General features: G+C 33.5%; 2 protein-coding genes across 2 annotated transcripts; both read left to right on the top strand.

Moving 5' to 3' along the window:
* The first annotated feature begins 38,880 nt into the window (after window positions 1-38,880).
* Window positions 38,881-45,502, top strand: LOC145296853 (uncharacterized). The gene is made up of 5 exons (XM_080143016.1): window positions 38,881-38,955; window positions 40,266-40,325; window positions 40,660-40,698; window positions 42,283-43,152; window positions 45,402-45,502. The coding sequence occupies exons 2-4, from the start codon at window positions 40,286-40,288 to the stop codon at window positions 43,119-43,121; spliced, it is 918 nt and encodes a 305-aa protein (XP_079999142.1). The 5' UTR covers window positions 38,881-38,955; window positions 40,266-40,285; the 3' UTR covers window positions 43,122-43,152; window positions 45,402-45,502.
* Window positions 45,503-47,246: 1,744 nt separating this feature from the next.
* LOC145280256 (uncharacterized) lies at window positions 47,247-48,173 on the top strand. The gene has a single exon (XM_080132034.1). It carries the CDS (start codon window positions 47,247-47,249, stop codon window positions 48,171-48,173), a length of 927 nt encoding a protein of 308 aa, XP_079988160.1.
* The last annotated feature ends 23,916 nt before the right edge of the window (window positions 48,174-72,089 follow it).

Genomic DNA, 72,089 nt, shown 5'->3' with positions numbered 1-72,089 from the left:
AAACTTTTTGTGATTTTCGTCTGTCAACGAGATAAGTGAAACATATGATATCACTGAAATACTTGACCAGAACAACCTTGGTCCGTCTGTTATATATTTGCTGATCTGAGCCCAAGTTTACATTGACAAGGTCATGAATGTGGCTCACACTATAGTTGCTAGTTTTGACATCAAGGCTATCAAACACGCGCCGGAAGTCATTGTAAATTGTAAGTGCCTCATTTGATCGCTATATATTTTCAAACAAAACATCTATTTGTCTGTTATACTTTAGCAACTAATTTCCTAAGCAGTTTCTATAGTAGACTATATCTGCAGCAAATACATCACCAGTTATATCCAGAAAAGCACATCTTGTCCTAACGTCATCCTTATAAAAGTTCAAAGCATCTAATAACAATGCTGCGCGATCGGACTTGGAGATGCGATACAACACCCGATTCCTATTACCGTGACTTTCTCTTATTCTGTCACATATAACACACTTCCTTTTAATGTCAATGGAATTAATAACATTCGCCCTTTTGGAGTCTTGTAACAGCCACTGGTCTCTCTATCATTAGCCTTTTCAGCAGGTTCTAGATCACATTTCGTTTTAGCTGATCTTTTCGACTTCATAACAGGATTTTTGATTTTGGTGGTACTTGAATGCGCACCTGTATGCTTTCATTCTTTTGATCACCGAAAACCCATGCAATTTCTCGGCTGCTATTCGGATTTTGGTGCGCCCATCAGTACCTGAAAGAGAATCTGTACCATAATAAAGTCAAATTTAGTATGTTCTGACCAATGTATTAAAGAATTATGCTTAAACACAAGTAAGGTATCAGAATTTCATATAGATTCAGCAGTGGACATACTGCTTAAATTGTATGTTTCTCCAGTTGACAGAATATGTGCTTGATGTCATTACGTTCAAAGAATTAGGTGAAAACAATTTACCTGCAGTCCCATGAAATTTTTCTTCAGTTGGTGACTTTAAAACCGTTAATGTGTCCTGTGAAATAGCATAATTAATGTTATGCAATAATATCATTAAAAATATTATCATAGTTAATTTAATGTGATCCAATAATATCATTAACATTATTTCATTCAAATTTTCAGATGAAACGGCAATGAAATCTTACCATGTTACAATGCAGTGATTCAAATTCAAATTATTTTCCATCAAAAGGCGCTCTAAACTTGAACACTAATCAGTTACTAAAAGAAAAGAAAAAAAAACAAAAAAATAATATATAATATACTTGGTATTTTCATGAACACTCATTTGGAAAACTCCCTAGGCCATAGCCGGATTAGTCATGTCATTACATGTATAGTACATCCATGTAAATTACATGGAACATAGCTTCAAATGTGTTAAAATTAGTTTATTGCAAATATCTCGAAAACCATTGGTTTTAGAAGATCATGATGCATTATTGACCCCCCCATAATGTGGCAATTCCGGACATTTTGAGGGCTCACATGACCATCTACGCTCAACGGTTTCAGAGATACAATGCTGGAAGGTGTTCGTACTTCGCTAAAAATGGGCGTGGCCATTTCGTAAATTTCGCCGTCAGTGACAGATGTGTTACTTAGCAAACATTAATTAGTGACCTTCAATTAGTAGATTTCTGAATAGTTTAGTTGTATACATCAAAGTGCATACATAACCAGCATGCGCTACTAGAGTATAGAGATAAATATGTATTAAGATGTAATATTTGGCATATGTTTATAAAGAAATTGACCGTCAAAAATGATATCCGTCTATTAAATATAAATATTATCACGGTCATTTAGTTTCTTTTTGTGTAAATGGAGATTTACACTAAATAATGTAGTTTTTAATATATATATAACCGTAATTAAACGTTTAAAAGTTTCAGTAATTATTTGAATAAGATGCATATGAAGTCTCCTTGTTACACGGGTGAAAATAGACTTAGGAACCGACTACAAAACTAGACAAACAAGCATAAAGATATGAAAGAAAAAAGATGAAAGTGGAAATAGAAAAGAGTGAGAGAAGTCGTGCTGTCTAGTAATAACCTTATCTTTTATGGGGCATTTAACTCATAGAAAATTCTATTTGATGTCTTTACTTAATTGATCTTACCACGGCTAGACAATAGATATTTTCTGAGCGAACCTGTAATAGTCGATTGCTTCATGGACGTGCGAGAAAAATAATTTTAAACCAAATAAAAATATCGAAGCATTTGCGTAAACAAAGTTACCAAACCAGTTTTGAATTTAATGTATATGCGGTTTCAGTATGGAAAATCAAATTAATTGATCATGAAATTTAGAGATTTGCTCTCGTGTATTATTTCTGTGTGTATATATATTGACTACAACGTTTAAATAGCCATAGCAGTAGAAATATACGTAAAACGTTCTTTTAATACATTTTATCGAAATATTTTTTAATTACATTAAACAATAACGTCATTTGAGAAAAAGGCATGAACACGTTATTCTATCTGACGTAAATCTCCATGGCAAAATCTTCAATAACTTTTGAATCTGAAAAATAAGGCGGCGTCAAAATACGCAGTGGTTTAAATTTTAAAGAATATTCGTAAAGGTAAACTCCACGTGCGAAAAGAATTGTGATAAAATGTTATAGAATAGAGAAAATATCTATGGTTTTTTAATACCGTTGACTTATTGTTTTATATAAATATTATCATATATTGACAAAGATAACCCAAGTATTAAAAAATAAATACTGCCCTTATAAACACATGGACAGGTATGATTAGGCATCAAAGTATGATTAGCGATTACATTATTGCAACATTATCATATTGTATGAATCAGAGTATTCCATTGTTGAAATTGATTGCCCCGATATTTTTCTAGTCATATTTTCTTCCAGAAAGACAGAAAGACAGAAGGTTACTTACGGGAGGGACCATGTGAAGCTTTTGGATACTTGGTAACAGTCCTGTTTCTAATATTCTAATGTATTCCTTTGCATTGATTGACTTCTCACATCTAATATGTTCCCCAACTCCTGCTGCAGTAAAAGTTCTTCATACCATTATCCCTCCATTTCCGTGTTTAACTGTCGTTTTTATGCAACTTGGCGAAAATTTTCTCCATTTCTTCGATTGCACCGTTCGGGACCATCGGGAGCATCACTAACAAGACACAATTTTGATACATCTAACCAGAAAAAAATCTTGAACCAGTCTGTATCTTTTTTGCGATAACACAAGAAAAATCTCTGCCTATCATTGATATTCTTCTTAGATAAAAATGGCTTCTTTGCACGCCTTTTAGATGAAAATCCAATTTCTTTCATTCGTCTAGATATTGTATATCTAGAAAGAAAATTTCCAGCCCCTAATTTTAATTCTTTGCTATGGTCAACATAAGATTTCTTTCAATCTTTCAAAATAGTTAATTTAAGTCTGTGGTTGTATTTCAAATGGTCTAGCACGACCAGATTCAGATTTCCCTTTTACAAAGCATTCGACTTCGAACCTTTGACCAATTCGCTTCACTACATAAAAAGATGTTTTCACATAGCAAAAATCTGCTTGTAAGTCTGCCTTAATCCTGCAATTCGTTTTTTTTTATATCTTTGCCAAGATATGATCTTAACATTTTTGGGATTAATATTTCCACTTATTATTATATACTATAATAATAATGATCTGCAAAAAGACATTTTAAGGTAAAATTAACAGAAATTCATGAAAAAATATTAAAAAATCGATTTCTTCTTTCTTTCACTCTTGTGCTATTTTTTTGTTTTTGTTTTTGCTCAGGAGTGTATGTACACACACGCACACACACACTTATATATGTATATATATATATATATATATATATATATATATATATATATATATATATATAACCGTTAAGCAAAAAATAAGATGGATATGCACAACATTGCAGTTTATCGCATCACTCGAATAACATGCCAAACAACCCGACGAATATTGGAAACACAAAAATTGCTCAATGGATTACACGACTAAACTGGACCCGAACGACAATGAGGAGGAACTTTTTTTATATATCTATGTTACTTTTAACCATAATAGTCAGTAGAAAGTAAGCCTCCACACCAATATCATAAAAAGCCTGTGTGTTGACGTACTACACTGCACGGTAAACCGACACACACACACACATCTAAAGGCATCGTGCTCTAGCAAAACTCCGAAATCCAGCGTATGTAAATGAACACAAATATCAACAAATATATATATATATATATATATATATATACATATATATACATATATATATACATATATAAATCAACAAATATATATATACATATCAACAAATATATACATATTCATATAGACAAATATCGATATATGTAAAATGTAAGAAATATGTGAGAAATTTTGAATCTATATCTATAACTATAACTCTGTTAGATAGCAAAATGCTAATAGTTAATTAAGATTATAAAAATTAGTCAAAATACAGAACATGCAGTTATAAAATCAGAATTACTTAACATAGATATTTATAATCTGTAATTTCCCAGGGAGAAAATTATATAAGAACACGTGAAGCACAATTTTGATTACAATTATTGAAGAGGGGAAAAACTGTGTAAATAATCTAAGAAAAAGTTATACACGACTATTTTGTACCTAATGATATTAATTATCAAGATATTAAAAATACTAAGTACACCCGTTGACCTACTACATCATATTTTAAACAAATAAACCGTTAGCGATCTACCCAATACACTGTGAACAAATTATTCCATACGCTTACAAATGTTTAGTCAGCAAACAACAATATATGCTAAAATCACGTTACTAGCATATTTCACAATAGATAACAAACACACTATCAGCATACTACACCGTCGCTAACAAATGCATATGAAACCTTAAGCAGAGAATCATCAAATCAGTGTACAACCCCACAAGGTCATAAACCTCATTCAACGAAAATACCGTACATTAACAAATCTCCCGATGTACCAAAAAACGCGCTAAGAAGCACTCAATCAGCTTTGTACTCCTTATACTAACAAACACGCAGTCAGTCTACTACATTGAATATTAAACAGAAAACGTCAGTTACAAAATATATCATGCGTTATCAAGGTCTTAGTCAGCACACTATGCATAAGATAGAAAAAATCCACCGTGCATTACTTAATTAACGTCTTGTCAGTGAACTACAATGTATCTACACATTCTGCCATAATTAGTCACTTGTTTTTATTTCACGTTAATACTTTAGATTATATATAATTTTCCAAAGCATAATTTACAATGTTGACAAAAAATAGAAACCATCTTCAAACTTCTTGACAAGATGAGAATATAGTGAGAAAGGTGCATTTTGGATAATTAACAAAGGGAGATCATTGTAAAAGGTAATTGTTCAGGTTTACTTGACTATTCAAACAATTATTGGTAACTATCTGTCACCCAAGACAGCTAAAAAAAAAGGACGCTAGAAAATTATATCAGAATATTCTCGATTGCGGCTATTCGCCGGATAAATAAATGCTCAAATGTTTAACTCTATGCGCTTCTTTTCTCGGACAACTTACCTTTGGATTTCCTTCCATTCTCAATGATTTTTGTATCATAATACAACCCCAAAATGTACATGTGTTATATTGTCGTGTGTAAATTTATGTATCGTTTAGTTGTATAAAATGTTCTAATGAATGTGTGCATACAGAATGTATATACGTTTGTATATACGTGCCACAATCATCTATATGACGTGTGTATATATATGTGTTCGTCTATGACCGTCCAGCGCTCTGATCGTCTAATTTACAGTTCGTTGTGTATGTATGTACATTTAATTAGCGTTTATGACGGGACAAGAATATACACACACACCTTTATAACACAAATTGCGATTCACACTTATTTGGGACTTCAACATCTCGCCAAATGAGAATATATCTGGTCCATCTTTGGTCTTGTTTCACAGAAAACTGCAATGGAATTTCTTCCCAAGATAATGACAGAGCCTTGGATTTTTATCTCGGCGATTTTTTTATTCCAGAGTTTTTTTTATCGACTACGCAATCGCTGTCACGTTTTCTGGACAAATTTATTGTTTAGTATTTTTCTCTAAGCTCTTAATGCCGAATTCCTTCTTGATTGTTTCTAAATATTTTACATAATATTTCTTCTTACAATAACATTCTCTCCGCGCACGATTTTCTACATCACAATAATAACAAAACAATAATAATGCAGATTATCTTACATTTTACTTTTTAAATAATAATAATCGATGTCCTAAATCAACTATGATTAATGCCATCCGATATTGTTTCGGTATATTCCAACAGTTTTACCATCCAGTTTTTCAAAAATGTCCGCATTTTTCCAAATGTCTGTACATTTTTCTGCTGTCTACTGCATATTCTATTCTTCTATAGGCTTCCACACCCCGCCGGGCTAAGGAAGGTCAGATACCAGCCATATTTGGTCAACCTTTTACCAAATGACTCTCCTTATTTCATTCAGACCGGAATCCTCACATGATCTCATGGCATATTTCGTTTGGGTGTAGAGTCCAACAATAAAATAGAAGCCATTTTGCCTTTCCACGAAACTCGACGACTCCTCGTTCGATGGTTTTATAAACATCTCTCCCCTCACGCTGTTTTTAATACATAGAACTATTTCTAATTTTCTTTCTAATGATTTTATTGCAAAATATTTCTATTTGCTCCAGATTACATTTTGGGGATCAAAGCTAAAAACCCTTAAACTATTTGCTGGTCAGCTCTTAAACATACGATACCTTCGAGCACACTGATTTACTCGTATTTCCCAAGCCTGGATTTTCAGAACTAATTAGAGACCCAAGAAAACCTCACCTCTAATTAACTTAACACCCTTGTTATATTGTCTGTCATACCGTCTTTACTCACGGTACCAATTAACCGGAAATTATATAGTCCACGGTATATAATGTTCGTAATCAAACTAAATTTGTATGTTGCATTGGATAGAAAGAGCTGGGTATGTATGACGTCTCGTAATATGTTCATCTGGTGTAAAATTGTTTTCTTAACAGATTATAACTCGTTTATGTATGTATATATATATATATATATATATATATATATATATATATATATATATATATGCCAATGACAAACAACAGAGTCTGTTTAAAAAAGACAATACATTTATTTAACACATTCATCACACAGTCGGTGGGTTGACCCATCCTTTGCTTGAGAAGCTGCATGCTCATTGATTACGGCTTTTCTAGTTGGTGTCCCCATCGCTTCTAACGGGAGGCTTATTCGTCTCGATCAGTGGCTGTGACGTTATTTGGCAAAGAACACATATCCCGTAACTCGTCAGCTCTCAGAGATCAAAATTTCTAAACAATGTGTTACATATTTTGTTTATATTTACTTTCATCTAAAATCCACACCTATATTATTTTATTTTTAAGAATTTTTAGAAAATTCTAAAATTCTTATCTAACTATTTTTCCCTAAATATAATTCTTAAACATCACAAATTATATTTTGATGTAGCCATGACAATCGATGACGAAGTGGTCTATACAACATTATTTGCGCGTACTGTAACAGTCCGTACATTAAATTCCCTAACTATCGTCAGGGTCCGTGTGATTTTCCATGATCCTCTGCCAGAGAGCCCAAGAGTCAAAACAGGGCTATCCCACATACATTCCTACCTCTGTAAAAATTTAGCATTATCTTGTTTTACTACCATTTTCATTAGAGACTAATCTACTGATGGGTTGTTACGTATCGGTGGTCTCTTTATTCCTTTTCATTTCTACTTATTCTGAGTGATTTGCTATCACAACGACATCACTGCGCATGTGCCTGTCTATGTCTGTGTTAGGGAAACCCTCATCTCAAAACTTCCGACTGGTATTAAACTCTACAGAACTCCGTCTGCATCTTTGTTGGAATGCCATTCTTTTTCTCTCCCAAACTACACGTTTTGCACCTTGCCGAAGCGCATAAAACGGCTCCATCCGCATTTGTACCCTATGCGGGGAACATGGTTTACTCCTCTAGTTGCATCTACAATCAAAGATTTTAGGCCATAGCTTGCGGAAAACGAATTTTTTACTAGAGGAGCACTGTTTTGTATTCTCCTCCATCTACTCAAATCGGAAAAATAGTGACGAAAAAATATTCGGTAAACAATCCCTAAACAAAAAAATATTTAACCGCATACGCAAATTATACGCAAATTCGATATGTAATTATATACGATAATTATACGCAAATCCGATATGCTGAGCTAAACATATTCTAATCTAAGTATATTCACTAACTGTTTGTTTCCTTATTTATCAAACTCAATCAGGATTCAAATCTATTAACATCAATACAAACATATATAATTACATCAAAAGTACATTTTAAATTTCCATAAATATCAACCAATAACTACCAATAAACCTATTCAGTCATTTTTCTTTTTTGAAGAGAAAAAGAGTCCTGTTAAAAAAACTGGAGCATTAACTTTTACGTAATCACAGGACATTACATATCACTCCAATGTCCAATAGTGTCCTTTTTAAACCCAAACACGCTACGGAAAGCTGCTAAATTCAACATTAAACTTTGTAACACAAAAATGCATCTACACTCTTTACATCGAAAGTGCATATACACTATAATTTGATTCCAATTACATGCAAGACAATTTAACACAATAAAAAAATTTACGTCATCAGTTCTTATGCAAGACAAAAAAACAAATAAATCATAATACAATGCAAAAGTACACCCAAATATCTATACATTTTCTATCAGCACAATTTAAGAAACAAAACAAACCCTTACACAAAAGAATAAAGGATCATTTTCAATATGTTTCTCTTTTTTCCTTCTTTCTAGTTAACCCGTTATATATACATATATATATATATATATATATATATATATATATATATATATATATATATATATATATCTTTTTATTGATGCATTAAATAATTTCTTGTTGCTTGTATTTGTCATTATAAATTTTCCGCGTGCAGATGTATGTTTTTATTTATTTACTTACTTATTTATTTATAGTATTTCCTGCTACTCCTTATTTTTTTCAACTTATTTAACATTAATTTGGACTCTTATTTCTGTTTTTTATTGATACTGTGTATGCTTCTGTGGTAATCACGATCTTTTATGCTCTCTTGCAGAGATCTTGTGTGTATCCTCACAACAACGCATATATATATATATATATATATATATATATATATATATATATATACGTTGTGAGGTCTATAATATATGTGTATATAAAGTGCATTGGGTATATGATGAGGTTTGTATATAGTGGATTTTCTCAATGTCTTCTATGTAATTTTTGTTGTGTAGTATATAATGTTCTTCTAATGATTTTATGTATACAGAGTGCATATACATTTGTATATACGTGTTATTGTCATTTATATGACGTGTGTATATATCTGTGCTCATCTACGACTGTCTATCATTGTATTCATCTAATTTAGAGTGCCTTGTGTGCGTATGTTCATTTAATTACAATTCATGACGGGACAAAAAATACATAAATACCTTTACAAGACAAATTACGAATAACATTTATTTAGGGCTTCAACATTTTGCTACACGAGGACATACCTTGTTCTTGTTTGGTAAAAAGCAAGAGAATTACAGAGCTATGAGTTTTATTTTCACAACCTTTTTATTCACGCATGTTTTTCGCCTTTTGGAAAGTTGCATCGCAGATTTTGACTATCACCATTTATTACTCTCTCTAGCTAAAATCTTAAATCTGAATATAATCTATGTCTCTATCTCGACTCCGACTGCCAGTTCCTCTCTCCGCATATCTCCTAACTCTCCTGTATTTATGTAACTATTTTTTGTGCTTACGTTACTCGACCACCCAAAGACCCTACACGTGACCTTCAGTTACGTGTTCTAGCCAAACTTTTTGTTTAGTATTTTAATATCTGACTCCCGAGATCGAATTCTTTCCTTGTAGTTTTAAATATTTTACAAAACATTTTTTCTTACAATAATATTCCCTCTGGATATTTTTCTACTTAACATTTAGAAAACAATAATAATGTTCATTATCTAACATCTTACTTTTGAAATAATAATAGTCGATGTTCTAAATCGACTAGCAGCATATTGTTCCAGTATAACCCGACAAATGTAATCTTGTTGGCCAATATTAAGATTCATATTTATGAATATGGCCTCAATCAGAGGAGACTTCAGTGACAATATTATCTGGTTGGCGTGAACAAGATATTATGCTATATCTTTCTGAAAAGTTTACATTTTCAAAATGATTGTCATACAATACTTATTATAATAGTTTATTTCTTTTATAGATGAAAAATATATATTACCGCTAAGATATGGTTTGTATTGTACATACGGATCCAAATCTACACATAGCAATTTTCTAGGCTATATGTATTATTTTGAATGCGTTTTAAAGAATACGCTTGATGTATAGAGTAAATAATGTTCGAATGCAGTCAGTTGTTCTGAACTCACATAATTCTCATAATCCAAATTAACATATCTTTAAATTAAACCAAATTATCCTTTTAATGTAAGGATATGACCTGGTTACATTCATAAAAAAATGTTTTATATTAAGCGACATCAAATCAACATCAGTTTTTCATCAATTATGCATCTTATCAATGTCTTTAGCAATCGATATAGTTTAATTATATGTCCTATTATATTCTCTTGGAGATGATTTTCTTGATATAATTTAAGACATTGGGCAGGTTAATTACAACTTAAATGAAGTCTATTTATTACGTCTATTAGTGGCACCACACATAATCCGTACTATTTTTGTACTTAAAAACATCTCGAACTGAGAATTAACCCATATGTTTACATGGCATGGATTTATATATCCATAAATTATTATTGAGAAGCGTATAGTGACTAGATTTCCACAATTACAAAAGTTATTTTCAGAAAGGTCGTACATTGAAATGCTTGTTTCTTTTAACAATGCGTGACAAGATGAACGTTATGACTGCGAGTGCAGAAACTGCACTGAGCGTATGCGACTGGATCGGAATCGAAACCATTATTTAATTGCATAAGTGTTGACCTCGGGAGCATAAAACACGATGGCTTCTTGAATGCGACGAGTTCTTGTTACGGAATCAGTTCGTCTCGGTGTCGACTGCCGTCGATGAGAACGATAACGACGAAACAGAAAAATGCAACACAAGCTTGTTTAGCAGTATGTCTGATGGATGGTTCCACACAGAACTCATACTGGAATAAAACTGAGTAATGTCTATTGTAAATTATTTGGAAAAAGTAGACCTAATTTACAAATAAAGCGAGCGGGGAGTGACTTTGGCGTTTACCAGTAGCTGTCAGGTGTAAGTAAGGTCAATGTGATACAGATAAGCAGGCACATTGGCCCATGTGAGGCAACAAGCAGTTTTCGAAAAGGGAAGTCTACAGCTGTATGAGAGGATCCCTGTAGTGGTAGAGATGCTGTCAATGGATACTGACCTATTGTGGTTCGATCTTTTGGTCAGACTTGACGTCATCTGCCTCTTGGGTAGTGTTTATATAAATGACACCGTGAGTCCAATTTCTCAAACGATGTTTCTAGCATCAGGGCTGTTTCTTCAATAAAAATATAATTACGGGATTTTGATATCGTATTTTTTCCAACTTAGAAAAAACCTAAAGCAAGCTGGAAGTCATTGCGCGAGATGCCGTGAAAACAGTTGATCAATCAGACATCTGATTACATTGTACGCATACCTGAATTGCGAATTATAACCTTAGATTCATAACAGATGGCTGATACCTTACCAGAAGACAGAAACCTGGCCCCAAAGGGATTAATCTGGCTAATAGTGATTGTCAAGCATAACAAACGAGAATTCCACTTGTGTTCATTACTGCGAACTGAAATACTATGTGGAACTATACAGATCACACACTGGTGTGAGCTCACAGAAAACTGAGAAACTGGGTAGGAATGGTGTCAATGTTGGACTTGAGAAGAACCCACATCAGGTTCATCATTCTTTATGACGTAAGTGCAAAGATACTATCTGAGAAGAATGGGTTTTTGTTAACGTGGTGATATTAATTATGCAGGCGACCGTGGAAACTGTTCTATCTCGAGTTGTAACTATTTGACATGTGACGTCAGCATATATAGATGATGTATACATTAAGGAGTCCGTGACGTCTACGAAGCGAGTGAAGAAGCAAATGCTTTCCAAAGTAAACGAATCAAGTGGTTAGCGATGTCTTATACTTCTTGAAAAAATCACACCTATTAAAAAGTAATTTAATAAGTATAAACTTAACTTTATAATAAAGTAACAAACTAATAGAATAGATGTTGCATATTAGTTTTTCATTAAAAGAGAGAGTCTTATAGAGACGAATTTACCACTTGTGCGTATGTTATGTGAGTTCTTATTAGTAAGGATAAGGTATGTTCTTTTGTTTACATGTTATAAAGGATATGAGTCTTAAGTGAGATGAGAGTCTTGTTGTATGGCTTGTTGTATCTTAGAGAGAGTGTTTAAGAACTCAGAGAGAGAGATTGTTCATTTTATTGTAAGAGACTTAGAGAGATTGTTCATTTTATTGTAAGAGACTTAGAGAGATTGTTTGTTTATAACGATTCCTATATATTAAATGTTCATTCCTTAGATGTGTAGAAGAAGAAAGCTCTTAGAATGATGAGATAGTGTTCACTGTTCAGACATTGTGTAGACCTGATGTAGATTCACATTGTGGATATTAGAAGTCGAGATGTGTATGAAAAGACATTTTATAACACAAATATATAATACACATTCACTTTACCTTTTTGTAAGAATCATAAGACAAGACGACGTTTTTATAAAATACATGATGGTTTATTTCGTCACGACCGGCCGTTGTTTCCATCATCAAGAATTCAAAGTTTCACATTTTTTTCTTGAAGTGACGTCTCGCTTCCTAGACGACTGACTGTCTCTCTCCCCGTCTTCTTCTACTCTAAAGTTTTTTTCTCTATATCTAGAACTTTCTATTTTCCGTGCCGTCATACACATGTTAAAATATGTGCCTTCTTTCACGTGTTCTGGACATACGTGTCCAAAGCTTTTCCTATTTCTACAAAAGGAATCTAACCTATACTCAGTAACCTATTTTTCCAATATGTTAAAAACATTATCTTATAAGCTGCATTCTTTCAATTTAAAATTTCATAACAAACTTGACAGTTCACATTCTTTTCTTGAAATATTTTATCTATATTCTAAACAATTGTTTGTTTTACATTTTTAAATTCTCACACGTAATCTATTTCTAAACTTAACTTACGAAGTTCGAATTTCGTCTATTGCTATTTCATTTTCATTTTAACTAATCTCTCTATTTTTATGCTTACATGAAAAGGGGACAGCCCTTATCCTGTAACATAGAGTCCAATAATTGTACCAAAACCAATTAAATATTTTAAATTCGGCAACTAGATTTATATGTGCAATTCGATATACCTATGTTTAATCTTTATTAATACTTTGTATAAGTAAGTTGAAACGTGCACTATTCGATTAAAAGGCTAGAATGCTTCCGAAAATAAACGAATCAAATGATCATTTAAATAATAAAGACATCGCAACTGATGTAAACAGTTGTGTATAATGACAGATGGGAGTAAAATATGCGTGAAATGCATTTAATTTACGGAACATAAATACAAAAAGTCGTTTCAATTGAGTAGGCGTTTTCAATCAATAGAATAATGCAAATTTACCTTAAAACATTTAAATTTATCTTATGACTATTGATGAGAGAAAACCGCTCGAAACTATTCTCAGCGATATAACCGTTGTTTACTTCAAATCTCGTCACAATAGCAGAATTGTGTAAAGCATGAAAGAATATATATTCTTGTCGAAAGCGATGGTCAATCTGACATTGACAAAAATAAGAAATATATCAAATTATTAAACTGAAATAAGAACAAATGCATCCAATGAATATTGATAAGTAAAGCATTAGACCATGCAATAATCGTTGCAAAATTTAAGTGAGAATCAGAAATTCAAGTCAAAAGCGTAATATTTATTTCACATCTATCAGCTTGAAATCAACTATTGATAGGTTTAAAATAGATTGTTAACAGTAAACAATTCTGTTGATGTATATTTCCTTTTTCGGGGTTAATTTCACAACGTTACAGTCGATCTAACTTCCGATCTTCTGCAGGCATGTCTTATTAACTGGGGAATATTTCTGTTTAACTACTGATGAATCTGCACAGAATTTCTAACAGGACTCTTTATTTAATCGAAAGACGAAGCATGCTTAAAGAGTCAAGATAAGAACATCAAACGGAAAGTATTATGTGTCATTTTTATCAGCATTATAAAATTGTGCTACTGCTAAGTTTGTTATGTGATGAAATAGTATTAATATTGTAAACATCATATTACGAGAAATATCACTCATTATGTAATTTAACCAATATATATGTGCATAGTTTTCATAATAATAAGAAAATACAAAATCGATATTTTTATGCTAAGATTCTTTGTATTAATTGAACAAAGTCTACATTTCTCACCATGGTAGCGAAATTCATGATAATGTAACCGACATCATTCTTCAGGTTTCAAGCTTGGTAATTTTAAAACTCAGAATTATAGTTCAGAACGAAATTCTTTATTTAATCGGCGTATAGAGATTTTTCTTATTATGTAAGCAATAATACAATAGAGGTTTAAAATCCAGGCCACCCTTACATATAAAGTAAAGCTTCATAGTACAGTTGTCCAACTTTAAATTCCGCCATCCATACATGTACTCAAAGGATTTGTCAGAAACATACAATACGTAGTACCGGCAATATATATATATATATATATATATATATATATATATATATATATATATATATATATATATATATATATAAACCAATAGCAGGCGGAAAATTAGGAGAAACAGTCCCGTGACATAACTAAAAATAGGACGTGAGGGAATCTACAAGATATCTTGATCTTAGTTTATATTACCTAAAATCTCATCACAATCCATTAAACATATGAAGAGCTTCTCTAAAATAATTCAGAGAATAGTTAAACTACATGCCACTAGAATAGTATCCAGGTGTAATTGAAATCTATGAAAACATCTTGTCCGAGTCCAAACTTCTACACATAACATCATGACATCGACTTTGATTCCACCCAATTTACAGAATTATTCAAACGAAATATACATGCACACCATTACTAGTAACTGCCACTGTAAATATTGGAACCATTACAAATAATGTAAATACTGGAAATAGTGTGGCGTCAGAGTTGTCTTATCACATACAAAGTTAAAAAATAATAATTTTCCAAAATGGTGGCGAATACAAACATCTTAAAAACAGGACATATGACAACGGACACTGACTTCTGAAGAGCAATTCCTTAATGTAGAGTTTATTTTTTTTACATAGGCGGCGCCACTTATCAAGGCCGTAAGGCCACTCAATGATAAGGGTTAAAGAGTGTACAGTATTCAAAAGGACAATATAGTAATCGATAGTAATAGAAATTCGGTAAATTGTTAACTTAAATGGAACGGCTCATCAGAAACTTGTTTACGTTGGACTTGAAGACAACCATATTGTAGTCAGCTGGAAAGCAGGAAAACGGAAGACAATTCCACAGCCATGCAGTTCTAAGAAAGAAGCTTTGTTCATGAAATCTACGTTTAAGTTTAGGCACTAATAAAGAGTAGCAGAAATTATTGACAGTGTTTTCAGTTAGATGAGTGTTTCTTGTGAAAGTTTGGCAAGAGGAGACCATAGATTGAAGCTCACTCGAACACTTTCCATAAAAAATAACGGCACAACAGTGACAAACTCGCAACATCTCTTCTGTGAGATAGAGGTTGCAGCGAAGAGAAGAGGACATCTCCCACGAGACTACGAAGTCTATTTTGAACTCTATCAAGGCATGACAAGTCCTTTCTAGCAGCTCCTGCCCAGATGTAGCAACAGTATTCCATCCTTGGACGTACCTGGCTCTTATATAGTTAGAGAATTGCATCAGCAGTGAGATATCTACTGGATCGATAGAAGGATCCCACCATTTTTCCAGTGGCCTTGGAAACAAATTTGATGTACGTATTCCATTTAAGATCAGGAGTAAAGGTCAAACCTAGAAGCTTGTCAAGACTTGAGGCCTCCCCAAGACGAGCGCCATTCATTTTAATTGATGCCAGATGGGGATCAGAACTTTGATGATGTAAAGATAGACGATTGGTTTTAGATGCATTAAAAGTAACCAGCCACTCCTTTCCCTATTGTACAACGTGATCATGATAAGAGGAGAGAGAATCGGAGAGAACTTGGTCATTTACTGTCTTAGATGTGCTACCATAGATGGTATTGTCATCAGCAAAAATGTCTACGAATGATGTAAGGATGTGATTTGGAAAATCATTAATGTAGACCAGGAAAAGAGTTGGGCCCAGGATGGACCCCCTGAGGGATTGCACCATTAATGCTATGAGCTTCTGATTTTTGCCCATCAACTACTACTCTTATGAACCTATCAGAGAGAAATGATTTAATAATTGAGAATACATTTTCAGCTATTCCATAGTATAAAATAATAAAACATTAACGTTAATAAGTATAGACTGTAAACATAAACACCAGTAAAAATGGTAATATATAATAACACTGCATTATATTAATATTTTCAATTTCAGTTTAATGTTTGTTCACACTTTGTATAAATGTGTTTTAAAGTGCTTCTTAAAATAAAGGAATTAAATGATGATTTGAATAATTAAAACATCGTAACAGATGTAAATGTTGGTGATTTTGTAAAAGCTTAGATTTAAAAATTCGTAGGAGTATTGCCGTCGGGGGAAAATAGCCTAATAAATAAGAGATTGCGTTTACAATAACAGACGTTCCATTTGTAGTCGAAGAAAGATTTTTACCACCGGCGATAATAACAAAAATTCGGATGAACATATCACTTCTAACCACTCCTCTCCTGGAGGTTCAGTTCGGAATTATTTATGTTAGTGGATTCGGCATAAAAAATTCCAATATTGTAAACTATGCGCAGGAAAAGCTAAATATCTTACAAGTTGCAAAGTTTGATTTAAAATTGTTCAGGGTCGACTATACAGTCCACTGTTAAGCACGATACACGTGAACAAAGATCGTCTAAAAATTATGAATCTAGCAAGAAGAGTAGGTCGATTATTTCAAATAATACAAACTAATCGCCATCTAACATATTACGAAACTTAATAGTATTTAATATTCATTAAAAATTTTTCTGGGTTGTTTTTACATGCCAAAATATTACTTTTCTATTAAACAGATCGGCACGGCCAGATAATAGTAGAAAAAAATTTGCTTTTTTAAACGACTTAAAATCTATTAAAATCCATTGAACAATTTTTTCCAGAATGATAAAAGCCTGACTTATTATATTAAATATTTTTTACTATATTTAAAAAAAAATTAAAGTTTTTAATTTTCCAAGAAACACACCATTCACCACCATTTTTGTCCCGATGTATAACACATTTATATATTTTTAAAAGGATTTTGAATCAATCATTTTTTTTATCTAAATAAGATTTAGTATTATTTGCTATAATAATATGCAAAATATTATAACATAAGCACATTAATTTCAAATAATTCCATCTTTTATTTAAGCCTATAGATGGCGCCTCTCCTCCACCTAAAAGAACCATAACCTAATGAGTGAGAATAATTCCTCATATATATATATATATATATATATATATATATATATATATATATATATATATATAAATATATATACACATTACAACTTATGCCTATATACTGGCTTCATAGTACGACAAGACCATCGTAGTACAGGCTCAGATGTTTTTTTCAGTGTCTAGGGTAGATGGAGCCGTAATTGGCACCAAGACATGCTCAACACTCTTTATAATACAGTTTTTAGGCATTTTACTAGAATTGTCAATGTTAGGTGCAATGGACTCTGATTGAGAAAGAGCTTAGTGCTTTACGGATACTGTAGTCTCCCTTTAATCAGGCTAATTCACATAAGCAAATCCGGCTTTGTCTGTACAATTTCTACCTCATCAATGACTAACATGCCTCTTCCAAAGCACAGGTTTTGCCTCATTGAGGAAAATTGGCATGGATAATCGAGTAGATGAGCGTGGAGCAAAACTAAATAATTTCTCATGTTATTTTGCATTAGTGGCAGTACACAACAATGATCGGCTTGAGTGCGAGACATAGGGTAGCATCACTTGCCAATACTGCATTGATAGATTTCTAGATTTTTGAATCATAATAACAGCATCTCAAATAACCCAGCTGCAGAGTTCCACCTGTCCAGTTTCTTCTAGATTGTAGGATGAAGTTCTACTGCAAGATATACTCTTACTATGCATAACAGTTTGTAGATTCTGACTAATAAAAAACTCACCCCTGTCAGAATGGACGTAAGCTGGTGTTCCAAATATAGGAAAATACGGGGTAAGACACAGTTCCAGTTATAAATCACTACATGAAACACAATAGCGATCTCGAGTATTCATCAATAATATCAAGAAAATACATTTTATTAATAGTACGTGGACATGATTTTAAAGTCATGGTTCAACCTCTCAAATGGTAGTAGTTTTAATTAGGTGATTTGTTTTCCTAAATCTAATGTTACACAAAATACATAAAGCGACAGCCCTTTTCTATATAATCTACAGAAAATGTCATATTTTAGTTTTTAAACAAATGATAACTACGCTTGGATGATACAACATGATATGCATGTTAAAAAATTAATCACAACCGTACACTAAACTATAGTAAGCCCGTGAAAATGTATTTGGAGGAATGTTCTGGTCATCTGGCTGATAGACAACATTAAAGTCATAGCAAGTAACTCAGCGAGTTATTTTATCATTTTCAATTTTACTTTTATGCCTTTTATTAAACATAAATCTTATTGATTGTTGATCTGTCTTAGTACTGAAGTTACGCCCTGTTAAATAATGTTTCCAATGACGAATAGCTTCAATTATGCAAACCTTTTCGTTATCATACAGCAGCAAACTTATAATGTTTTTCTGATTCATTCCAAATATTATCAAGAGACAGTGGCCGCAAATCTCTCTTACTAAATGAAAAAAATCCATTATTATTTGGAAGCATGAAACTCTATTGATGACTCCAAAAGACACACGTGTAAACTGGTATAATACTCCACAAACTTCAAATGATGTATCGAATCGGTCTTCCCCTTTTTTTTTTAGAAATTTTGTGTTATGCACTATTGAGGTCTATAGTACTAAGCAATGTTATGTACTATGTCATCGACACGTGATAATGGATAACTATCAGGTAATGTAAATTTTTATGCTTTCTGAGTAATTAATTTTCTTTTGTTGATCCTTGATAGCAACAACTTGAGCATTCCAAGAAGATATGCTAGGTTCTATAATACCATCACTAAAAAGCCTCTATTTCCTTTTCAATGTCTTGATAATTTTCATCATAATTCAGAGTCACACTGTTGTGCAATTTCTGCAAATGCTGACCTAGGAATATGATACAACAAAGTTGGGGGAGAACAAAGAGAATCACACACTTGTAACACTGGTTATGCACTACAATCTAAACTTTACAAATGCCTTTTGTTTGAGCAGTTAATTATGTGAAAGTTATTGTTACTTCACTTTTAGCCTGAGAGAACTTTAAAAAGAGTGATTCAATAACACTTGAATGCACAAGGATTCTTGAACTACCTATTTCAACATATCGATCGACCTCCATACAATTTATGCATACCTTAGTGGTGGCTTTTAATAGGGTGAAAGGAAAAGTAGCAGAGTGGATTACATAGTACTTAGATTGGTTGTTATTCTCAATCATTTTAAGAGAGTCTCTAATATTTCTAGAAACACGACACGCTCTACTCACATGTCTCTTCCTTTCACACTTTTGAATATTTTATGCTGGACAGTTAGATCCAGAATAATTACTGTAGCTACAGAAGAAAACCCTTTTTGGAAGATGTTGAAGAAGTAGATGTATACTCTGTTGCAGCTAAAATTGGAAAAGATTCGATTCCTACATCCACCGCTCTGGACTGTTTTGATACTGCAATAACCACATCCGGCAACTTACTAGTAAAAATTTCTGAGTTCCATTGGTTAGAATCCAGTACTCGGGCTTAATCAACAGCTATGTCTAAGATGAAAGTATTATTCTCCAATAGTCGCTTTCTGATCAGGGATGATTGTAACTCAGCAATAAACGCATCCTGAATGTACTCATCTCAGTATTTGATAGATTACCATCTCCAAAATTACTTTCCTTGCTGAGCATCTTCAATGGCAGTAAATATGCATCCATAATTTCGCCAACGTTTTCCAAATAAGGATGGAGAATTGTATGTTTTGGTTTCGATTCTAGCTGATGTTAGCCAAATATGTATTATACATATAATATATATATATATATATATATATATATATATATATATATGTGTAATCTGCATGAATGGAATTATCATATTTAAGATCCGACCGAGAAACACTGGACAACACCTGACTGCCTACTAGTATTCTTATTTAATTTGAAAGCTTTGCTAATTTTTCCATTGCTTTCTGGATATCATCCTTCTTTCGTATTATTGGTAAAAATAAAAACTATGCATATATACCGTTTCTGAAGTTTGGAGATGAGGATTGGTTATTTGTATTATTATTATTCATCGGACTACTCCGATCATGACTAAGAACTTTGTATACGAAATCCCATGTAAATGTGGAAAACTATACAAAGGTAAAATGTGTCTCTATTGAAAGTACGGTTCGAAGAACATCGAAAAGTCACAGTACGTGGAGAGACTGAAAAGTCAGATACAGCTGACCATATCTGGAAAGAAAAGGGAAACCACCTACCATTATGGGACAAAGTAAAAATTATACGGGAGGAACGGCGGAGAGTAAGACGACTGAAAGAAGCGACACACATATTGGGGAATAACCAACTGCTAAATAGACCTAGTATAGAATTTAATACGATATGGGAACCAATAATTAAAAACAATAGATAATATATGCATTAATAAAGTTAAAACATTAATATATACAATAAGTATAGAGATAGATATACATTAATATATAGTAATAATTAGTAATAAATGGTGATATTTACAACTAGAAATAAAAATAAGTTTAAGGCTCCTAAACTTCGTACTAGAATTGTTCGCAAGGACCCGTGGCGAAATGGTTAAGATACTGGAAAAAAAATCAATTATAAAAGTGATATTCTCCTGACGGTTGAAGGTTCAATCCTCAGTGTCGGCGACCGAAAAATTACATTTGCGAATTACTTAGGACCTCGATCCAGTAGTGGCTGACGAAGAAGAACACGCTACCATCGTGACGTTCCGCTCGAAATTCCGTCCAAATTTCCGAGTTCGACAGAAACATTCCCGAGTTCGACAAGATACACCTGAAGAAGGGAGGTTACATCGATCGAAACGTTGTGAAAATCACATTGAAGATGAAAACAATAGTCTGATGAATAATAATACAGATATGCGTATATATTTTTTAACCTTGATCGGTTTTACAAACTGTTTATTTAGAACTACTGGGATGGGTGGGGGGGAATAATTCATTTCCCAATAATTCGCACTCAGAAAATATTTTACTTAGTTTTACTTATAGTTTTAATTTCCCGTTTTTATTATAAAGTCCTTGGAAATAATATTTTCCATTTAAAACAGTTATGTTCTTTTTTTCTTGAGAAAAACAGACTGTTTGTGGAACACAATTTTTCTTAACTATTTACTGCGTGATATACAAACTGTGTAGAAACAGAAACGAAATTCCGTATCTCTTCTTGTTTGGTGACAACTTGCTTACGATTACACTTTACTCTTTGTGATAGACAACCAGAAAAAAAGGAAAAATAATGTCTTCCTTAACTTTATTTAGGTGGCACTCTTGCTAAAAATTTGACGATAGACGATAAAACAAATTCTTCTATATGATGCATTCATTGTATTTTGTGGATAATGAGTTAGTTTAGACTTGTCACGCTATCCAGTGGTTAGTATGTTTTTACTAAGAAGATATTGTTTCGTTGGGTTTTTACATCAGGTTTTTAGACAATTTTTCGTGAAGGTTCTCTCTTTATTTTCGTTAGTGTTGTGGTTGAGAAGGAAAAACGCGTTAACTCTAGGTTGAGTTCGTAATCAATCACCAAATAATATCGGTGTGCTTGTTCTTAGTTTGTTAATTTGGTACTCATGCAGAGAGTAATCCAGACGTAACTCAGGGTCCGCCCGGTTTTCCCCGGAACATGACGTTAAACCGGAGTAAGCCGAGCGTCGCCGAGGAAATTAAGCCGAGGGTGGCCGATGAAAGCTTAACAAGAAAAGAAAACCTACCTTAAATTTTAAGTTTTATTAACTGTAAAGAAGCATGTTATAACAATTTTTTTTTTCTTTTTTGCTATCTATATATATTTTTTAAATAAATAATGTTAAAGATGTTAAAGATGTTAAAGATGTTTTTGTTCTAGAAAAGATTCAAAGGTAAGTCAAATAAATACTCTAGGAATTTTTATTTATTTTTTTTTTCGCTTACTCAGGTTGTTGACGTCATGTTCTGGGAAAATCCGGACGGGCATGAGTACCGTTAATTTTATAGCAAAGTTAACTGATTTATTAATACTGAGTATCAAAGTTAGTATCATCGCGAATTTTCGTGAACAGGCCTTTCCGAATGCAGGTTCGTCGATATATTTGGAAGTATATACTTTCGTATTCTCGTTTATGAGTTTTAGAACGCTATTAAGGGTTACGATGGAAAACGAAATATTAGTATGCAGTAGAAAAATTTATCAACAAGTACATACAAAAGGATGAGTTGTTCGCTTAGACGACGAAGATCCTCGATTAGTTCACCGGATTTAAACCCCCGCATTAATGCCTTGTCTTCTGATATTTATTGTATATGGATCAGTTCATTCGTAAGGGGTGCAAGTAATTTCATCCGATCAATAATCGACCTTTCAAGTTCACAACAACAGATTATTAGTACATGATAATTTAACAAAAGTTTTATCTCCTTTGCATACAACCAAGCAAAGTACATTTTAACACATTACATATCTTCTTTGACAATTCGTAATGTCATTATATTTAATGCTATCAATATGTCGTTCGACATAAATAACGTGATTTGACAAGAAAAAGACAAATTCTTTAGTGACCAAATTGTTCTATTATTCGGTTATTTATTCTTTTATTCTTATTAGCATGACACATTTTTCCGTAAAAAATCGGATTACCTTTTATTATGTTTTAAAACCAATATAATGATTTTTATTTGATGTTATTACATGTAACAAAAGTATTTTTAAATTGAAGTGATTTCGTTTGTTGACAAAATCATTATTTTTAAATGAATGAAATTCTGTGACGGTATTTATGGTTATGTATGAGACACAATACATTTGTCAAACATTAGAATCGATTTCCAAACACTCTCATGTTTATATTCTTGCCCCACGATCGATACCTATCTTATTTTCAAGTAGATATGAGGTGTAAAATCAAGCCTAAGTGAGCTACTGCATGAAACTTACTTACTAAATCGAAAGTATTCGACCAGTTAGTTTATATTTTAACATTAAACAAGAAGCAAATTCAGTAACATTTATAATATAAATAAATATAAATATTATGGAGGGAGTTGAGATATAAGTTTATAGATCCGAAATTAATAATCCTATTATATAAATAGCGTGATTGGTTTTGAATATTTAGTTATAACGGAGTGCATTCATGAAATCCAATTTAGATAAATAACTTTAATGGACTTTATTTGAAAATATTAAAAATACATATCAAGTACAGAAATAAATAAGTAATTTTTTTATATAAACACTTTGGGTATATTCGGGTTCAATAGATTAGATAAGGAAAATCTGTTTATTTGAATTAAATCAAATAGATATATGAAGTAATTATAGAATTGAATATAATACATATTGCAGGTTATAATAGAAATGTATAAAAACTTGGATATAAGTATGAATTAGTTTACATGGAAATTGTTTGGAAATATTAATGTTTTAATAGATAATGTACTCAATATACGTATGAAATAAATAAATGAATAAAAGAAATAAAAATTGCTAAATTAGAAAATAATAACATTTACAGTTAAAATTCGCTACATGTAATGAATATAATTATTATATGTAAAGGAGATAATTCTGTATACTTCTGACATAAGTATATCTACTGAACGGAGAAAATAAACAAATATATTGAAAAATTAAGAAATCTCTCATATTGATGAAGCAAATGTTTTATTAATCCTAAGTAAATGGCTATGATAAAAGTATGTTTAAACATAGAAATATAAATAAAAAATACTTCTTCGTGTAACAAGTAAGGTTATAGTTGATCAAAGTTTTTATCTAACTAAACAACTAAAATTACCGTAGACAAATTCAATAAATTTAAAAATTAGTTTCGTATAACATAAACCGTAATACATACATTCAAGATTTAGCTATTGTCAATATTATCTAAGAAAATAAATATAAACTGTTTATAAATAATAAATTGATTAAGAATAATATGTTACTTTTATGTTAATTATAAAAATACTAGCCTAGGTGCCTAGCGTTGCCCGGATGTTTGGAGTGCGTGTTGACCAAAAAATAAAGTGGTAGTAGGCAGGCAGGCTCGAACCTGTACTGCGAAGGAGGAAAAGAACATGAAAAAAAAACGTGACGTCATTGCTGTTGCATCCATCGCCAAACTTGAAGTGGCGAAGGTTTAAGTTAAGGCTAGTCAATCGAAAAAAGGGGATGACTTTCGAAAATATCGGCGAAAAATTCAACCCTTCCCTGTAGAAAAGTTCCCAGTTGAGAGTAAAAGAATTAATGTTTTTAGCCAATCTTTCGATATTTGTCGGCCGAAGGGTCGAGATTTTAAACGTTAAGGATCTTATGAAAATCTGTTGACGCTGTCGAAAGTTTTAGGCAAACACACATGCATACATACATAAATACATACATACATACATACATACACACACATATATACACACACATATATATATATATGCATGCATTTAAACAGACAGGTGAGATTTATATTATAGATGACAACTCTATATTAATGCGTAGATTTTGCGTTGATGACGCTACATTAGGATTCAAAGATGGCATAATTACAAGAAAACATTATTGTAACTTTTCTTCTGATTTTTGAATTTTGTAATCATGCCCATATTCTTTATTATAGTAGATAGAGGCTAAATACGCCCCCGCAGCTGCATTTCAAGTTCGGCTTAATCAACCAGTTAGTCAAGTATAGTTAATGTCTCCCTTTCGTGTGTAAGGCTTTTCCCCAGAGTTAACTATAGACAAGTTGAAAACTGGCACCATTAAATGTCCTCACATCCGGCAGCTTATCACAGATCCAGAGTTTGAAAGCTCAATGAATAAAGTCGGCATTTGTTTTCGTAGTAAAGAACTTTATTTGGCAACAATATGGCATTAAACTACGTCAGATATGTGTCAGCAAAACGCTGAATAGGTTCAGAAACCTTGGCTGTAATATGAGCGCCAACATACATTATGTATTTTCTCATATGGATCGGTTTTCGGACAATGATCAACGAGCAAGATAAGATATCTCACCAGGATCTGAAAGAGATAGAGACCAGGTGCAAGGGTCGCTGGTACGAATGATGATGTCTGCCTACTGTTAGAATTGGAAAAGAGCCTTTCTTGCCGCTGAGTATAAGGAGTTTGAAGAAACGGAAATTAAATCCCTCAATTACAAACAATAGTGAAACAACATGCAATTTACATGTACTTAAACAATGCTCAAAATCCAGTTTACTGTAGTCGATGTTTTTATCCGATAATCAATATATGTTGTTGGCAAAACATTTTTCCTTAAAAGCATATTAAGGGTGATAGGCATGATATGTGTAGATGCAAATCAGCTGATAATACCCTCCAAAAGTAATAATTTTTTTCAAAGTCACTTAGCACAAATACCTGCCTAGTGGAGAAAAGCGGATACCATTTCCTGATTAAGCACTTTAAAATACTCTAAATTAATTGGTTATCTACAGTGAAATTCAAAATACAATGTACTGGAGATTAATCACTGCGAGGAAGCATGTGAAGCTTTTTTCCGGTGCACCGCGATGGCTCGCCAACTAGTGTAAGCATTTAATCGATTTAATTAAAAAATGGTCGATTTGACCGATTTTGATGACAATAAAATATCGGCGTGTGAAACACTTGTTGATCATTATTCAATTCCGCCAACATCGCTTCTCCCTGCTCGTGTATATATATATATATATATATATATATATATATATATATATATATATATATATATATATATATATAATGAGAAAGGAATGAACCGTAATCGAATGTTAAAAAAAATAATACATAAATCGATTAAAATCAATGAGAAAGTGAACACTGTTCGGAATGTAATAAAAGAAAAAAGTCGATTAAGAGAAAAAAAAAAATGCAAAAAAACGAAACGGAAAGCGCTTTTCGTGCAGACGGACTTTTTCAAGGATATACGTCTGTAAAGAGGAATAGAATCTTTTTTATATTATTGTTGTAATAATAAAAAAGAACCTTAGGTGGAATGTGTCCCGCGTAATAGTTCCAACTGCCAGCGAAGTTTTTTTCTGCTTACACAAAGTAGGGGGGCGAACTAATGAACTCGAGGACAGACAGATGGAAATTAGTGCGTCCTCTGTGTAAAACAAAAAACAATCCGAATAGAATGTAGAAGCACAGTCTTTCATCATCATGAATTGTTGATTTTTGTTTTTTGAGTTGACAATATATTACTCGCCTCAAACTGTAATAACACTTTAAAAGATGTTAAAAATGAATTAAATAAAATATTTTAAATGGCCGATCTTGGACGACTGTCATGGTTCCTCGATATAAAATTTACCTGTGAAAATGAAACTATAACTATGAACCAATCACGATACATTGAAAAACTCTGCTCAAGTTCGGAATGAAAGATTGTAAGCCGCGTTCAACTCCCGTCGAAATGGACATAAATAAAAATATAGGGACCGAAACAAAATTCATAGATAACCGAATATACAGGGAAATGGTAGGAAGCCTCATCTACTTGATGACCGCAACAATGCCTGACATATGTTACACTGTAACAAAGCTATCTCAAAACTTATCGAAACCGACGATTAAAAACCTTAATCGTGAAAAACAAATCCTTCTTTACCTAAAAGGAACCAAGGAACAATCTTTAAGATTTAAAAAATATACATATCCTCTAAATTAGGAAGGATTTTCGGATTCAGATTGGGCTAAATCTGAGGATAGAAAGAGTATAGCGGGGTATTGTTTTAGACTGTCAAAGACTTGACCTCTGATCTCTTGGAAAACTAAAAAGCTACAAATTGTTGCCTTTTCTACTTTTGAAGCAGAATATGTGGCTCTTACTCATTCCGCGCAGGATGCAATTTTTCTGAACACCCTTCTAAAATCTATTTTAAAACCAGATCTAAGTAAAAAAAAAAAACTATAGTAATTCATTGTGATAATCAGAGCAGTATCTTATTAGCAAATAATTTTATGATTGATCAAATGTCGAAGCATATTGATATCAGATATCATTTTATAAGAGATGAAATAAGGAAAAATCTATTACTCTTACATATGTGACGTCTTAAGTAATATAGCCGACATTTTCACTAAACCTATAAAAAGAATAAAATTAAGACATTTTATAACCGAACTTTTTGTAATCTAATTATGAATAAATCTCTTTTTAGAAACCCAAAAGGAGAAGCATGAACAGTCAAAATCACACCAGAAAAAAATGTAAATCGTCCCCGGGCACGACGTTAAACTGCGACCATTCCTACCTTACTAACTAAATTAACCAACTAATACCTAACATAATGTTTCCAGTTTTTGTTACAAAAAAAGGTAACTTTTTAACACTTTTCTGTAAACTTCGTATTTGTCAAATAGTTCTTTTTGTATCTTTTTTTTTGGCAAACATTTGATAAAAGAAAACAAAAAACGTATATTTGTGAATTTTTGTGCATATGTTTATATGTATTTGAAAAGTATTCTATTTGTATATTTATACATATTTGAAAAGTGTTTATTTTTATATGTATAAAAAATGGCTTCTTTTTGCACACATTATACCAATATATTGATAATTCTTTTTGACCAATGAGAATAAAGACATATTCCCCCAAAACCAGAAAAAAACAATTATTTTATTGGTTTATTTTTCTTTGTTCATTTATTTTTATTTATTTATTTATTTATTTATTTTTCTTTCCTTTTCTCAAGTGAAACCAAAATTGAATCCGAAAGGATTTTTCAATTATATCAAAAAGGGGTGGTGAAAAATGCTTTTGACTCCTGATGGGGGTAGATATTTATTTGCTGCCCACCTCAGCAAAATGTGGCACAAGGCCGGAAAGTGGGAACCCCGCAGGCTCCCCTAAAGGAGGGGCACTCCTGCAATTTTAAAAATTGCCTGAGTAACCCCGTCGGCATTCCCCGGTCGGGGCGCCTCAGGCAGCAAGCAATAAACTTGCCCCACCGGAAAGCCCGGTGGCAAGGCCTAGGAGGGTGGACCTCCTAGGTATTACCCAGGCGGTGTACCTCAGTCCAACAGGTGCTGGGCCGGTTCCCGGCCCATCACCTGTTGGGCTGAGTGTCAAGTGACGAATCCTTGACATGTACTACCCTGTCTCCCTGCAGCCGAAGCCGCTAGGAGACCTTCCCCATCAGACGAGTAATGGGGGTATGAGACGAATGGATTCGCCAATCATTTTTATAACCAACGGTTGTGCTAAACAACCAATGAAAACGTTTCAAAATTATTATAAAAATTGTCGAATGTAGGATTCAATCAGTTCGCCGTTAACTACGGTACGGACCGCATTTGATTCTTGGCCGCCACCTTTGTTACTGATCTGAACTACGCCGCCATCTTTGTTCAACACAATATCTCAAAACTTAATAATAATAATAATGATAATAATAATAATAGTAATTTAGTAATAATGATACAAATTTAGTAATAATTATTAAAAAAATAAAACACAGTTATAAAGATGGCGACAATAATAATATGTATAAAACTAAAAAAAAAAAATTAGTAATAGAAATAAACATAATAGCAGCAACAGTGATAGTGACACGAATGATGATGCCAATTATATACCGATATTGATAAAAGATGAATATATATATATAAATACTTATACATATATACACAAACACACATACACATACTTGCCCACATTTACACATACACCCATAAGCACACAAGTACATATATATATATATATATATATATATACAACACACAAAACATATATACACATATACATAGACATATATATAACCTACACACACACACACACATATATATACATACACATACATAAACACACATAAGGACAATTATGTACACATATACTAATTAAATAGATGCTACCACCGCTACCACCACCACCACCACCACCACAACTATTACTACTACTACTACTACTACTACCACTAATAATAATAATAATAATAATAATAGTCGTGAAGTAGCAAGAAGGTATTATGGATTTAATTATTTAAATAGGGTGATTTGAAAACGTATGTACATATAATAGTGGGGGGGTTGACTTAGGGTAAGGGCTGTGTGTTTCAGAGTTTAGGTTAAGTGAGATATCTAAGAAGTTAGCTGTTTTCTTGGTATGTCCAACTGTTGTGGAGAGTCCAAAATTATTTTTAAAAAAACTATGAAGATCTTTGACAGTTTTATTATACTCTCTATGTCTGGCTCTAATAGCGAGGAGAGTATCGTCTCTATAAAGACCTCCCTGGATCTGCTTGAAATATATCTTTAGCTCCTTTAAAAGGAAGATCCCGACTAAATCCGTCACTTATGCCGAGTCTGAAGGCCCATAAGGATATCAAAACTATCAGGGGTTTCCTTGCTGGTCCAATGTTTATTGTCGAAGTAAATGAGAGAACATCTAGCCAGAAAAATCAGTCTAATTTCTAAGTCTGTTAAATCTGAGTGTTATTTTTTTGGAAAAAGTAAGGACCTTCTTTAAAAGTATAGAGGAAATTGATTGGTAATAATTGTTTTTGTCAAACGTAATGAAACTTATATTATTTTTATCTTTGCGATTATTAAACCAGTTGATTACTGATTGAGAATTTTGTCAAAGAGGTAAGCTTACTTTTTTCATTACTAATGGGATGATTCTATCTAGGATTTTTTTTGCTGACAGCACCAATATCAGAGCTAGAAAGGCAGATAACCCTAAGAGTACGGTTATATTGGAATTTAGGTTTGTGGTCCTTGAGCGTGAATCTCTGTGTGCCTTGTGGTAACATTACCGTATATTTATGAATGTTCATCTATTGTAGAAGCTTTTTCTTGCATCAGCATTGATCTTATCTAATATGGTAGGAGGTACAACTTTGTAAGCCTTGTTAAGCTCTTAATATAGGAGCTTTTTGTATTCAGGATATTCAAGTTCATAGTAGTTTTTGTTTTGTTGGCAGGGACAAAAATATAGGGTATCAGTTTTACTTTTTGTGCAAAGTTATTATTTATTCTAGAAATAGGGTTAAGAGAGTGTTTGTTTAAATTAATCCTCCTTAAGAGAGCTATCATAAAGTTTTCAAATTCGTCAACGTAAGGATTGTGTGCGAGTGTATAATTGATTTAACTCCGTAGAATTTAGTAGTCCTTCTTTGAATCTTTTTCTGCTCCCTTGGGGAATTGATAAGGAGTGAGTGATTTGGGAATCCGGGTGTTCTTGATCAGCAATAGTAGTGTTGGGCCTGTAGTTATTCTTCGAATTCAGATTGTAATGGTAAGCCTTCCATCTTACATTTTTCAAGGAGTTAACAGCCTTTACGAATCTAAAGATGCGTTTCTAGAAGGGATGGAGATATTTTATGCAGAGAGGGGGGAATTCTTTGTCAAACATAATTTGATCGGATAAAAATACTCAAATATTAAGGAGCACTAGCACCATTTGTTTATCTTGATTTTTTATTTTTAAAAGCTTTCCTGGCGAAGCCTACCTAAAATAAATTTGTCTAATTCTTAATTTGTTATTGGAAAAAAGAAGGTAAATATGAAGAATTTCTTCACCCTCGAAAATTCCTTTAATTACCACTCTTGTAGGTTTTCGGGGTCGCTGAAAACGAAAATAACGTTTATAATTAAGACAAACGAGTAGTTTCCAAGATACGAAGAAATGTTAGTTTAAAAAAGTGGAGGATCACTTTTCCATAATAATTTAACGTAAAATGATCACCCACTTTTCTGGGAGTGGGTGGGGGGCTTTCTTTCTACCCTTGGAAAATCCTTTAAAATTACCTGTTTAAATTAACAAAATGTGTTATATATTAAAATTTGTTAATGTTGGTATACCAATAAAATCAAAGTCAATATTAATTGACGCAATTAAGTTTCATGATTATCTGTTTTCATAATCGAGCATGTATATATTTTTGGAAAAATAAGAATATCACATGGTGTATTTTCTTGTATTTTATTATTGTATCGTAACTATTTTGCAAATTTAAAAATTTCATTATCAAAAAATATTTCAAAAATAACTACTCTTCAGATATCAAAATAAATTTTTCGTACATATATAAATATATTCATCATCCATATTTTAAAGAAAACTAGCAGTTTGGATTCACCTCGTTCATCCTAATTTTATTTTATTTCTTTATTTTTGCGATTTCCTTCTAATTGAGTAAGTATCCTCCTATCGTATTTTTAGATCACATTTCCACAATTTTCTATTTTTATAATCTTTTTATTTTTTCATTTTTATAATTTTTTTCTCTCTGATATATTGATTGATTAACTCCCGACTTCTGAACTATACTTTTCAGATTTAGGTCTCTATTTATATGTTAAGCTATTCATTCTTTAATTTGCCTTAGTTTTGTATAATTTTTATTTGTATTTTAAAATATATTTGTGTGCCTTTTCCCCTTTTTACCTTTTATTAAAGAAAAACTATGAATTAATGGTTTATCTAAATAATTCTAGTTAATATTTATTTTCACCTCATACATGTAATTTATTTATAAGTTAAATTTATCATTTTCAACCTGATGTTAATATAAAGAGGATACTTTTGTCTTTTAATTTTAAATATTCTTATATCATTCATTATGTCAAGACAATGTAAGGAACGTGAATACCTTTTTCCCACATTCATCAATTCATACTTTTATCGAAATTCCTTTATATTTTTATTAAATATTTTTATTTTAGTCTTTATTAGTCTACAATGCTAGGTTTTAAACTTTTAATTTTACATAAATCTCTTTATAGCAATCACGGTTAAATTTCTCACTTAGTTTATTTCACAATTAAATTCTGATTTAGTCTATTTTAATCCATCATAATCTGTTCACCTCAATATTTTGCAATTGCTTAATATTGGATTTTTTTGTGCTATTGAAATATCTTAGGTGCTTTATTAAATTTAAACTTTATTCTAATTCCCTCATTTAGGTTACATTTAGTTTATTTTCTATATGTTAAATTAACGACTTGCTACTTTATTTGTTGCACCATCTTAAATTCCTCGTATTGAATTAAAAATTTTCTTACAACATATTCCTTAATTATCTATTTACTTTTTATATACATGTTATTTTTATTAGGCGTGATAATAGGAGTTTATTTCTGTACATCCATCTTTTAGTAATATAAAACTTTTTGTTTAAAGGATCTACTTTAGAATGCATTATGTGGTATGATTCAAGTAAGCATCGATTACATCTTTTTGATTTACTAAGTTTATATTTTCTAGTTTTATCTACTACTGATCATTTTAATTCAAATTCTATTTTATTCTTACGCAGTTCCTTTACCCTATCCTCTAATGCAGTCGTGTTTCTCTTCTTAGTTGTAATACTTATTCTTGCCATATCCTTATTTCTATCATTATCATCATTACAATTTAATTTCTTTTCTGGTCCAAGAGTAGCTATTTTGGAGATATTTTCCAATAATATAATGTTTAAATTTTTCCAAATGGTTACGAAACTGTTGTAACACATTATATAAAATATGGTGTTTTTATTTTATATATTTTGTTTTGACTTTTACAAAAATGTTATATATATATATATATATATATATATATATATATATATATATATATATATATAAAGCGAGAGAGAAAAGGAAAGAACTATTTACAAATCTTATTGATGAATATTGCTATTTTAAGAAATGTATCTCAGTTATATATTTATATATATATATTGCTTATGTTTTCTTATGTTAACTTGAATATATATATATATATATATATATATATACTAGCAGGGGTTACCCGGCGTTGCCTGGGTGATTGGCCCCCTTCCCACTCCGAGGGGTAACAAAAAAAGTCACCCCTCTGGATTTACATGCTTGGTGCCAGCCTCCCCCCTTCAGGGAGCGATAATCCCCCCCAAGGAAAAAAGTCACCTCCTCCTGGCCTCTTCGCCCCCCACCCTTGGGGGGACACCGGCTCTCTCCTTTGGGGGAGAAACTGCCAAGCTCCCCCCTTTCGGGTGAGAAATGCCAGGCTTCCCCTTTTGGTGGGGGGATGGTGGCCAGCTCCCCCTGCTTGCCCGTAGGTGGGTGGAGGATCGGACGCCTTTCCGTTAGGAACCCACCCTTGGGGGGAGGTGGAAGGAAAGGGTATAGCCCTTCCCCGCTTCGGATAGGATTTAATAAACAAATAGAATTTTTAAAAAAAAGTAGAATCGATCAGGATCGAACACGCAAACTAACAGTTAACAGTTTAGTATGCATACCCGAATTACTCTCTTACCTTTAATAAATAAAAAAAATAAATAAAACATGTTATTTTTTTTTAAGTTAATGGTATACTGTGTGTGCGCGTGTCCTAGGAATAGTAGTAGTACTAATAGTCTGTCCTTTTGGAGGACAGCGTTTGTTTTCGTGTTGTGTGTACGTGTGTGCAGCTAGCGCCAGAGTGTGTGTGTGTGTGTGCGTGTGTGCGCGTGTGCTGGGAATAGTAGTAGTACTAATAGTCTGTCCTTTGGAGGACAGCGTTTGTTGTGTATACGTGTGTGCGGCTGGTTGTAATGGCGGACGTGGTGTCGGAGGTTGGATTGTGATGGCTGGTGTAAGTTTCGTAATTTTGTAATTTGTAAATGGCAAGTTAGGGAAAAAATAGACCCTCCCAAGATGGACAATAAATAAGGGCATAATATTTTATGGTAAAGTTAAGAACGTAGGAACCATAGTTTTAGGAGATGTGATTATTGGATTAACCAATCAGAAACCGTCTGTGGCACACACATCTCTGTTTATATATATATATATATATATATATATATATATATATATATATATATAAGTAAACAATGTTTAAATGATGTAAAACTGATCATATGCATGGAATGTTATTCAACAAGGTAAAATATATGCACATATATGTGTAAAACTGAAAAGGAGGATTTATCATTGTAATTGATTTAGGTTATGCATTAAATAACATAAGTTGACCGTTTTCAAATGTAAATACTTATTAGTTCATCGTTTTTGCTGCTAACCAAAACAAGTATCCTACTTTTTGAGTGCGACACAATCTTTAAAAAATAAAATCAAAATATTTCCAATATTAGAAATTACTTCAATTAATGAACAATTGTTTACTGATCATTAAAATTTCAATTTTGTAAATTTTGTGTAGGGTACATTTTAGTGGCTATGTTATATGTGTATATGTTTTATAATTGGAGCCAGAAAATATTATTGCTCTGTTTTAAATAAAATTTTGCACGAAAAGAAATTTTGGTACGTTATTCGTTTGGGAAGTTGGATTTATTAACGTTTAATTTCTTACGAGTTATGATTTCTATTAACTATTATTGTGTATTTAAAAAATTTCGGCAGATATCTTCCCACACTACAAAACAGTAGAATATAGTGACAAAGACTTTACACAAAAGAAGAATTGAATTCTAAGGCGATACAAAAACTGATTCGCTAATAATATCAAAATAAATAAACATAAAACCAAACTTTCTGTATTTATCTATAATTTGAATTTATATAAAAATTTAAACAGAAAACAGTATGTAGATAAACATTACGATTAGTATATCATTTATCAAAATCCATATCAGTCTGATCATATTATATAAACCTCGCTGTAAAAGTAACTGGATTTCTTAATATTAATATTTAATAAACGTTTATGTTTTGATTTGTCATGTTCAAAAGATTTCTTCAGTTCATTTTTTCCTAAATTATAGTTGATCTATTTTTCTCATAAAATATTTTGACATTAAATAAAATTTGGGATTCTTGTTAGTTGCACATTTGGAATAATTTCAAATAAACTTTCTGCTATTTGTCAGTTTTTGATATGAGATATTAAATATTGTTTTTCCTCCAATAAAACTTCTTTAAGATAAAACTACGCAACAGGTTTATTAACAATAGGAAGTAAACCGGGCAGGGAGAAGTAAGATTTTCTTTGGTAAAGGTTGATACACCGAAGCGCCCAGTGAGTTGCCAGCCTCTCTAGTGACAGTTGATTAGTTGTTTTGTCCAGTGGGCAGTGAGTCGTCAGCTTCTTCGTGAAATATTTTTTAATGCGATATGCGTTCTGTATGTGTGTTTGTTTATGTGCGGGCACGCGTCTATAAAGCCCAAACAAGGCACAGCGCTACTTTGATGTAGAGAGCTACTATCGGTGACATAAGTTGCAGGGGTACTATGTAGCGAGTTGAGTTATGCAGTTTTTCTTTGGTCCAGAAAACGTTTTCTTTTTTTTTCTTATTTTTTTGTGCTTTCTCTTCTGCAAACAATTGAATAACATTTAATATCGTTTGTTTTTATAAACCCTGTTGAATATAGTTGGTATTCTTTGTTTTTTTTTTGTTTTTTTTTAATACTGAAAGAAAGTTTGTTAATCAAAAGAGTTTGTGTTTTGTTCGGGTCATTATTTTAAGAGGCATAGATATTTTACTCCTAATTATTAATGCAAGAACACAAAAGAAAGAGCGAAACCTCTGAAGATAAACAGCCGAAAAGGTTTATTAAATATAGGATGTAGAACGGCCATGACAATATAAGCTGTTTCTTCAGTGTCAATTGGTATGCCGAAGCGCCCAATGAGTTGTCAAAATTTCCAGAGAGAATTGATAAGCTGTTTCGTCCAATAACAATAGATGAGTCGTCTGCTTCTCCGGCGAGAGTTCATAACTTGTAGGGCGTCTAGTGGACAGTAAGTCGTCAGCTTCTTCGGCGAGAGTTCATAAGTTGTTGCGCTTAGTGAAAATCCGACGAGCCTTGATAGATTGTTGCGTCCGGTTGACAGTGGCAGGAGGGAAGAGAAATCCTTCTTGCTTGCTGGTTGAGTTTCCTCTCCCAGCTCGTAGGGAACAAATGAAATTCATACTCTCTACCATCCGATTGGTTAGTTTGTGGCCGATTCGCTTAGCATAGGGAAATCAATTCCCAGAAAAAAATATTATTTATTTTGTATGCTGCTACACAGTAATAAATTAAAAATAAAATCATAATCTAAAATGCTTAGATTTCATTGAGAGAGGAGTTTCACTGAGACCGTGCCACACACACACACACACACACACACACACACACACACACACACACACGCACACAAAGTCAGTCATGAAGTACAATGTGTAACCATGAAATTATGTAATTAAGTTATGAACGTTAGTTTTTAAAACGCTTATGCGAATTAGTTAACCTTTGTAAAGTCGCTAGTATATCCATGACTGGGTATATTAAGATCGTTTTAATAATTTGAAATAGGAAAAGCGGATTTAAAGTATCAATGTCAGCGAGACAAAACTCATATATATTTATACATATATATATATATATATAATTATATATATATATGTGTGTGTGTGTGTGTGTGTGTGTGTGTGTGTGTGTGTGTGCGTGTGTGAACCCGTGGCCGGTACTAACTTAACCGTTTGCGAATACTAGGTACTGTATGTGTTTCTCGAATATCTCAACATTGTTTCTAGCCACCCTATGTTTCCCTTTAACACTGCAATTAGGCAGTGCCAACCCAGGAAGTCTTTGCGTAGAAATAGTTCAACTCTTGCTTTACTACCTACAGGAGGTATCCATTGGTTATCGAGATTAATAAGAGATTTGAGAGCGTTATTATAATTTATATGATTATAGCTGTGAGCTAGATTTGTACGTTCTTTTAGTTTCACAACACACACATGCACATCTATCAGCTGCAACTAACTTTATATAAACATATGCTTCTTTACATATATTCGTGTGTGTGTATATATATGTATATATATTCATGTAAATATCAAGATGTTTATAGAGAATAAAGCAACCATTTAAATGAAACTTATTAAGCATAGAAAAAATCTGTCTCATAGTAAAAAATATTTGGTAGAATAATATACAATTAATCATATTATTGCTGATCTAATGTTTATATTCAAGACACTAGTTTGATAAATATATAATTATCAGCAAATTGTTTGGACTTCTGTTTAGCATTCTGATGCATTTCTGATTATCTCTATAACAACTAATTACATTTCGATGGACTCTCGTACGTATTGCTGTGTTGATCAACAGCTTACATGATTACATTTGTGATAATCTCTTACAAAACCTATTTTCATTAGTGCTAATGCAATTAATTTGTATTTGATTATCCAACCACAGAGGCCTTTTTAAATTTAAGTAATAATAGAGTAACTTAACAGAGTATTTTTTCCATCTGCATAAAAGCAATATTTCTCCACTCTTTAGCGGGAAAAAACTGCACTATTTAAGGTTGGGACATATTTCAACCTTTAATATTTTAGAACGCACGAATATTTTATTGCGTAAATAATAAAAAGAAGTTCAGCTAACAATTTGAAATTATTTAATTTTTCACCTCTTTGTATAACTAAAGTTGTTAAAAACAAAATTATAAAAATGCATACACCAAGTTTAAGGTTTCTTATGACAACATTTTCAAAACATATTATGTCATGTACGGGATAATACACAAGCATTGAGTTGATAAAACAAGAACTACACGAACGGTTACACATTTTAATACATTAATCATATGATAGTACATGTACTTTCTTGTTATCTGTGGGCATGCAATTGATGTTGTTAAGGTAAATTTTTCACAGTCTGAGAAAGCCTAAGTTGTTCATCGAGATATATTGCATAATAAATTATTTAAAATAGAAGAAAATTGTCCGCATTTTAAAAATCACTTTAAAGATGCATCGCACATTTTATCATTTTAATAGTATGAGAATCGAAATAATTTAAAGTGTTACAAGTTTGATTAGCGATTATAATGCACGCGGAGAAATCAACTTCGCACGTATATTCATGTGAGCATACATAAATGCTGTGCTCAACTATTTACAGCTTTTTGCATGCATATTTGTATACAGAGCCACTTATACATATGTATGTGCGCATACGTATATGCGCCTTGTACATCTGACATAATTCATTAGATATTGACGCAGTAGTTGTCTTTAAAAAACAAGTTTTGTCGTCTTTCCAAAATTGTTTTGACTCATCTGATTCTCTTTATTCTATTTAATTTGCCAGGATAACATTTAAAAAGTTCCCATATGTAATTTGATCTTGTGTTCCAAAATAAAACAGTTTTTTTCAAGTTCTCATCGAGAGTTGCTGCTTCAAGGGATAAAAAAAGACATCAAAGCTGCTTGACAACAATTGGCTTTCAGATGACTGCGTGCGTAGGCTCCCATGACAGTATAAAAGCTTTCCCTTGACCAAGCAACATTAGTTTCCACCGACTCACTTGTCTATCGGTGTCTTCGGGTAAGTAGATTGTATATTTTTTTTGCAGTCCCAATAGCACAATTAACATTCGCTGCTCTTCATATTTCATTTATTTATAATTTAATTATAATTTAAAAACATAACTGCGTAAACGTTGTAGTTGATATTGCTTTGTTGCTTTTAAGGAATACTATTATAGTGGTCAACCTTACAAACAATAATAAACGCTTCCACTCAATAGAAAAACAGAAGTATTTGCCTCTCAGCGTTTATGCTTGAGTGCTTACTTAAGCCAGTCGAACTTACGTAAACCAACACTCTTCAGTTATTGCATTTGTTTGTTTGTTTGCTTTTTTGTTCAATATATTTTGTTTATACTAATAATCGAGTTGTATAATTCTTTCGGACGCTTATGGAACCACAATACTGTTCTATTCATATTGCGTTGATTATGATATTTTTTTTTGACTGACGCGCACATTTTTAATGTCATCTTTAATAAATCGTATCAAAGGGAAAAGTTTTGATACGTTTTACGATGAACAGATCTCAGACAATTTACACATGCTTTTTATTGAAATATATATTTGCAATTTAATTCATATAAAACTAATAAAAATGTTACTAATATATTAAGCAAGAATAAGCAAACCACTTCACAACATATTCCAGATTTCTCGATAATAGCTTAAGTATAGCCATACCTATTTTAATTTTTGAATCTTAAAATACATTTACAATTCTCTGAATGCTATCATTCTAAATAGTATTAATATGTATTGATTTAATAAAAAAATATATAAATATTTATTTCTTATTAATTGTTTATCAATATTTAAAATCAACTTTAAGCGTGTAATATAAATAATAACTTTAAGAGTTATATATATATATATGTGTATATATATATATAAATATATATAAACACAATTAAATTTAATAAAAATATTTCTAAATCAAAATCTGTTGATGAATGTTCTTAAGTTTTTACTCGAAATACTTGAGAAATAAGTTCAAAATTTTTCATTATCTTTAATGAGACTCGGCTTCAAATCGTTTGGCAATGGATTAAAAAAATTGTACATGAATATTTGTATTATAAAATAAACTGTATTTACGAAAATAATAGCGACACGTTTTTAAACAAAAGTTTTTAGAACATTGTAATGGTTCCACATTCGAAATGAACATTTTTCCGAGTCGAATTCTAATTTCTAATATCATATGTTGTGCAAATTATTAATAGCTGATGTGTTTTTTGGAATATAAGTAATTATTTCCTTACAGCCCATACTATTTCTAGACGATATCAATATATTAATTTATCTACTACTATAAATATTTTACAGTCAACATCTTAGAAGACAAAATGGCAACCGGTCATATTATTGTTTCAACGTTACTTGCAGGTAAAACTTTTTCTGTTTTTATAATTGGATTATGGTAAAATAAAAATTGTCAATTGATTGGGACACTTAGAAATGTCATTAATTGTTTAATGTAAAAGATTTATCTACGTTCTTTCATGAATTATTTGAATAATGTAAATAATAAAATTGATATCTAAAAAATAGAATAAAACGAATGTGCTTCAATAAATGTTACGATCATTCGCTGAAAGTAATAGTGCCATGATTTTCAATTAGTGAACACAATTTTTGCCAAGATATTTTTAAATTACGTTTAACAATATGATTTGGACTACTTTAAAAATATTTAATCCATTTCTACTATATTTTTCAGTTATTGCACTAAGTGAAGTCAGCAATGCCGGATTTTCAGGTAAATATTTAATTACTGGTTATATTATTTAAACTAGTGTGATGTGCCCGGTCTTACCCGGGCGTAAAATACGTTTACATATATTTTAATTCATGCAGATTCTGTCTTGATTATTATAGAGCCAAATCTGTATTAAATTCAAAAGTGTACATAATATACAGTACTGATCTCAAAGGTTAAAATAAAGTATTCTGGTGCCATCAAATAGAATCGAAACCAAAACAATTAGCGCCCAACCACGTTTCCTACCCTTTTGGCTATCGACAAAGTAAACAAAAAGAATTAAATCGAACTAAAATGTGTGTGCGCATATGTAAAACAAATAGAAATAGGTCGGGAAGTTGAAATAAACATTTCGCATTTCAAATTGCCGACATTCATCCAACGAAGATTTTACTCGTCGTAAACCGAAGTAGTTGTATGATAACTATTTCTTGCGACCAGTTGTTTAAGAGTTTATTATTTAAATGTTTTCACACATACGCCCATACACACACCTACTGTTTTATTTATGTAAATTACCATATAGTTTATTATTGAAACTAATCACTATTATTCTTGGTTTAATGTTACTGTATCAGTTACACACATTTCTCATGATTAACGCATCCATATAATCAAGGTGGAAAACGTATGAAATAGCAATGATGTTTGAGGCCTCAATACGAGTATATCTCATTTTTTTCTTAAAACAATTGCGGGATGCATTGTCTCCAATTTTTATGTAATGTCTATTTTGTAAAGGAATGCCAGATTTTTGCTCGCGTTTCCAGGTATGCTGCGACGTTAAATTGCTTATATTCTCATTTACTATCTAATGCAATTGACAAATCCATAAGCAAACACCATATTCAATTACTTTATCGATATACATAACTTTTCTGAAAGAAATACATAAAATAAATCTATTAAATCAATGCTACTGTGAGACGTTTTGTATTAAATCTTTTTGTTATTCTTCCGCTTAACGGTAATATTTTCATTGTGGAAAGCGTCAATATCATGAGTATATGACACAATCATTTCTAATGAATACTAAATCTATATTGTTCTCTTAAATCGGTAATTGTTTTCATTGAGCTTAAATAGTGAGAGGGTGTTAATTGTTAGACAATTAGAACATTTTAAACTAATAATATGAAAATTCAATTTTTACAAATATTTAAGAAACTAAATTAGTTCATTAATTAGACATTCAGTGTCTAGTAAAATAACAAAATATCTCAGTCAGTGTTCGGTAAAAAGCAGGGTTTATATCGTACATTTAATTTATCGACATTAAACAATATACAAAATCTACATCAAATGTATAGCATAACAATTATTATAAGAAAAGAAAAATATAAACATCTTTAATATCTTCTAATACTTCTGCATATATATATACATATATATATATATATATATATATATATATACTTTATTTATAAATTTTATATCTTCTAATAATTCTACATATACATATATGCATCTATATACGTATATATATACATATATATACATATATATATATATGTATATATATATATATATATATATATATATATATATATATTCGCCTGGGTAACAATTTTCATTCTACAGGTCTGGGTGGATTATATGGTGGACACGGACTTGGAACATATGGTGGATACGGAGGACTTGGTGGACTCTATGGTGGATACGGTGGATACGGACTTGGTGGGCTCTATGGTGGATACGGTGGATTTGGTGGATACGGTGGATTTGGTGGATACGGTGGATTTGGTGGATACGGTGGATACGGACTTGGTGGACTCTACGGTGGTTATGGACTTGGCGGACATTCTTTGAGTCATGTACATCATGGTTCAGTGGGATATGGTTATGGCGCTGGTTTGGGAGGCCTTTACGGTGGGTATGGTGGACATGGTGGAGGATTCTATGGCGGTTATGGTCTTGGCGGTCTTCACACCCATTATGGTATTGGTGGGCATACGATTAACGAAGTATCCCATAGGATTCAACCCCTCGGTTACGGCATCGCCTATCAAGCTGGGCATGCAGTTCACAGAGTAACTCGACCAGTCGCTCATCATGGTGTCATTTCTCAACGTTATGCCATTCCTCACTATGAAGTTCGTTATGTTAACTATCCAGTTGTAAATCGTTACATCCAAATGGTCACAGTTACCAAACCATACATTGTTCCCCGATATGAAACACACTATCAACAATATCAAGTTCCAGTGCCTCGATACCACGTTTCAATGGCTCAGTACCCCGTTGTCATTCCGAAAGTACACATTGCCGAAAGCCATCAACCAGTGACACATTACAGCCATGTGTCCCAAGATTTCCACCAACCAATCTATGGTGTACATTACCCAGTAGGCCACACTGTTGAGCACAGAACCCATCATCAACCTTTCGTGTATGGTACAACACATTACGGTCCCTACTAAAGATTCTTCCGGCATATCGACATCACCCGATGTGAGTATCTACTTGGATTTGTTACGACTTTTCTGTAATATTATCCATCTGTGTCTTTCTCTAAGATCTCATATGATATCATTACACGACAATTTTGAATTAATTGATATGAGAGAATTTTTTAATTTAAAGATATATTTTGTTCATATTCAGATATTTATTTTAAAATCATGCCAAAGTAAAAATAACATATAAATCTAAATATATTTATTTACTGACATATTAAACTAAATGACAATAATTTTTTTTTAAATATCATGCACAATAAGTCGTTTATAATAAGGATTATATATAATTATAAAATTACAGAGAATAATGTATGTGCCATAAATAGACACAGCAAATTAAACCGTACAAAATTTATTCTAACACATATAAGCATGTATAGTGATTGAAGTGTACAATGGCCTTGTCATTTCATTAATTAGAATTTTCCTAACAAATGAAACGTTTACATAGGTCAATATATGAGATGAAGGTGCTCTGATGGGTAACGACAACGACTGAATACCTAGATGTCCCAAGTTCAAATCCAGTTCTTTCCATACAAATAACTTTACTTAGGATATGGCAAATGTCACGTAGTCCCTCCCATAACAACCAATTACTTACTGGAAAAAATCTGTCCAGAAATTTACAGGGGAAACCAATGCCGAAAATAGATATCATGATTTGAACTATATGATCATGATGATGGTTAGCCAATATGTAAAAATATTGAATCGTTATTTCGTTAAAGCCTTCTATTAGGAGTAGGGGCGAATACGAATGCCTACTAGACACTGTATTTAGGTGCCATAAGGGATTGTTACGACAACTCAAAATGCTTACACGGATTCCCACAATATATCATAAGCAAATATTTTATCTTACATAGTATTTAAGTGCAAATGGAATCCCATTCGTATGACTGTAAAAAAGGTACATTTAATCGTATTGATGCTGTTTCAAGTAATATACTCAATCAGAACTTATACTTTTTGTAGTTGCAAAATAAAGATAACGCATACGAAAAATAAATTATAACATAGTAAAATTGTCTATTGTGGAAATGAAAAATGTACTAATCCACTGCTATATAAATAGCTTTGTAAAGTAAGAAAAGAGAAAAACTTGTTATCTCTAAGAAAAGAACCCTTTATCTTCAAGAATTTAATGAAGTAAAATGGAAAAATAGAGAGAAACACACACACACACACACACACACACATATATATATATATATATATATATATATGGAGGATCATAAAAAATTATAGCAATCCAAGGGGCTTGATGTTTAACTTATATTTAATATAAACGAAAATTAATAAACGTAAAAATGTCTTGTATCTTCTTTTTTATCTTCATCTATCCATTTATTTGCCGAAAACAATGACAAATATAAATCATTCAATATAGACTCATTATTTTGAGCAATGGATATATTTTATATTTCGTGAATATTACCTTTCTTTTCAAAAAGAAAATGACTAAAGGAAGACGTTAAAAAAACAGAAACCTCCAAGACATTTCGTTTGCCAATTTCTATTCATACGTCACATAACTTTAGCACTCGGTTACATGCTTTGCTATAGCCTACTTGTACTCTTCTACATTTACTTACAACAATGTTTAGCCTATATATATATATATATATATATATATATATATATATATATAGTCATCTATAAACAAACTGTTTCTTTGTATAAAAACCTTTCCGTTCCAAGGCAACTATGTTGTCGATGATTAATAACTATATCTATTAAGTATTGATAGGAAATTATACCTACAATCATTTTATATAAATACTTTCGATACTTGACATTATTATTTAACGACAGTGATCTTCGAAGAAAGAGGGTTTATGTATAGTCATCCACAGGTAGACTCTTTCGCCGTATCACAGAGAGACCATATATATATATATATATATATATATAAATATATATATATATGTGTGTGTGTGTGTGTGTGTGTGTAAATCATTTAGTGAATTACACGAATCTTATTCTTTAACTGTGTACAATGATTACGATGTTTACACTGAAAATAAAATGTGAATTCAAACAACTAAGCAATATTAGTGTTATATAATATCTAAACATAATGTTGCGCCAGAGCGAAGTTGATTATTACTCTTACTTGTTCTATAGTTTACTCATTTCTATAGCGGAACTTCGAACTGTAGAACATAATAACACATGTTTAAATATGATGCTATTTTTAATAAGTGAGAATAATTTTCCTTTTCTTTTTCTTTTTAGGGATTTTCGCAGTCATCCTGACATTCTGACAAAACTGAAATTCACAAGCAAATCATTTTTATAATGTAATAACTGAAACAATAAAACATGCTTAATATTAATCATGTGATTTTGTTTTGAATTTAAGAAGTCTCATTTTGATTTCTCTCCTCGGAGAATACATCGTGTAATACAATATGAATGCGAATCCATGTGAGAGCTGGTAAATTGTTTTTCAAAAAATTAGTATAAAAGTTTTTGTTTTTTATATTATATCATTATCTTGTAATCATATATTATTAATGTTTACATAAGTGTTATCTAATTTGTTGCACTCCATTCTTCTGTAACGAACGAAAATAACACTTTATAACGTTATGAAAATCAAATAATTATTTATCCCTCTATTTACAAAAAAAAAGCCTTTTTAAATTATTAATCATATAATATTTTTTTAAATATGTAATTTTAATTTTAATGCTAACTGGTAAATCATAGAAAAATTAGTAGATCTGTCTGTTTAATTTCCGTACTTTTATTCTTATTTGGAAAATAGTTTACGTTATGCGTGATGTATTGTCTTGATGCATTATTCCGACATTTAGCAGCTGATTCCTCGGCGTATTTGAATATTATTGTTGGAAGCTCGAAAAAAACTAATGTTTCGACATATTCAACCTCTCATAAGACATTCAATATGTTACCGAAAACTTCTTAGGTTTTAATATTTAAATAAATATAGATTCTTTGAACGTACAAACATTAATCCTTATAATTAAATTCAATTTTTAAGAGTTTTGATTAGTAAGATTGAGAATCTACGATGTCACATATAATTTTTATTATATTCTACTTAAAAGTGATGAATCTTTATCAAAACCTGTTTACGCAAGATCAATAAATGATATTTAATCTTCGATAATGTACAACACAGTATTTTGCGATCAAGGTTTCTGTAATTTCGGAGTTTTGTTTTCAGATAATATAGATAACTCAAAACTCGTGTAATTAGAATATTTTTGTAATTGTTATGAAATATTTTGTTATGAAATATTTTGACATAACTTTCTCTAAGTTTAAGTGTTTATTCGACTCAGTATTCTAAATTTGCTTAAAGTGGTATGAACAATTTTTTTTTAATTTACAACTTCCGGCAATGATGTATATTTGTACGCATTCACTTTATAAAGTAATAATTTATAGAAGCTATTAACATTAAATCATGGGTATTGAATATTTTTCTTAACATTTTATAATTTTTGATCAAGAAATTACTTAAAGTATGACCGATATTAAATATTCTTAGGTTATATATCCCATTTATATATATCTTCAACGCCCGGGGATCAGACTGGCCAAGCATATACCTGCACGATTTCGGAATTCGTATATGTCTAATAACAACGTATCGACGAGCACATCCGGGTTTTTAATACGCCCGGACCCTTACTTAGCACATCCGGGCACTCACCAATTCAGGAGTTGGCGATCGGATAATATTTGCTCGATAATAAATTGTATGGAGATGCATCGACGTGCTTATCCGTGCCACGCATGGTGTTCGTATCGAGGTTGGCCAAAATGTATTCAATTTCTCAGATGTTTCTCTCTCCTACACGGATAAACTAGCATTAGCGAGAAGTTTGGATGTGGGTATCCCTCAACGTAGCATTGATAAGGAGAATATTTTTGCCGAATTTGAGGTTCTACATTCTCAGCTCAAACACCATGGTCCAAGGTCAAATGAAGATGCCCTCTATATGAAGGCAAAGTTAGCTAACCAATTTTGCCAATTCTTCTACCAACATAAATGATTTTGTATAAAATAAGATTCATTATCAGGTCGCCAAATATTTAAACTCTAATATGGACATTTATATTACTAAACCGGACAAGGGTGCCGGTGTGGTCATACTCAACAGCAATTATTACACCCAGAAAATGCTAAATATTCTTAATGATAGTACAAAATTTAAGAAGCTAGGCGACACTTCAAATGACAACACTTTGAGTACTGAAGTAAAACTAAAAATGCTTTTTCTTCGCTTACATAAAATTAAATTTATCAGCAAGGACACTTATGAAAGGATCCGACCCGTAGGTTCGCAGCGACCACGGATGTACGGGTCCAAGATCCATAAGGATGGTGTTCCCTTAAGGCCCATCTTATCGATGAATGGATCAGCTCAACATGAACTTGCAAATTGGCTGGCCGAGATCCTGGAACCTGTGCTGAACAAATTGTCAAGTAATTGTATTACCGACTCGTTCCGCTTCGCCGCTTCCATGTGTGAACTGGAATGTAGTCCTCAAACTAATTTCCTTTGTTCCTTTGATGTCACTAGCCTATTTACGAATGTTCCACTCGATGAAACGATTCAAATATGTGCCGATATATTGTACTCTGCTTTTCCAGAGAATATTTTTATGGAACGTATAGAACTGGCCACTAAATCGGTCAGTTTCAGCTTCAACAATGAAATGTACCAGCAGGTGGATTGGGTGGCAATGGGCAGTCCTCTGGGTGCTATCCTAGCTAATATCTTCCTAGGTTTCCAGGAATCTGTGTTATTCACTCGGGTTACCAAACCTTTTCGTTATTGGCGATACGTTGATGACACCTTCGTCATTTTCAAGTCTCGCCAGGTAGTGAGTGAATTTTTCCTGCATTTGAATAATCTCCACCCAGCTTTAAAATTCATCATGGAGGAGGTACACAATGACTCTCTTCCCTTCTTGGATGTTTTGGTGGAAAGGACAGGTAACAATTTCTCTAGCACAATATACAGGTAACCGACTTTCACGGGCCTGTATATCAGTTAGGACTCCTTTGCCCCTGTAAAGAGGAAAATCAGCTTGATTAAAACATTGGTTTACCGTGCACTTATGATTTGCACGGCCAGCAAATTAGAAGATGAACTAAAAAAGATTACAGATACACTCATTAAGAATTGTTTTCCCGAGTGTATCATTGCTAAGGTTATTAAAAAAAAAAAACTTGCGCAATCAAATACTGACATTTTCTTCGAGCCACCTAAATGTCCGGTGTATTTAAAGCTCCCTTTCATTAGCGTTATCAGTAAAGGTTTTTCTGATAGGATCAGATCTATGGTGTCTCGCTGTTACTATGCAGTGCAACCCCATGTGGTATTTGGTACCAAGAAGGCTTTTTCGGCTTTTCAGAAAGATGTTCTACCCACACTAGAAAAATGTTTAGTAATTTATGAATTCAAATGTCAGTGCGATGCTGCCTATGTAGGTCGAACTCTTCAAAGCCTGGGGGTCAGACTTAATCGTATCCGCCGATGTTTTCTCTCGACAATATATCGGTTGTAAGATGTCTCGAGATTTATGTTAGATTCTTTTTTTGTATAATCGCTAATATAAATTTACTCTTAAATCGTTTTTATTAACGAATTGTTGCTTTCCCCTTAATGAATTATTTATTTCCCAGCTCGGCATGTCTCCGGATATTTTGCTCAAAACTATATATATATATATATAAATATATATATATATATATATATTGAGGGTAAAGATTAAGAATTTTAAGTTATAAAACAGTTTCAAGAGGAATAATATAAAAAAACAAATTGAGTGGACGACTGTTACTGAAACGACCCTTATTTTATTAATATTGAAAAATAATATTTGTATTTTTAAGTAGTTTGTAAAAAAAATTAATTTTTTTAATTCACGAACCGGTTTGAAACAAATCAAAACGGCAGCGACTTTGAAATGGAGAGCCCCGTTTTCAATTTGAAGGAGGGGCACCTGAGCATTTTGTGTTAACAATTTAAGAGAGTTCCGTCAACGTAAGGAATATTTATAAACATATTTTAATGTTTTCCGTTATTTTGTGCTTGAGGAATATTAGATTGTGGCATGTGTAGTTTATATAAAAATTAATTTAAGTAGTTATCGCCTAAAATTTCGTTTTAATTTCGGTTCGCTGAAATTATTTCAAGTAAAGAGCTTTAAAAACTATTTAAAAAAAAGCATGAACTGAAATTTTATTGACTATGGTAGCATTTATTTGTTGTATATTTATTTTTACGGGTAGTCGTTTGTTGCCTTTGTTGCTAAAAACTCTTACTAAATAATATGGACGAAATATCGAAAAACAAAGAAACAAAAACAGTTTTGAAAAGTAATGAAGCTTTACTTACTTTAGTAAAATAATCCGAAAGAGCAAACTTGGATATTAAAAAAGTAAACACGTAATTACTTTAGTTTTTTAAAGCAAAGAATCGATATAAATATAAGAAAAGAATGGCGCCCTTTTCAAGCAGAACAGCTTCGTTTCAGTTTCACAGTATTGAACGGTGTAGTATTGCACCGTCGGATTCAGGATTGTACTATTATAATGTAAAGAACACGCAGAAAGGGGTGTAATCAACTGAATTCCTTCTAGTCCACTGACAAAAAAAGCTTAAACAGATATATAAATAAAAATAAAAAGGTTATGTAAATGTTTTTAAAAAGACACGTAATCACGTGAGCAGGATTTTTTCCTTCTTTTGACACGATAACAAGTAACGTTCTTATTTTTTATTATTTATCTATTTATCTATTTTCGAAAGAGTGTCACGTGCAAGTGGAGAAGGAAAAAACAGAGTTATGTAAAAATTTGTATCGAAAATTATCTAAAGTTCCGACTTTTTTTCTGGCTTTATCTTTAATAAGAACGTGAATTTATGAGGTGAATTTATTCGACACAATATGATTCAACTAAAAAAAATAAATAAAAACTAACGTGAATTAAGATTAAAGTTAAGGTGTTATTGTGGACCCTCGCCCCTTTTAAAAAACCTTATTAAACTTTGTGACATATTTACATTCTATGGAGGTCAGGCGCGAACGAGCACCCAATAATTTTATTATGCCATATTTCTTCAAACTGAAACATAATTATCAAAATATACTTACGCAAATAGATATGAAAAGTCTATGTTAAAGTTTGTGCCATATTTCCATGGAGTATAGGCGCGAACGCAGACCCCACGATTTTATTATATCATCCCTATTGAAGTTGAAACATACTTATCAAAGTATTCTTATGTATATCTATATCAAAATATATATATCAAAAACCTTTGTAAACGTTTTTTTTTTATTTTGTATTTCCATACTTTGGGGGCCAGGTGCGAACGCAGACCCCACAATTTTTTATGAACCACCGTTCTGCCAGATCAAACATACCCATTCCTGATCCTCGATATATCTTCTATGTAATCAGTTTTTTTTTTAAATAGTCAACCATATAGGAGCTTATTCGTGACCACACACACACACACACACACACACACACAGACGTTCAGCTATATATATATATATATATATATATATATATATATATATAGGCAGAGAGAGAGAGAGAGAGAGCGAGAGAGAGGCATGCTGTTGCATTTGTTTTCTGGTCAAAGATGATGGAGAGAAATATGGGAGCGCTTGTACCTAGGAGTAAGTATCCAGTCTTACGTGTATGCAGTTTCTAAAGTGGTAATGTTAGTCAAATATTCCTAAGTTCGATTAGTGTGTTAGTGGATTTATTTTGTTTGAGGTCCCTTATACTCTGGTAAGTACATGATTTGATATTATGGCCGTATCACGGATATTAAACATCGGGAATTTGACACGTTTTATAAAGGCCAGCTTAGAGCCGTTAGAGGCTTAATGCTACGAAGTTTATTGCAAAGTAATTGTTTTGGAAGCCCATATTGCAATATATATGGAAGGTTTTAATATTTTGGCAGTACAGATGTTTATATGGAGTTAGTTGGGAGAATGATAGTAGATTTTTTTTATTCATTTCTGTCGCTGTTATTTTGTTTGATGTGTGCTATGGAAGAAAATTGAATTTAGTATTAGACTATGTTTTGTTGTGAAGCTTAGTGTGTTGAATTGTTGGTTTTCCATGTTTTTTGTTAAACTTCCATATAACGTCCAAATTCAGCCGTGTTTATCTCAAGAAATTACAAAACTCCACGCTTTTTTAGATATCCGTTGATGTTAATGAAACTGGCAGACATATTGCTATTTTGTCTTGTGTTGGGTTCTTTTCTCCAGTTGGTCTTTCATATATAAGTTTGTTTTTTTTACACAAGAATCACCACTTACCAAGGCCTGGAGGCCACTCGAGAATAAGGGTTAATTGGTATACATTAGTCAATGTGATTATAGCGTAGTAAACATAAATAGTTGGAATTTTGTAAATTGGATTACTAAAGGGAACGGTTCATCAAGAACTTGTTTACGTTGGACTTAAAGACAATCAGATTGTAGTCAGCTGGAAAGCAGGAAATCAGAAGGGAGTTCCACAGGCGTGCATTTCTAAGAAAGAGACTTTTTCATGAAATATACATTTAAGTTTAGGCACAGATAAAGAGTGTGGGAAATTATTGATAGGGGTTTCGGTTAGACGAGTGTTTTTCGTGAAAGTTTGGCGAGAGGGACCATAGATGGAAGCTCATCTGAGCACTTGCCATGAAAATAACGATAAAGCAGAGACAGGCTCGCAACGTTTCTTCTGTGGGAAAGAGGTGGCAGGTAAGAGAAAGAAGCACCCCCACTAAGCTACGAAATCTATTTTGAACTCTGTCATGGCAGGATAAGCTGCTTCTAGCAGCCCCTTTCCAGATATGGCAACAGTACTCCATCGTCGGCCGTATCTGGCTTTTATAGAGGTGTAGAATTGCATCAGCAGTGAGATATCTACTGGAGCGGTAGAAGGATCCCACCATTTTTCCAGCGACATTGGCAAAGAAGACGTGTTACATTTCAGGTCAAGATTAAAGGTCAAGCACATAAGCTTGTCAAAACATGAAGCCTCCCCAAGACGAGAACAATTCATTTCAACCGATGTCAGATTGGCATCAGAACATATATGGTGTAGAGATAAAAGCTTAGTTTTAGATCCATTAAAAGTAACTAACCACCTCTTTCCCAATTGTACCACATTCTCAAGATCAGAGGAGAGAGAATCAGAACAAAAACTCGGTTGTTGACAGCCTTTGATGTGCTACCATAGATTGTAGTGTCGTCAGCATAAATGTCTACGAATGATGTAAGGATGTGATTTGGAAAATCATTAATGTAGATCAGGAGGAGAGTTGGGCACAGGATGGATCCCTGAGGGACTCCAGCATTAACACTGAGAGCATCTGGTTTGTGCCCATCAAACACTAATCTTATGAAACTATCGGAGAGAAATTATTTAATAATTGAGAAGACATTTCCAGCTATACCATAGCTGGAGATCTTGTGAAGTAGACCTTTATGCCATACCTTATCAAATGCCTTTGATATGTCAAGAGCAATTACCGTAGAGAGGAAGCCTCCGTCGAGAGATTCGCTAATCTTATAAGATATAACTGTAAGTATGACTGATCTAGATCTGGCAAAACGGGAATTATATTGCACGTCATTAAGAAGGTTGTGTTTGCTAAGATGTTTGCCTACTTCTCCAGCATTCCAGCAGCTTACTCGTGGCGTACAGGAGACTTATTGGTCTGTACTGAGAGGTAGATGAGCAATTACCTGAATTCTTAAATACAGAGCATACTGATGAGATTTTCCAACGTGTTGGGAAGCATTTCTCCTTAAGACAACGCTTAAATAACTTTGTAGTTATGGGCGCTAGTTCTGGTTGAAGCTTTTTGAGCACTATAATTGGAATGCTACATCAATAGAAATATAAGGCAATTGAATTAGAGAGAGAGAGAGAGAGAGAGAAAGAGAGAGAATAATGAAAATAATTTTAAGTTATTTATATCATTGAACCCCTTTAGTAGTTCAGTTCTTACAATTCCCTCTACGATAAAGAACATCAGTAAACTACTGAATATACAAGATATTTATTTGAAATCCAAATTTAATAAACAGTATGCATTGGTTCTTTACCGTTTTCTGAAATGCAAGAATACAGCGATCGTCGTTGTATTTTAAATTGTGACTAACACGGTTTTTAATGAAGAAGAAAAGGGCCATGTACTTTATGTCGGACACTGAAAATAAATACATCGTAGTCGAAGTGATCTTTCTCACTAAATCAAATTGACTCAAACCATCAAGGTTTCAAATTATTTGGAGATCATCAGATCTGTTAAGTGTTCAACCTCTGTTGTCAATAGCGTTTTTAATGCGTCCTTCTTATTCAGATCCTTAGGAATAATTTTTTAGGACAGCGCTGTAGAAAGAATACTGGAATGGATATTCAACGTGGAGCCATTGGATCTTTCAAAAAATAAAACCTTGTCAGACTACGATACCCAGAAAGTAGAAGAATTCATGGAAAACATAGAGTTTAAGGACGGACTGTATTGGATTGAGTTGCCCTGGCAGACCGACAAATTGTCTCCAGTGCAGTCTAATCATCAAGTAAACCTGAAGGTTTTAGACAGGGTGGTACACGATCTGAGGAGAAAGGATCTCTACGAGAAGTATTTGGGAGTGTTAGATGAACAAGAAGCGGAAGGCATTATCGAAACTTTTTGATATCCTAAACAGTTCTATAAAGATGGGTGGATCCCTCATCGTCCGATGATTGAGAATGAGTAAGGACAACTACGAAAATTCGACTAGTTTTCAACTGTTCATTTAAGGTCAAGGGAGGAGTTTACTTACACAAAGCAGCATACTCGAGGGTAAACCTAACAGGAGATCTGCTAAATTTTACGCTACTCTTTCGGACCAACAGGTATACGATATTGGGAAGCATCAGGAAAGCGTTTCTGATGATTAGGTTCTTGAAGGAATCGGACAGAAACACGTTTTGATTATTTTCCAAGCGGGATGATTGTCTGGTGTGCTATCGATACACAACCATTATCTTTGGATTTAATGCTATCACTTTTATTTTGAATTGCATTTTAAAATTTACTGCTTCTAGGTCTCCAGGATATAAATGTACCAGGATATTAAATTCAATGTTTATCTTGACAACTCTGAAGGTGAGTTGAAGAAACTATATCGCCAAGTGAGAGAAAGATTGCAGAAGGGTGGATTTGATCTTCAATCTTGTAATACCGACTGTATAAAGCTACGCGAATTAATGCAGGACCACAAGACTTTGTCGACTCACAGTTGTTCATGGAAAAACGTTCAGGGTTACAGATATTACCCTAGATCTCATCGCATTAGCCTCGCTCAACGTACTTGTGACCCCAATTTAGAAATAAAACGCCACATCCCCTCAGCTGCGTCCTGTGTGTTTGACCTATTGTTGTTGTCAGTCACCATTCAGTGTCGAATAATGGCGGGAAAAATGTGGAAGGCTGGGTTTGATTAGGATAAGCCCATTTCAAAGGAAATACAACAGAGATGGAAAGTACTGGCTGGAGATTTGTCTATACTCCCTTCTCTTTCCTTTAGAAGATAAGTACTGGATAAAGATGCCGATGAAAGCTTGCACATTTTTACGGATACCTAAAAAATCATATGGATTTTCTGAGTTTGTGGTTCAGGGGGGATACATTTTCTGTGATATTTCCAAGGCAAACGTAGCACCTCTAAAGCATAAAACTCTGCCAACGCTTTAAATGTTAGCTATTTTTTTTGCAATTAAATGTATTAGTAACATCTAAAAGTCTTACCAAGGAATGAACTTTGAGAGTATGTATCTGGTTGTGGGTGCTGAAATTGTTCTTTCTTTCTCGGGGATTGACGACGGCTAAATTTAAAGAGAATTTCTCCTTCTGGTTATCGGGTAACACTGTCTGTTAACCTGATCGTGTACTGAACTGCCTTAATGTAGACAACCAAATAATATTTCACAACAGTCTGTTATATGCCTATGATGAAACTTGCTATGAACCAATCATCCCCCTCAACAGAGTTTTCTGTTTAAATAAGCTTCTGTGTGTAGTTTCCAGAGTGTTTATATATAAATTTAAACACTCTGGAAACTACATATATTATTATTATATAATTATATATAAATTAAGAAGGAAGAAAGGGAGCCTAAAAAGGCTGCTATAAAATACTTGTTTCAGACTATGCAGCAACAGGCATTCCCCCTTGAACTGAAGTTCCTCCAGAATCCTCATGGCTAATCCGTCCCTAGCTTTGTGAGTCAGCATAACCTGATCCTGGACAAGTCTGGTGTAGTCCGCTCCAGGGCAGGATCTAGAAAATGTATCACTTCAATATGAAGTTTTAAACCCAGTATTACTAGGGAATAATCATCCCTTGACTGACCTGATTGTGAGGGATCAACATGAGTAAGTTACACACAGAATGTCAGGGTTTTCGATACCTTCAGGCAGACAGGTCGTAAAAGGAGTCCTGAAAGACTATTACGTTTGCAAAAAAATATATCTCTACCTTTCTTGTATACTAACATGACAGATCTTCCAAAACATAGAGTAAATCTAGTGGGACCATTTTTACATAGGGGAATTGATTATACCGGACATTTGTGGTTACGCAACGATAATTTACCATCGAAGGTTTACATTATAGTATTTACATGTCTAGAAATCAAGATAGTATACCTTGAACTGGTCGAGGACATGACAGTTGATACCTTTCTATTGGCTTTCATTAAGTTTTCTAAAATATTACTTTCGCATATATATAGTGACAACGCGAAATTCTTTTTGCTAGAGCTAACTTACTACATGAAGCCCTTACTTCATCAGACTTTGAAGAGAAATTTGGTCATTACAATATGAAGCATGTAAGAATTCCATATGATTAACTTGGTATGGTGGAATTTGGGAGCGAGTTAATAGGACGTAGAAAAAGTGGTTTCACAAAACCTTTGTAAGGTCCATCTACAGTCAATCGGAGCTGTGGACAGCCATCTCATATCTCCAACGGACAGTAAACAGCAGGTTGTTAACATATGCGAGTTCACGCGGTTCAGGGCTAAAGGTGATTACGCCTAATCACTTCCTGCACCTGGATCAAAACCCTGGATTCTTCTCAGGTTGGAGTCCTATAAGTAACGAGGATGAACTACCTTCCAGGCAAGTATTGTTGGGCTCAATGAGAGTTTCTGGGGTTCTGCTCGAGGGATTCAAACGAATATGGCATCAGGAGTCATTGTACTCTCTTCGAGAGCGCAAGCAAGATCAAATAAAATACAGATAAGAGAATATTGTGACAATAAAGTTCTCCAACAAGTCTAGACCATTTGGGGCATTAGGAAGAGAGGAAGAGTTGTTGCCGGGGGATGATGGTATGGCACTCTCGGCAGAGATACGTTGGGGGAATAAGAGGGTAAAAAACACATTCGCTGAAACATCTGTACTCACTGGAATTGCATGCGAACATGAAATAGAAGTGGATAGTCCGGAATCTAGTTATGAAGGTTGGGAACAAGATTACGGTATTTCTTGGTCGGATACCAGCTTGGGGGAACACATCTTTGAACAGGAAAACAATAGGTTGTTTCGAGCTATCCGGCAGTCGAAGTAGCATGCACGCCCCGACGCCATATTGATTAGCGTCGCTAGCTATTAGTATGTCCAACTGCGAGTTGAAATGCGCTAGGAATAGTTTTGAAGTCAGGATTCTTTTTATTTCTTGGAATGATGTCTGGCAATCTTCTCTCCACTCCCAAGCCTTATCCTTTTTCAGCAATTCATTAAGTGGTGCGCGAAATTTGTGCATATTTAGAATTAATACCTGGTAATAATTTGCCAAACCTAAAAAAAAAACTCTGCGATTGAGTTATCTTTACTGGTGCCGGCATTTCTTTAATAGCAGTCGCCCTATCTGGGTTTTGGCGTCTGCCATCTTTATCGATTATTTGACTCAGGTATTTAATTGTTTGTAAAAAGAACTCGAATTTATCTGCTTTGATCTTAAATCCATAATCTTGTATTCGACTGAATACTTGTCTGATATGTTTTTCATGTTTCTCCCTGCTTTTGCTCGCTATGATAATGTCATCAATATATGTGATTGCGGTGTCCAAGTCAGACAGCATAGTATCCATTACTTGCTGGAATATTGCGGGTGCCACCTTAATACCAAACGCGAATCTATCGTATCTATACAAACCCCGATGAGTGTAAATACAGAGGAGGTTAGCGCTTTTGTCGTTTACCGGAATCTATAGGTAAGCGTCGCTTAGGTCGATCTTAGAAAAAAAAACTTGCCGCCATATAATTTCGTGAACACTTCTTCTGGACTAGGTAATGGCTAGTGAAAATCTTCAAAGGAGTCCGGTCGTGAAGTCGGCGCAAACGCGAATTTCCCCGGATCTTTTCTTTACGTAAACTGCCGGAGTAGCTCACTCAATATATTCAACTTTAGCCAGTATACCGATGCTTTCTAATCTGTCTAGTTCCTGATTTATTTTGTTCAGGGAAGCTAACGGGACATTATGTTTCTTTTTAAACACCGGTTGTGTGCCAGGTTTCAACTTAAAATCTGCGGCCATTTTTGTACATCTCCCCAGGCCAGGAGTAAATACGTTTGTGAATTCTTTTTTAAAGCAAGTTATAAGTTTCTCCGTTTCTGCTGGGCGGGTATCTATTTTCTTGCAGAATGTGGATATAGGAAGATCCCAGAGAGGAAACTACTCCATGCTGTCAGAACCGAACAGGTTCTCACTATCTTTTAGCACATACAATCTTAGTTTTTTTGTTTTCTCCCGTAAAGTGACGTTTGCGATTAATTCATCTTCAAAATGAATTTTTGTACCATTAACGGCCGTCGACGTTCTGTTAGTTTTTAACATAGTCGGCTTTCGTAATATTTTCCACGTTTTGAGATTTATTATTGAAAGATCCGATCCACTGTTTAATTGGAATTTAATAGCCTTGCCAAAAATGTTAACCGTTACACATTTGCGTAGATTTTCATCTACGACGTCCTTAGTTCTGGTTTGACGTACACGGCTTCTATTCTGAGTTTTCCTACAGTGCGAACTATTATGACCGATCTTATTGCATAAATGGCATCTTTTTGTTAAAAATGGGCAATCCCTTACCCAATGTATTCCACCACATCTGAAACAAGCGCTCGGTGCTTTTAGTTTTCCTGAGTTTCGGTGGTTAGTGTATGTGTGGCATTTCGACGGTTTTTTCTTAGTTACTTTTTTTTATATTCGCGATGCCTGCTTCGATATTTCTTGCATCTTTTTTTATAATTTTTATTTTTTGACAATCCTCAGTCAATTTTAAAAGTGTTAAGTTCGGTTCATTTTCTAATTTTGTAAGGTCTCTGCGCCTGATTTCCGCATCTTTTCCCGAAGTTAACCCTTGTGCAAACACAAGACATTTAAAATTGTCTGCTGTTAGTTCATACAACTTAAAGTCATCACAGTGTTTGTTCACTACAGCTGCGTGGCAAAATCGTCATTATCGTCTTTTACCACATTCAAACATCTCCAACGCTTATGGAAACAACCGTTTTCGACGAGAAAAGTTCTGTTAACAAATTTACCGTCTGATTGAATGATAAATCTGCTTTTTTCTGAGGCAAGATGTAATCCACGAATTTATCATGCTCAGCCGTTTCCAATTTTCGTAGTAGAAGTCTGGTTTTCTTTTGATCAGACCAGTTGCTGCAGTCAATATTAAAACATCTTCATGACGCCAAAAATACGCTGCGAATGATTTTTCCTCTTCCTCGTATTAAAAATTGTCTATCGCGGTCCATATTGTATTCTGATAAAATGCTGAATTGCTTTCCGCGTTCGCATTATCCTTAACAATTTCTGTAAGCAATTTCTCTGTTCGTAATTGACGTTCGGCTAACTGTTTTTGAACTTCTAATTGACGTTCGACTAACTGTTTTTTGAACTTCATTTTGCTGTTCCTCGGTTCGTATTTGACATTCCGCTAACTGTTTTTGCAATTCTTTTTGCTGTTACTCGAATCGTATTTGACGTTCAGTCGAGTGTTTTTCGGATTGTGACTGACGCTTTGCGGCATCAATATGCAACTTGGTCAAATGTTCCAACGCTTCTTTCAATTCGTCCATTTTGCTTTGTCAGCATTAGCAATTTCAAAACGTTCGCTGAATTTTACAAAACCGTTTTATTCTTCCTTATTTCTTCCTCCAGACAATAAAACGAACAGAAAAAAACATAAATATATAAAAAGTTAATTGTCTAAAGAAAAAAAATATCAAGTGTATATTTTTTCTCCAGAGAAAAAAAATAACGCCCGATTTTAGCAGCGAAAGCCACAATGGACGAATTCTTTTTCCAAAAGTATAAAAATTTATCTTTCTAAGTCGCGACGAACTTTTTTCTTTTTGCAAAAATACAGCGCTATCTTTGAAAGTTGTGACGAACTTTTTTCTTTTCAACTCTTTTCCACCGCCGAAGGGTTATTGAAAATACAAGATCATCTGTTGCCCAAAATGTTTAGTCGATAGTTATTAAGCAGGAGCTAGGCTCCCCACAAGTTTTAGCGCATAACAAATAGGGTTCTGAACAAATGCATAACATCTATCCCAGCCATCATCAATGGACCCGTGCTGATAACAAGAAAGTCCAACTTTTTGCTTAGTACTTAGCATTAAACTTACCCCTGTGTGATAAAGCCCGGCTACTCCCGGTATTTCCACTTAGGACTAACAATACTCTTAGCCACATCTATATAATTGTCGGGCATGTTTCAAAAGTTAGCAATAACCTTGACTCCAGTAAAATAACTGGCGCTGAAAATAGCTACAACCTGAATGAGTTCCAATGATAATGCTATTTCAACGTTGCCATAAATAAAGTTGCTTCCCAACACTGAAAAACCTCGACAATCTTTCACATATTTGAAAACAGGGCTCGGTCTTCTAAAACTCACTACAGTTGCTGGAGTCCGTGAGAGAGGAATTGTTAACACCTCAGCAAAACAACCTATTTTGTTTTGAGAGATGAACAACTGAATATCTGCACTTAAAGTACTATAACACAAGATCAGTGAATATATTGACGATGAATTCGTTTCTAAAAATAAGTTCTACACAGATTTAAAGCATTTGATAGAGTCTATAGTCTGCTCAATTAATTTTCCAGCTAGGGAATAGCTAGAAATTTTCTGTGAACCATGAAATCATTTCTCTTTGAAAGGTTTTTAAAATAGGCATTGATGGCAGAAAATCTGAAGCTCATTGAATTAAAGCAAATATCACGCATAAATCCTGGGCCCAACTGATCGCCATGGGCATGGAATATGCGCCTACTTTAAGGATAGCATTCTATGCGGTAGAGCCGTCATTAGAGAAGACCTTGATTTACCCTATATGTGCTTCCGAGTTTAACTTGCTTACACCACTCCGTTTATATATATATATTTTTTATTCAATTTTCACCCCAAACAAGGCACAGTGCCACTTTGAAGCAGGATGCTACTATTAGGAACTTAATTAGCGGGGTATTATGAAGGGAGAAGAGTAGAAAGATGTTTGTTAACATTACACTTGAACTTCTGCATACCATTGCAGTTGGGAAAGCAGAATCCCGGAAGGGAGTTCCAAAGACCCGCAGTTCTGGGGAAGAAACTATTAGAGTAAAAGGCTTTCTTGCATCTAGGGATCTCTACAGTAAAGGGATGAGACTTAGTAGCTTGTCGGGTTTGTCGGGGGTAGTATCGTCGGGGAGGTACAAGTGTTTGCAGTTCGTCAGAGCATTCATCATTAAAGTATTTGTAGAACAGGTAGAGGGATGCAACATCTCGTCGATGGGACAGAGGCTGAAACCTAGATGACAGTTCAGGACTTATCAGGTTGGCGACTCTCTTTTGAACCCTGTCCAGGAGCGAGAGACAAGCAGCAGATGCACCAGCCCAGATGTGACAACAGTACTCCATACATGGGCGAAGGGTTGCCTTATAGAGGTATAGGATACTGTCAGGCGTAAGTAGTTTTCTAGCACGGTAGAGGGAGCCAACCTTCTTTGCAGCAGGCTTGGCAATGCTCTCAGTGTATCTATTCCAGTTCATATTCCCTGTAAACGTTAGGCCGAGGAGTTTAAAAGAAGTACTTTCAGGCAATGTGTTCTTGGCCATTGTTATTGGTGGTAGAGAAGGTTTCTTGTAGTTATTGAAGGAAACAAGCTTAGTCTTAGCAGCATTGAATGTGACCAACCATTTTTGTCCCCATTCCACTACGGATTGGAGGTCATCCTCTAGAGTTTCTGCCATTTCCTTGGATATGTGCTCATTTGTTTACCCTCATATCTGTTATAGAGAGTGGTGTCATCAGCAAATATACCCATCTCCGAAACAATTTTATCAGGGAGGTCATTTATGAATATCAGGAATAATAGAGGTCCAAGGATAGACCCCTGAGGTACTACCGCATTTATGTCATATTGTTTAGATGTACGACCATCGAGGACAACTTTGATTTTTCTATTACTTAAGAAGGATTTAATTACATTATGAATTCTTCCAGTGATTCCATATGATCTAATTTTCCTCAGAAGACCATCGTGCCATACCCTGTCAAAAGCCTTAGATATATCAAGGGCCACCGCTCTACCCTCCCCTGTTTTATCCAATGAACGGTATATACGTTCAGAAACTACAGTTAAGATATCTGCTGTGTAACGGGCTTGCCTGAATCCATATTGTTTGTCAGTCAGGAGTTTAGCAGCTGTTAGGTGCTGGACTAGGGCTTGATTAACTAAGGACTCAAATATTTTGGCGAAAAGCGGGAGGAGGCTAATGGGGCGATAATTTAGTAGGTCAGTTCTTTCACGAGAATTCTTGAAGACTGGTACCACAGACGGGGTTTTCCAGCAGTCAGAAAACAAGATTCGTTAAGGCATTTATTGCAAAGTTTGGACAGGACTGGAGCAACCACAGCAAAGCATTTTTTTAATAGCACAGCCGGGATGAGATCTGGTCCACATGCTTTTGAGGTGTCTAGGTTTTTTATAATAGCATGTACCTGAGAAGGGGTGATTTTCAAATCGTCTAGTGTAGCGTCTGTTCGCAGAGGAAACTCAGGGAGTGAGTGGTGTACCGAGTTCAGTGTGGAGTTTGAGGCAAACCGACTGGCAAGCAGATTAGCCTTGTCAGTTACCGTGCAAGTCACCTCATGATTGTTTGATTGTGGGAGAATAGTTGACTGTCCATTATTTACTACGCTGTTGTTGATTTTCCAAAAATCCCGGGTTCCTAATTTCTGTGCTTCGATGTGTTTTCTGGTGGTTTCAGAGTAATCTGTCTTAGCTGTCTCTATCACTCTCTTACAATTATTTCTAGCTTCTATAAACTTCTGTTTATTTGAGCTGGACTTATGTCGGTTGAATCTGCGGAACGCATGCTGCCTTTGACAAATGGCAGCTGCACAAGCAGAAGTAAAGCATTGGGGAGATTCGGGCTTGCTATAGAATTTCCGTGCGGGAACATGTGCTTCAATAGCAGTTTTGAACCATTCAGTGGTCTCATTTGCACACTGTTCCGCTGGAAGAGTAAAGATATTTTGCCATGGGGTATCTCTGATGAGCTCCCTGATGGCTTCCCAATCAGCCTTTTTGTAATACCTCGTTGTTTTGAGTAGTGGGTCTTCAGTTTTAGGGCGAGAATTTAGACTGATTTCTACCATTATCACAGCGTGATCAGCATTCCCGAGTGGGCTGTGGGCATTTGTTGTACAGTTATTGAGAACCGTTGTCAGAAAGAGATCTAGAAGTGAGGTATATTGAGCTTGCTGATCTGGGAAACGTGTCGGAAATGTAACCAACTGAGATAGGGAATGGGATATAGAGAAGCTATGTGTTGCGCTACCAGCTACGCCTGTGTGATGAGAGAATCCTAGCCAGTTACTGTGGTGGACATTGAAGTCACCAAATACATGTATTTGTGCGCTAGTATCAAGGGAGAGTGCTATATCTATGCTGTCTGAGACTTTGTTTATTAGGGTACAGTCTTGGTTTGAGGGAGAGCGGTAGAGAAAATACAAGTAGCTAATATTGTGTTGCATATTTAGACTGAAGCACATAAAGGCCTTGTCCTCTGATTCTAGTTTTATTTCTCTAGTCAGGGTGAGGGTGTTACGAATATAGACTCCAAGTCCATGCATATGTCTGTCCGAGTCCTTACGGTAGAGTGGGAGATAACCAGGCATGTTAAAGTGGTTAGAGGGAATGGAGGAGTGAAGGTTAGTTTCACTTAATACTAAGATATCCGGGGTGTTTACAAGGAGAAATGACTCAACATCATCTAAGTTAGTTCTAAGCCCGCGGATATTAGTAAATGCAAGCCTCAAGAGAGGAGGCAGGTTGGTTTTCTTTGGGTTTGGTCCTGGTTTAAACATAACTTTTGCTTGAGCTGTCATTTCATTTTATTTTATTTAAAAGTTCCAGTTAGGGTGAGTGAGTAAGGGGGTGCTGGACAAGTAGTTGTGCAGAATACCAGACATACAATACAAGTAGACCATCAGCTGCCCTCACCCACAGGATTGTGGCCTCAGGAAAGCCCACCGGGATGAGTTCAGGGTCCCTTTTCATGCGCGACATGGCACTACAAACATCCCGATATTTTACAACTGTTGATGGAGCAGCCGCTCAAAGCGCTACCAAAGAGTTAGAGCTCCTGTACTATCAGTCGGAAACAGCAGCCAGGAACTGTCAATCCGGTACCCTCAATCCATTAGGCAAAGCCAGCCCAGTCAAACTGCACCGACATATATGGCACTGAAGCACCCCATTGTGTCCAATTTAGGGGGATGGGATGTGGCGGGAGCAGGGAAAAGCGGCGTTCATTGCCCTAGTCAGGAAACAAGGTCAACCACTGGGTGATTTAAACGAGTCCCTGTGATAGTACCTCTACGCCTGGCCAATAGGCAAAGAAGGAGTATGAAAGCCGGGCGATAGATAGAGTCTATCTCCTCCTTAAGTAGTTTTAGGTTTCCCAACCGGTGATTTGTTTGAGACACCAGCTCTAGGAAGGTTGTCGTCCAGGACTGAAGAGGCCTCCCTCCCTTAGGTTTAGTTTCAGAGTTTTCCTTCTCCTAGACGGATGACCTGGGAAGACCTACGGGTCCATCAGCTCCGAGGGGGTTCGCCCCGTGCCTCGGTCCTAATCCAGGTATTTCTGCGACCCCGCATGGGTAGTTAATATTTATTGGTTATTTAGGTTAATATCTCCTGAAAAAATCGGGCATTTAGGTTAACTTCTACAGAAAATGTTCACTCCTCAAACGTGGTTAAAAAAGGACATTACTATGCTTTCCATTTTCATTTTTACTGGGAGAGGGTATAGGTAAAAATTCTTGATGTGGAAGCAGCTAAATTTGCTACAGTATTGGATCGAGAGAGACGAGTTAATGTATGGTTAGATATAGTTTTGTAAATTTAGGAATGAATGGTTAGATATTGTTTAGTAGGTTTAGGAATGCATGGTTAGATATGGTTTAGTAGGTTTCGGATTAGGATAAAGTGTTTAAGTATGATTTACTTGCTATTAGAAATTCTGATTTTGTGCCCAAACCGAATATTTAGTAAGACTGAAAGATAAGATATGCTCAGTATAGATACAAGAGAACATTTGATATGGAGTACAGTTATACCTGATAGATATAGGTTATTGCATATTCTGTGAGTATAGTTAAATATAGATGGATGGATAAGTAGTATTGTATACGAATGCATGGAATTTTAGACAATTTGAGCAAGTTGCCTTTAGACTACAACTAAGGAGAATGACTTCGCCTTTCTCTTAATATCCGGAAGTTTTTATTTCAATGAGTACCGGTTTAGTTTGCGTAATAATTATTGCAATACTATCTCTTAATAAAGAGATATTAACGGTTACTGTTCATTATAGATTACTTTAAGTCAATGTATTGGACTAAGGCTAGTAAGTATTTACTTAGAAGCTTGGTTATGGGTTAGGAGTTATAATCAGGAGCATGCCTAGGAAATATTAGGTGTTAATGGGTATCGATTTACGAGTCTGTTAGGGTCAAGGGCGGAGAGCAAGGCCCCCTCTAAGTTACATGAAACGGATTAGGTTTAGTGGCAACTTGGGAAATAGAGCAGTTTGATTTGTACGTGATCAGGAGAAAGAGAATTTAAGTAAAAAATAAAAAGGTTTTTCATACAAAACAGACAAGGCAGTCATCTTGGAGGTAAAGTATCTATAGGAGGTACTTAGTATACGAGCAGCAGTATTTTGCAGTTTTGAGAGGAATTTTAGGTACAATAGTTTCATGGTTTATTGTACAAGTCCGTAGTCTAGGTCAGGGACGAAGCACTTCTAATATTGCAACTGGGTTTATCTAATTTTAAAAGTAGTTGAATAGAGTATTATGAGGTTTTCTACTTAGCTTAGGGATAGAATGAAAATTTAAGGTAATATTCAGAGTGATATAAGCAATTTCATGAGGATTAGATATATGATCACTGGATGTTGAACTGCTCAGGAAAATTCTTGTATCTATTCAGAAGGATGTCTTGGTGATATAAGATTTTAGAAACTAAGAGTCTGGGGATACAGAGAGTTGTGACCTGATGAGGATTCAGTATAGGCGATTATATATAGGTAGCAAAGGTGGTTTAGTTTAGTACGCACGATTTGTACATATTAAGTATACTGCTTCAGTTCTATCCTCTATCGTAAAGGAAAATCCGTTTGTATTTTGGTTGGCAATTTTGTCAAGAGAGGAAATTTAAAACAGCTTATCTAATTTTTGATGATATCAGTTTATAGACAATTGTACAGACTGATAAATTGTTGTGTAAGACATAGGAGCCCCTAATCTTCGTATTTTGATGAAATGATGGATTAAGAGCATAGGTTCGGAACAGGTGTCCGGAAAGGAAATGGCAGTGTACAAGGAAGGGGGGGGGGTTCACTGATATCTTATTAACGTTATTTTATTTTCTTATTAAAAAAAAATTGCCTTTAGATGGCTGATTATATTAAGTATCGTACTTAAATAAAGTTTTCATGTCCTCTAAATAAATTAGCATAATTTCTTCTTTTGTTTTACCGAGTTTGTCTTTACTATAGCATTGACTTATTATTTAAGTGAGATGGGATTGTAAACTGCGAAATGGTCTATTTAAGTGGAGAAAAAATTATCGGTTACAATATGCCTGGAAATGTAAAGAATATTTGCTTTAATTACATGCGAAACAGTTAAGAAATTTTACTTAGCTTTGTTTTTTTTCTTGGACACTCGAGGCTAAAATCACAGTGGTGTTAACCTTGGCCCCGCACGGTCGAATGGCATTTGTGGTACCAACATGCTATCTATTCAGTAGAGAGTGGGTGGTATGATTTAGGGGGAGGGGGTCACTTAGTGAAAAGTTTTCCATTTGGCGGCGCGACAGTATTTTGCCCTCTATCGACCCCCACAAAAGCTGAGTTACTATCTTTAAATGCATATTTAAGAAAATGGACCACGGCCCGTCTGCTTATCCTTCGATTAACATTCATATCTGTGGAGGCTTCAATGTTCACAATGGGAAATTGTTAACCCACTTAAACAAAACAGATGATGAGGGGAGATTCTGTCACGATTTCTCCCTTGCTTATGGCCTCAGTCAGATTGTTCACAAACCCTACCGTGTGCCGATACTGGCGATTAGTATGCGAGTCTTCTAGACCTTTTTCTCTCAACTTACCCTGAGCAATGTTCATCTTCCTTTTTGTCTCTGCTGGGATCTTCCGACGACTCTGTTGTATCAGTTAAGATAAAAACGAAATGTAATAAGTCTTCAGACATACCTCTGCATCGTACAGTATATCGATACTCTATGGCTGACTGGGATAGCTTCTGCACATTTACATCAGATCTACATCTGCGTACATGTTTAAAAAGAATGTATAGAACAAGACCTGACGAAATGGTAAATTGTAGGTATGGACTGCTTCATACCCTCCAAAAAATTCCAGCAAAACCTTAACAGGAACCACTGTAAAAGAGTAATAAAAAACGCGACCAGTTTGTATGCTCAGTCCATTAAGTCCAAAGTAGCTGAGCAGCGGCTTCGTTCTCACAAGTTTTGGCAAATAGCAAATAGGGCCCTGAACAGAAGCGTGTGCTCTATCCCAACCATCATCAATGCGCTTGAGGTAATCTCGTCAACATCAGGCAAAATCAAACATTTTGTCAAGAAGTTTAGTTCTACCCTATGTGACCAAGGCCGCCACCCCCCAATATTTCCTCCTGTATCAGAAAACACGCTATGCGATATACAAATATCTGTAAGGGATGTTGCCAAGCTAAACAAAAACCTTGATTCTAGTAAAGCTTTTGGCCCTGACGGCATTCTAATTATAGTCTTGAAAAAGCTTCAACCAGAAGTAGCTCTCATACTTACAAAGCTGTTTAAGCTTTTAAGAGAAATGCTTCCCAACACATTGGAAAATCAATATGCCCTGTATTTAAGAATTAAGGTGATCGGTCATCTCCTTATCAGTACAGATAAATAAGTCTTCTGTGCGTCATGAGTAAATTGCTGGTATTTGTGTTAAATAAAGGAGTAGACAACTACCTCAGCAGAAATAACGTTCTTAGAGCATGCAATAAAGTTTCCGTTCTGCTAGATCTACAAGAGATGTGTTAATGGTTATATCTCATACGATTAGCGAGTCTCTCCAGGGAGGCTTCCTTTCTGGGGCAATTTCTCTTGACATATCAAAGGCAGCTTAAGTGTTGCTGCTTTGGTATTCTCCAGACCACAAATATAATTAATGTTTTTACCTACAGGCACAAGTGTTTCATGTTTTCGCAATTATCCGTGCAGGAAGTGACGATTGCTGCTGATCGAAAATTTCGAACGTTCCAACTTTGCCTCCGCTAGCAATCACTTAATCGCCTAGGTTACCGTCAACTGTCGCGAAATGAATGGGACATTTACCATAAATGTAATTTATGTTCATTCAGACGATTTATAACCGAGTGATAGGAAGCCTCAATTAATTTTCCTGTAGTGTTTATCCGTTATGAATTTAGTAATTTTATACAATAAATATGTTTATGCATATATATATTCACTTATATACTTATATATATGTATACTTATATATATATATATATATATATATATATATATATATATATATATACTATTTTAATTGGAATGCATTATTGAGATAAATATTATTCATATTAATTTATTCATTGCGAACTATTATTATCATCTTTATTAGTCTCTATCAACTGCGCTTTCGGTTGTTAACAGACAGCCTCGAACTCGTATCGCGAAGGAGGAAAAGAACATAAAAATACGTGACGTCTTTGCTGTTTCGCTCATCGCAAAACCGGAAGTGATGTAGGTTTAAATTTAGGCTAGTCAATCAAAAAGAGGGGATGGCTTTCGAAAACATCGGCGAAAAAGCACCCAGTTGAGGGTAAAGTGATTAATGTTTTTAGCTCCGTGTTTGTCGTCCGAAGGGTCGGCTTCACAACGATACCAATCTCGCGAAACTTCGTGGCCTGTCGAAAGTTTTAGCAAGACAAACATACACACATATACACATAATTTAAACAAACAGGTGAGATTAATATTATAGATTATATTAGACGCAATATATAGTAATAATTTAAAAAGTTAAAAAAAAATAAAAATAAAGACTCGTGCGCACCACCAAGAATCTAAACCAAAACCTTCAGGTTACGACTTATTTTTTCCTCTGCTGCCAATGACTGCGGCATGAAGACATATTTACTGCAAGGCTAAAAATCTAAACATGAACCAATAGCTACTAAGTTATGCGTTCGTAATGGTGGCAAATTTTATTTCTTTTAATTTTCACAATTTTGTTCCGATTTTTCCGGGCTAAAATACAAATATAAAGTTTCGCATGGATACTTCATATATGAAGTTTCATGTATGTAGACCAAAAACTCTAGGAGGAATTAGGTAGGCAAAATTTTTTAAACAAAAATATATACGTATGTATAACAATATATGGAAACAATTTTGTGTTTACTATAAACTTTTTACGCAAATATTATGCGAGTATAAATCATGTAGAAAATTTGCATGAATATAATTACACGTAATAGTTAACTAAAGATGATCATCCCATAAGAAAACCGAAGAAACTAATAGGGAATTAATTAAAATGAATGTTCAAAAGAATATGCAATTTACCTAGATCTTCTGCTAGGGAATGCAGTTCCACGCTCCATACGTAAGAAAAGTGTATTTTTCTTAATAAATAATAGAAAAAGGGATTTTAATATCAATATCAATACACACGCTTGAAAAACGAATTTCTAGGAGTGTATATATATATATATATATATATATATATAAATATATATATATGTGTGTGTGTGTGTGTGTATATATATGTATGTATATATTTATATATATATATATATATATATATATACAGAGCATATTTGTGTTATTTTCTAATGATCCTTATTCTATTATATTTATTGAAGCTTATGCCGCTATTCTATAGCCGCCTATACTATCTTACAGTTTTAGGGTGTTTTGTACTTAACACAATATATCTAATTAAGTATTTAAATACTAGGCTTCCATAATTTACTGGTATTTTCTTTAGATGTTATGAATTGACTTAAAGCATTTGTGGATTGATGACATGTACCATGTCATTTTAGAATTGGTCTCTTCGTTAGCCACTTACGGTGCACAGAGTTTACCAGTTATATCTTGGCGAACTTTGCTACTAAGTTCTGTGTGGGTTGAAACAATTGACGTAATTCTTTAAAAAATAACAATTTTGTCATTTTTGATTGGTGGAATTTCGCCATCACCAATTTTTGAAATATGGAGGCAAACCTATCATCCATTTAGTCACTATTAAGAGGGACACACATATTTTAAGGTGATTTTTTAGTTTTGATGTACTTTCACAAGTATGACAAGTTTATGCACCTATTGAGCTAGTCAGCAGAACTTCCACGTGGAACAATATATATACACAGTGTCATGCGAAAGTATTGGATACATTACATTTTTCTCCATAACTTTAATTAGGTTTCAAGATTTTACCTAAAATTTGGTCAATATATTTCTATTACTATTCTCAATTATATTTGGAGTAGTAATTATAAAATCAAAGTATAGAAAGTTTTTAAAGTATTTAAGGGAAAATATGAATTAACAAACGCAAAAGTATTGGATACAAATAATAAAAAATTCTTTTTCTGAAATAAATTTAAATAACTTTTGCTTAGCGTGTTGCAATAATACAAACGAGTTATCACTGACCAATCAGAGAGCTTTATATTAAAATAATTTTATAAAATTCTTCCAGTTTGGGCTCACTCCTTCAAAGTCAACCAGTTCATTTATAAAAATACCTAAAACTAAAGATTTGTTAATAGACATTCGTCAAAAAATCATTGATAAGCACAAAGAAGGAAAATGGTATCGAATAATATCAAGGGAACTTAATTTACCACTTATTACAGTTGGAAACGTTATTAGAAAGTTTAAAACCCCTGGTGAAGTTCTGGCAAATCTTCCAAGATGTGGTCGGCTAAGGACATTAAACGAAAACAAAACCAAGGCGGGTAAGCAGAAAGGTACAAACAACCCTTTTCTTACTTGTGGGGGAATTCAAACCGCCCTCAGAGAAGCTGTGATTAATGTTAGCAAGGATACAATTAGTAGAGTTCTAAATCGTGCAGGTTTGTATCAAGGTCCCCAAGAAAAGTTCCATTATTGTAGCTTAAACATGTTAGATCACGTTTGAATTATGTTAAAACATATGGGGGACAACCCCAAGAATTTTGGAACAAGGTTATCTGGTCAGACGAAACGAAAATCAAAATCTTTGGAAGAAACACAACAACTGTTTGTCGTAAAAATGGCACAACCTATAACAAAAAGAATACCATTCCTACGGTAAAGTTTGGCAGAGGTTCGATTATAGTATGGGGGTGTTTTTCATCTAAAGGTACTAGTGAACTAGAAATCATCAATTGTAGAATGAATGGACGTAGGTACAGGTAGATTTGTTGGAACATAATAGCAATTTCGTGTTTCAGCAGGACAATAATCCCAAGCATACTGCCGAACTAACCAAAGAATTGCTTAGAAATAACGGAATTAAAGTTCTTATTTGGCCCAGTCAGTCTCCAGATCTCAACCCAATTGAAAATTTGTGGAAAATATTGAAGATCAATGTTCACAAGAGGAATCAACAAAATCTTCAACAACTAGAATAGTTCTGCAAATAAGAATGGCGCAACATACTTGCATATCTTTGCAAAAACATGTAACTACTATAGAAAGCGGTTGGAAGTTGTTCAACGCAATAAAGGCTATGCAACCAACTATTAAATCAATGTTTGTTGATTTATATTTTTCCTTTAATATAAACTTTCTAAACTTTAATTTTGTAATTACTACACCAAATATTAGTTAGAATAGTAATAGGAATACACTGACCAAATTTTAGGTAAAATCTTGAACCCTAATAATAGTTATGAAGAAAAATGTAATTATATATTAATAATTATATATTAATTCTATATATATATATAAAATTTATATATAATTTTATATATAATATATATATATATATATTTATATATATATTTATATATATATATTTAATATATATATATATATATTTATATATATATTTATATATATATTTATATATATAAGAATATATATATAAATATAAATTTATATATATATAAAATTTATATATAATTTATTTATAAAATGTATATATAAATCATATAAAATTAAAAAATAAATAAATAATAGATACATATATATTATTTATTTATTATTTTTTAAAACATTAATCTACGGAGTGCATGTTTCGGGGCCCTATCGCTCTTCAGAGGAGC

This window comes from Euprymna scolopes, chromosome 1 (genome assembly GCF_053919585.1).
Source record: "Euprymna scolopes isolate OS-2025 chromosome 1, ASM5391958v1, whole genome shotgun sequence".
NCBI lineage: Eukaryota > Metazoa > Mollusca > Cephalopoda > Sepiida > Sepiolidae > Euprymna > Euprymna scolopes.
The sequence above is the reverse complement of the archived record's forward strand: the minus strand, read 5'-3'. Positions and strand labels throughout refer to the sequence as shown.

Excerpts from the sequence above, each read along its gene's own strand:
- LOC145296853 (XM_080143016.1), top strand. The coding sequence starts at position 40,286 with ATGGCAACCGGTCATATTATTGTTTCAACGTTACTTGCAG. Across the intron at positions 40,326-40,659 it reads TGTTTCAACGTTACTTGCAG|TTATTGCACTAAGTGAAGTC; the intron begins GTAAAACTTTTT and ends TATATTTTTCAG. Across the intron at positions 40,699-42,282 it reads CAGCAATGCCGGATTTTCAG|GTCTGGGTGGATTATATGGT; the intron begins GTAAATATTTAA and ends TTCATTCTACAG.
- LOC145280256 (XM_080132034.1), top strand. The coding sequence starts at position 47,247 with ATGGACATTTATATTACTAAACCGGACAAGGGTGCCGGTGTGGTCATA.